This window comes from Cydia fagiglandana, chromosome 22, assembly GCF_963556715.1.
Source record: "Cydia fagiglandana chromosome 22, ilCydFagi1.1, whole genome shotgun sequence".
Lineage (NCBI taxonomy): Eukaryota > Metazoa > Arthropoda > Insecta > Lepidoptera > Tortricidae > Cydia > Cydia fagiglandana.
The window spans coordinates 1-72,089 of record NC_085953.1 but is presented as its reverse complement, the minus strand read 5'-3'; the positions used below and the strand labels follow the sequence as shown (position 1 = coordinate 72,089).

At 40.2% G+C, this 72,089-nt stretch overlaps 2 protein-coding genes across 3 annotated transcripts; one reads left to right on the top strand and one right to left on the bottom strand.

Annotated features, from left to right (window-relative positions):
• Positions 1 to 45,458: 45,458 nt before the first annotated feature.
• On the top strand, positions 45,459 to 65,606 carry LOC134675645 (uncharacterized). The gene is made up of 10 exons (XM_063533973.1): positions 45,459 to 45,852; positions 46,169 to 46,363; positions 46,753 to 46,860; positions 47,236 to 47,331; positions 48,365 to 48,431; positions 53,431 to 53,536; positions 61,032 to 61,129; positions 61,916 to 62,836; positions 63,758 to 63,898; positions 65,501 to 65,606. Exons 1-10 carry the CDS (start codon positions 45,735 to 45,737, stop codon positions 65,604 to 65,606), a joined length of 1,956 nt encoding a protein of 651 aa, XP_063390043.1. The 5' UTR covers positions 45,459 to 45,734.
• LOC134675485 (acyl-CoA Delta(11) desaturase-like) lies at positions 65,456 to 68,369 on the bottom strand. Of its 2 annotated transcripts, none has more exons than XM_063533748.1 (4): positions 68,150 to 68,369; positions 67,436 to 67,598; positions 66,610 to 66,783; positions 65,456 to 66,322 (listed from the first exon to the last, which is right to left on the bottom strand). In XM_063533748.1, the coding sequence occupies exons 1-4, from the start codon at positions 68,334 to 68,336 to the stop codon at positions 65,854 to 65,856; spliced, it is 993 nt and encodes a 330-aa protein (XP_063389818.1). In that variant the 5' UTR covers positions 68,337 to 68,369; the 3' UTR covers positions 65,456 to 65,853. The 2 variants fall into 2 exon arrangements, with proteins under 2 accessions (XP_063389818.1, XP_063389817.1); XM_063533747.1 differs by having other exon boundaries at positions 67,230 to 67,598; positions 68,150 to 68,289.
• Between the last annotated feature and the right edge of the window lie 3,720 nt (positions 68,370 to 72,089).

Here is a 72,089-nt window from a genome sequence, read left to right as displayed (position 1 = left end):
CAAATTGTACTACCTAAAATCAAAATAAATATAATATGTTATGTAGAGGGCAACAATGAATCCTGTGCAGACTTGCATCGATCATCCACTGACTAGATTCTATACCGGGTGTGGCCTGTAACATGAGCAAATAATTAAAACATAGATTGTACTCCTCATACGGTGACACTTTTGTTCTACAACTTTTAAAAATTATGAAGTATTTTAACTCTCTATTTTTCATACAAAATAAATATTATCTTCAACGGACGCCATCGCCACGCCATATTATTGTGATTGACGTTGCTTGTCACGCCTTAAACGTAATAAAATTCGCAATACATTGCGTCTTAGAATAAACTTTTGAGTGTATTAAAAATCAAACCACAAGTTATTTTTAAAAGTCGCTGATAAAATATTGGTCAGTATGAGGAGTACAGTCTACAGTTTAATTTATTGCTCATATTACAAGCCACACCCGGTATATCTGGCCCTGAATTATGTCACCACAAGTAGCTTACCTACATAATGGCAATAATATGTCTTGTATTGTCAAATGAAAGGTGAAAGGTAAGTATGTCAACAACTAATTTGAAAATATTGTTTAGGTATTGGAATTCTACGTAATCCTTTTGATTGATGTTTAATTGTATACAAAATATTTTTTTGCATCTTTTACTATCTTTTTTGGCATTGTAAAGAAAAATCGTTTATATGTAATTGTTAAATCTTTTCTTCTTGTTACTTAGTGTAAATTAGGTGATATTCTCTTGTGAGTCGTAAACGTCTATTGTCAAAGAGGCTCCTTTCGTTATATCAAAAATGCCTGTTCCTAACATACTCCATACTCCGCCACGTAGGTATAGGTGTAGGTATAGGCATAGAATATCACTATTTCAATCCCAATTCGCGGCGTGTTCTGAATGTAAGTACAGCAGTCGTCCTCGACTCGAGGGAGGGACGCATATTCTAATGTATCCGCGATATTTCGATTCGTGACCTCTCTTTCAAGGCAGGTAGGTTCTACCCTTCCACTTAACTAAAGCGGGTTTTGAGCTTATGAGCTACGAACCACGATGGTAGCTGTTTACGTTATTAGGATCAATCTAGTTTAAGTACTTATTTAATTTTTACCTTTAAACCTATATTCTACCTATAAATACCTAGCTAAATATCGTCGGATGACAAGCAAAAGTCACTAACTAACACCATTGAAATTATTGTACAATAAACCGTGTTACAAGTGTAATAAAGTGCATTGTTACTTTAATTTTTTGATAGTACTTAGTGACTTTTGCTTGTCACCCGACGATATGTGAAATACGTATAAAATTTATACAAAAAGTGCCTCCACCCGCGACTTCTCAGCGCAGATAGCATTGTTAAAAATAAAAACACACGTATCGAATTTGAGCAGTTATTTTTTTATGGGGCTCTATAACATTATAAGAACATTATGAATATAGGTACCTATATTATTTTGAAGGTCCAACCTTCGATGATTTACGATGTTCATGATCCATAAGTAGTATCTATATTATCTATATAACGTGGCTGTTTTATATATTTAGAAATAAATTGTATAATGTGACGCATAAAGGTAATTCCATATAATCGCTAGAATAATTGCCTTCTATCAAACTGCTTACTTCAATCGTTATGGGTCCAGTAAATGAATAAGCGTGATTTGAAATGGCACCAATGGTTGACGCGGGCGGACGCAGATACCTAACCTGTACTAGAATAGATAATTCAAATTATAAATCAGACCAAAAGGTTGACGTAACACAAGTAATTTGTTGTAACAAAATCTACCTAAGTATGTACTTATTTTTTAGTAATAATAAAGTACTTACTATGTACTAAAATAAAATGTTATTTCTTTATTTTAGTATATACCTATTAATACTATCTTTGTTGTGATTTAAAAAATATAGCATTTCACCAGAACACGTCTATGTTTGGTAAAAAAAATTAAACAACATCAGAGCTAATGATGACTTGATCAGCAACAGCATTTAGTTAATTTTTTGCCGCGTTTTTCTATTGATTTTTCAGACTATAGGCATGATACATATCTGTAGTCAGGGGTTCGCAACCTTTTTTTATCACTAAAAGAAAATAGTTCCATGCCTCCCATACATTTTAGTTCATGGTATAAAAAACAGCATTAATTCTTTGTCAGTTACGTTTCTATTCCACGCCCTTGTCATCTCGTTAAATGCTTCAAAGCCAAACTTTATACTTACATTATAATGTTACTTATTTAATAATATTATACTTCTAAAGCAAGTGCTCGGTAAATAGTTAATATGAAGTCGAAAACTGCCGCAGTATATAGGTGAGGAGACTACATAATAAGTGCGCACAGCCGCGAGAAACGAGCCACGCGCGGGGGTGCAGAAGGTCGCTACTGAAAATTATTTTTAAGTATATTATTAAATTTGACAACGTTTTAACCGTCAACCGTAGTTGTCAAGCGGACCCCAGGCTCTCATGAGCTGTGGCGAAATGCCGGGATGACGCGAGGAAGAAGAAGGAGACAACGTTTTAACCGCGCCTTTTAACCTATAACGTTTTAAATTATTTGTAATTACATATGAAGATACTACATTTTTTTATTGTGACATGATATACGAGATATTTCAGTTTACACCACACTACGGTCCTTCGGCCTCTAACGCTACAATTTCACAATTTCCACGAGTGAGAAAAATAGAATGAGAAAACTAATTCCTTATTATGAATGTCCCATATCTCAAACATTAGGTACCTCTTGGACGAGTTTTTAGGAACCAATATTTTTGTAAATATAGGTATGTATACTGTCCCAGTAATTACGTGCCTCTATATGTATAAAGTAAGTACGTTGTTTATCAGTATCTATGTATACATATACATACTACAGCCTAAACCGTTGGAGGTAAGATCTTGAAATTTGAAACATAATATTCTTCAAATATTGCAGAGCCTTATTGAGAAACGATGTTTTGAAATTAAACACTAAGAGGGGTGAGGGTTAAAAGTTTAACAACTTTTACGCTGTTGATATACAGGTTGGCCAAAAAATAAGTGCATTCTCGTTGCCAGGGAGTTTTTGGGATAATACTGAGCAACTTTTACTGTGAGACCAACCCCGAAATCGCGAAATAAAAATTTGGCTGTTTCATACATTTTGGTTGGTCCAATTTTTAAAGGAGGGTACTTTTTTTTGGCGATTACGGGGTTGGTTCCATGGCAAACGTTGCTCAATATAATCCCAAAACCTCCCTGGCAACGGGAATGCACTTATTTTTTGACCATCTCACCAATAACAACTGGAAAAGTAAATACAAATTAAACTATTTATGGTAAGTACACAAGTTGTGGGTACACAACAGGCGGTCTTATCACTATTAAGCTAAACGCTAGACCTACTACCCACAAAGTGAAGTATATTAACAAAACGCCAAACCAAATACGGCTTTATCCACCTGGCGCGTACCCGCGTCTTGATACAGCATATAAGTCGATCGCGGGGTGGTTTTTACATTCACCCCAAGGAACCCCATCCTCCGCACCCCCACTCCCCAACCCTATTCAACCTAACTCCAACCTTACCCAGAACGTAATAAGGTTCAAATTATAATGACTAATTTGACAAATGAAAATTTAAGCAAACTGAATCTTAAATGTAGTTAGTTAAAGTTGATTTTTGAATGGGTGAAAATATTTTAGTACGGGGGGTAGTCTTAATATTAATATCGTCTTGGGGAGCTTACATGATGAAGTTTTATGTTGTATGTTGCGTGTATGTTGGATTATGATCGGCTTTACGATTGCGGCTTTTATGTTTATGTTGTGGCGCTATGTGGGATTATGTTAGGAGGAAATGGTGGAATTTTGATATGGTACTTAACTACCTATATTTCAATGTAAATCAGTAAGTACTTACTTAATTCTAAGGGTAACATTCCATTTCCAACGACAGCTGGATTACTGTCAATTTTACTATGGAAATTGACAATGACAGCGACGCGTTCAGTACCGGTAGTGCAGCTGCGGTTAGAAATGGAATGTTACCATAACGCTACAAATTCAAACCCGGCCGCAGACAGCAGCAGCAGACGACGTGTCGCTGCGACAATAAACTACTTTCTATGTATGAGTACATATTATTTCTATATTAACAAATATTATGAAATAACATTCGTAGGTAGCGATTATTACGGTAATTCATACCAAGTTATTAAGGTAATACCCACGGCGCTCTCTTAATGACCAATTCTGATTTATCAATTTGTTAAGGTTTTGATTTAGTTTGGATACGGACTTGACGTTCGCTGACTCTGTGGGTGAATAGCGATCGTGTAAACACGAATAACAAATTCAGTACCTACTTATTTCTTAAATCAGAATCAGCCTCTCATATCAATACTCTTGGTTGATGTCGGTAAATTCGCGTATAATATAAGTTAACGCAGAGGGCGCGGCAATCGCCATCGCTTAAAAAATATGTCTAAGTCCAAAGAATCACAATCCACAGACTATTCTGCCTATTTAGGGTTCCGTACCCAAAGGGTAAAAACGGGAACCTATAACCAAGACTCCTCTGTCCGTCGGTCCGTCTGTCTGTCTCATGAACCGTGATAGCTAGACAGTTCAAATTTTCACAGATGATGTATTTCTGTTGCCGCTATAACAACAAATACTAAAAAGTACGGAACCCTCGGTGGGCGAGCCCGACTCGCACTTGTCCGGTTTTTTGGGTTCCTCACTGTTATAACCATTATAATCTGTCTGTGGGTATACCGAAACGCGGATTGAATAAAAGTTGCCGAGACCCTAAGTCTCGCGCGGTTATCTCGGTATCTTTGTGTAAGTTCTCGTAAGTTCTCGTAAGTTCGGTTCGAGTATGAGTTTGAATTAAACATGGCTGATTAGATCCGTTAGCTTTAGCTTTAACTTCAACTTAACAGATAAACTTGGGAGGGAAAATTAATTTAGGAGTGCGTTTGAGAAATCATATATTTATTTTATAGTTGTATAAATAGGTTTTAAGTTGAAGTTCTTATATACCCGTGAATGGGTTCCAGCAGGCGTTGTAACATGACATCAAACTTGTCTTAAAGGGCCTCTACGCTGTTGACTCTGGCGCTTCGACCCCACGCACCGCCTCCCAAAGGTCCGGGACCCCATGGCCCCGAGATATGGTAAGACAAACAATATAGGAATTTATGTGACTGTTGCATAATGCTTAATTATACTTACATAAATATAAGCGCATATAGTTAATACATAAACTGCCTTATCTACACACATATTATAAGGTCGCTTGGATGTGTTCAGGTACCGCATGTTACGACCACGATTGCAGCATTTGATCCCACACTCAATAAAAGTTCATCTCAACTGATACTAGAAATTAAATCTTTCAAAATTTTTAATTATTACGTAATACCTACATATTAACATTTTCACAGATAAGGTAGTACGTAGCTACCTATCATATTTTAAAGTCTAACAAATACGAATAACTCTGACCTTTGAATAGGTATAATTATAAAAATGTATGTGATTGTGGTATAGTGATATGTTATGATATTTTTTGTAATTAAATATTTTAAAAGATGGATATAAAACTTTATATAACTACCTAATCTTATTTTACAAAAAAATAACAATATTATTTAAAACCTGTTTCAATGGTTTGTTTTTTCGTATCCTTCAAATCCTTAGAACAATCCCGAGAACTCATTGACAAATAATCTCGACAGTTATTAAGCACCACCATCCATAATTAATATATATTGAAACCGAAATTAGTCACACAAGCGTACTTACGTATATGTATTATTATAAGTATGTACGTATAAGTTGTATAAGTACCGTTATTATGTAGGTATATGTGTGTAGCTCAGAGTATAAGTATGTGCGCTATGTGTAGCAATCGGGCCCGAAAAGGGATGTCGGCTCTGATCGTAATCAATTTAATTGGAAATTTCCTTTGATTAAACGCAAAGACGTTGTTAGAAGTTGACCTAATAAAATATGTAGCGTCGGCAGACAAGGCGGAAATGGATTGGGCTAATTTGTTTAGTCTAGTGCCAGGCAAGTATGAAAAACCTATGATAATTACAATTTCACAGAACTAGACAATACCACACCTAAGAACTTTCTTTATCTGTCACATAATGGTTACTTTCATATACCACTATACCTACTACGTCAGCGAAAAATAACCATATGCAATAGCTCATAGCTGTAATCTGATATTAGTACCTAAAGTGTTGGACATGAATAGAAGAAGACGTGCGAAGTGTAAGAAAAATATCTTTGCCTCGAATTTGACGACTAAAGTAGACGTCGCTGTACGACCCCCTACAATACAAAATACAAGTAAATTCTAATACTCTTTATTGTACACCTCCATAGAAGAAAATAATACAGAAAGAAGAAAACATCAACAAATATAGGTAAACCACAGGCGGTTTTATCGCTAAAAAGCGATACACTATACCTACCTGTCAATACCACGCCGGTGTTTCCTTTTTATACGACTTTTCATAATTAATGAAAAACTTAATAATTTCCCATTTGCGCGAATCTGCGGACGCTCCCCAAGTCGTATATCTTAAAATTTCCACCCAGTGAATCTTGCGGCGCAGGCCGATGTAGCAATAAAATTTATGTTCCGAACCGCTCCCGAGCCGCTCCCGTCCCGCTCTCGCGCCGCGCCCGCGCCGCTACCATCCAGTGCGTTTCGTGACTTCGCGTTCATATTGAGTTACCTGTCTTTGTAAAGTATTTAGTGATTAGAACAGGTACAACGCTATATATTTTCATTACGTTTTATTACATTTCAGCTAGAACGTCGACGAATAAGAATGAGAAGACGTCTCTGATAAGGTAAAATTAGTGAAATTATACCGCGTTCTAATTATGTGCACAAAACACGAGAGTTTAAAATGTTAGTTTAGGTTAGCTATATGTATATCTGCGTAGGTATGTACTGAATTCCGACAGTTTTTCCACATAAACAGCATTTGCCACTGCACTGCTTTTTTTTTGTTATTAGATAATTCAGTGAATCCGCTACACTTACTAGATAATATTTACTAGTATCATAATTTCTAACAAAAAGAATTTGATTCTTAAATAGTTGACCTACTTGTAAAAAATTCATATTTTCCACATGCGTAATAGAATAAAATAGGAAAATAGGATGAGGCTAACGCCTCATACTGCTTTTTTAAAATCCTTACATAATAAATTCAGCGTAACAATTGTTTTCCTCTCCAACATATGAATGCTAATCCACAATAAAACATGTAAATGTGTCCGGATGTATCACCGGCTGCGGGGGTTGAATGTTAACACTCCCCGACCTCCCCGTAGATCACAAAAAAAGGAGAAAATGTGCGGTCAAGTGGGAGACGTTTTATGTTAGGAGTTCTTGTTATGGCCGTTATACCACCAAATCATTACCCACCAGGGATTCGGTGCTCCGGAGATTTAGGGCCGAAACCAACACCTTTGATACTTTAATAAGATGTAACGGAGTACACCGAGTGGATGCTGTGCCGTTGCCCGTGTCATTTTCTCAGACACTGTGAACCTTTATATCTTTAATTTTTTTTACTTGACTAAGACATACAGTATAGGCGTAAAAGATAATTTTACGTAAAGCCAGTTTAGAATCAAACGTCAGACTGGTTGGTATATTGTTCATAGATTGTTTGTAACACTTTTATGTTCATATAACAGTATTTCGGGGGAAAAAGCGTTGACTATCGTTATTTAGGTAATATAATAACGGCCAGTTCAAGGTTTATTAACCGTGATTATAATTATATGGACATTGTCTGTCTACTACATTTACTGGCCCCTGGTTGGACCTGGACACCATACAGAGGCAATTTCTTATCGTCATAACAAGTCTAATCGGAATATTTCTAATAGGAATACTTATTTTATAGATGGAGACTAGTTTGAATTATTTTGTGATGATATCTCATGAACAACTATGTGCTTAGGTGCTAAAAACAGGAAATGAGGGTAAATTAAATAACCTGTTTTATTATATTCTGTATATTTAGCTCTTTATACATTTACTAATAGGTTATCTATCAGTAAGTAGCTACCTACACTTGAAACGCTGGAATGATATAACGAAACCTTCAGCGAGGACAACATTTTTTTACGTCATAACACTCCCTTACAACCATAAACAAAAAACCTCCCCTAAAATGTACCAACATAAAGATAAAGTCCAAAACGCTCGCAGTCACTTAAGCAAATTGCAACAAACAATGAACAGGAGAACACCTGTAACTTCATTAGTATGCGCCCCTTTTACATTTTTCCGGAATATAAATGGCATTTTAAGTGGCATTTTTTCCGGAATGTTAACAGATTTTTCCCCGAGTGATTAATTTGCTGGACGGCGGCGGCGGCGGCTGGTCACCGCTAGGACGGGGGACATGGATTTTAACATCTTGTCGGTGTATGATAAGGATTCTAACCGAATTTTTTGTCGTATTTTAGCATTTTTTCTGCTATTTACAGCATAACCGAGGTTAAAACTTACGATATTTAACCGCCACACACATGAAACGTTAACATACTTAAGCTGTAAAGGTCTTCGTCCGATAACATGTGGAACTGATTTCAATATAATTATATATTCATTTTAACAGTTTCATTTATTTAGAAGTTATGTAAGTAATTTTTACATAATGCTGTAGATGTTGTCTTCATCCCATTGTGTAGTAGTAGGTAAGTACACGATCTAAAAACCAGTTAAAAATTTTTCATTGGCATGTTAAACTTAACATTTGTTTTAGATCGATTTTTGTCAACAAAACAATACCCGCTGTGTAAATTGTTTAATTTGATTAAATCCTTAAATTATGCTTTGACAATTTTAATAAAATATTAAAGTATCTTTCGGAAGCAGCAAGCAAGCTGCTTGCTGCTGCGAAATGCTTCAAAAAAAGACTATGCAAAAAACACCGTATACAACGTGTTGGTGTTGGTCAGCGGGCTTGTTCACACGTTTTTTCTTGTTTTTAAAAGGTTTTTCCGGCGAGAGGGCAATCTGTCAGCAATTAGCCGGCCACTAGAGAACAGCTCCGGGCAGTGTGTACACGGGCTTAATGGTGCGAACTTAACCTGTTGACATGTGACGTCATTAATGTCGGTAAATATGCTCATGAAAACAAAATGAAAATTCCATCTGTGATGATGAGCTAAGATAACAATCGAACGTCGAAAAACGCCAAACGAATATAAAAAAATATCGAGATGACAGATACTATAAAAACTCACGTGATTAACATACAATATCTGGGAGACCGAGCTTTGCTCGGATAACATATAAAAACTCCAAAATGCGCGTTTTCTCAGAGATAAGCTAAGCTAGATCGATTTATCGAAAACCCCCATATAGCGAATTAAAATAAGATTATTCAATTTAAGTTTCGATTGGCGTTTCAGCCATGTTGGCTAGGCCCGCACGTGCCGATGTTAGAGCGCATTGAGCAGCGTCAACGCATGAGGAAGCGGCGTATTCCTACGCCATGATAGTCGACCTTCAATCCGTACGGTAGGTATATGATGCTACAAGTATATAGTAACATAGAAGAAGAACCTCTTGGGAGTTGATAACAATACGTCACCAACCAATCATCATTACACCGGCCGCAACAAATCGCAACTTGTGAGTTACGGCCGTTACGCTCCTGCGGGATGCGGCCGTTATGCCGATTTATCGCCCTTACAAGATTTGTCGACTTGGAAACTATTAATGGGGGTAGTTTTAAAATTAGGCGGTAATCCCAGGCTTGGATTTGAAGATGGTGCCGAAGGCAGGAAGTGAAAACAAAAAACTAATTATTATACTCAGTATACTGATGTCTATATAGAACTAGAAAGTGTAAAAATAGAAGAAATATGATTTGGGCGTACTTATGTATTAAAATAAATTTGATACCTACCTACCTTAAATCACAAAAAAAGAGATTTATACGATATAATTTCAACGTGGTAATCTCATGAAATACAAGCATCTTGTCAGTTCTTCTTCTTCTAATCCTGTAGCCTTTCGAAGAGTTTGACACTGACATACCTATTCGTTAACGTCTGTGTAGCTTACTTTCTATAGGTACGAGCGAGAAAGCAATACATATATCTTTGATAGAAAGTAAGTTACGCACACGCTAGTGAATACCAGTGGCGGCGCGTCCATAAAAGCCGATTCCCACCGGCTTGCCTGTTTTTGGACGTTTGAGCAGAATTGTAAAGGAAACATGTAAGCCAAATTAGCCCCGGCTTGCCTATGGATATGTTTGACGCGCCGCCACTGGTGAATACATAATTATGGCAGTGTCAAACTCGTGATAAAGCTACTGGATATCCTCCTGCCGACCGGCGATACATCTTTACAAATAATCTATACCTGCATTGTGAATTTTATTTTTATCTCCAATTTTGTAAACTTATTATAGTCGCGCCAAGAAAAATCTTCAGGGGATTTGATAGCCCACGCAGTGTAAGTGTTATTTATACGTCATAATTACATAGAAGTTTGACGTTTAAAATGACACTTGCACTGCGTGGGCTATCAAAATCGCTGCAGACTTTTCACGGTCTGACTCTACGTCGATGGCAAACACGCGAATAACAGAAGAAGACAAAAGATGACATAAAGATGGACACACAGGGGTGACACATACGTGTCAGTAGACTCAATGTTCATTTCTAAGTAAAACACCCCAAGCAACTAAAATAGGTCGATATGTTGAATTTATTATACGCAAACGAATCTAAAAGCTCACTACCCCCGAATTATAATTGTATAGATGCCTACTATAGATGGAAGGAAAGCGTTAATTCAAAACTGTACACTTGGACCCTTCACAGACCCCTCCGTCAGCTAAAATGCCACGTCTAAAAATAGGTCGAGGGTTGCATTTTACGGGCTACTAGTGCCCTCTGTTGTCGAGTAGAAGAAGTCAACTTTATAAATGGTTGTTTTTATACTAAAGGTTACGCTTTCTGTATTCCATAACATAATATAGATGTAGATTTTTTTTATTTTTTAATAATTAAACTTGAATAACGTTATAAGAACACTCAAATTACGTAATTTTAATATTTTTTTCGTTAAAGTAAGCTTTTTCTATTGCGCGGTAGATGGCGGGGTTACTTAAGTTTTGCTATTCCAACGTAGAGGGCAGTAATTGTAAAGTTGCCTTGTATAGTCACTAGATGTCGCGGTTTCCAGTTATTTTCTACTTGACACTAGGTGGCTCTATTGTTTTAGTTTTACTACTTGACGACAGATGTCTTAATCACAAACGCTTTATAATTTATATCAAGAATCGTTTAATTTTACGTTATCTTAAATACTATGTATTCTTTTTGCTTTAATATTAAGTATTTTCTAGATATTTTTCGTAGAGGGTTTTTATTGTCCAATAAAATATCATACCTTAGAATTGTTTACATCGTAAGTCTTTTATGACTTTATGCAGGTTCAACAAAACCACTTTTGGCGATAGCACCTTCCCAAAACATACCTCCCTACTACATGACACGTAAATTCATAAAGAGTCCAATGAATCGTTTCATTCGAATGAGTGAATTAGTATCATTTACCTGCCCTACCTACAAAATAGTAAATTTAATACTTGGTTTACTTAATTGCATAGTCACAGTTATTTATACAACGCAATACCACAGAATAAATAATAGTACTAGGTACAGAAGACTAACTCTCTAACAAAACGCGTCTGTTACGATCAGCACAGATATGGCCGCTAGGTGGCGACAGCGCCACGCGCGGCTTATGGCAAACCCCAAAATTGGGGTCGAACGGATGCACTTTTAGCTACCTGTAGCAAAGCGATGAAATCGCGGAGTGAGCCACGCCTGCTGACACGTAAATTCATAAAGAGTCGAACGAATCGTTTCATTCGAATGAGTGAATTAGTATAATTTACCTGCAAAATAGTAAATTTAATACTTGGTTTAGGTACTTAATTGCATAGTCGCAGTTATTTTTACAACGCAATACAAACGCCACATCTCGCAAGATTGTATTGAGATTTGAAATGGCATCTGTCAGCGTACCCATCGAGTTTGAAAATTAGGAAATTGAAAGGAGCTTATGAAGTTTCCAAGCCGCTTTGGTCAAACGTGTGTCCAGGAGTGGGGGGACAGATATGTTTACAGTACCTACAGGCCAAAGGGTCATTCTATGACAAGAGTATGATAGCGTTATTCTTTAAATTGAGTGGAGAACACGGACTAGCAAGCGCAGCGTACGACGTCCACCCACAAGATGGACGGACGACCTTGTCAAGGCCGCCGGAAGACGCTGGATGCGGGTCGCTTCCAACCGGTACGAATGGAGGTCCAAGGGGGAGGCCTATGTTCAGCAGTGGACGTATTATGGCTGAGATGATGATGATGATTCTTTAAATTAAAACACGCATGGTAAAGACATGATTTTGCCAAAAAATAATTCTGGTTAAACTTTAAAATAGAGAACTTGTCTCGAATTTTTTTTGCTCATTAATGTTCTTTAAAGTGTAACATTGACAACTTATTTGCATTGTACTAACTTGGAAGTGTGCAGCTAATAAACAATTAGGTAGTCTTAGATTGCGTTTAAATTTTCTATAAGGGGCCCACTGATTAACACCGCCGGACGGTATCGGCCTGTCAGTTAGCACAAAATTTTGACAGTTCCGAACAACTGACAGGCAGATACCGTCCGGCGGACTGTTAATCAGTGGGCCCTTAAGTAAAAAGGTAGGTACACACAGAGAGAAAAGTACAACAAAAATACACTTAGAATTACAAAAATAAACTTAATCCGGGGACAAGGAGAGTTAACTAATAGGAACAAATTGACTTTTGTAATTTCTATTAGTTCTTGCAATTTCTATTATCTGTTTGTTGAAATTATATTTGGGATTACTGAGCTGTTTGTAGAAATAAATAAACTTTACAGAAATAGTGAAACGTCCATAATTATTACTAAAACTTCATTTTTTCCCCCAGTACAGAACTGTTTTTTAATTCCTGGTGATGATTTTTCTCTCAGTGCACCCGGCAATCCATCGTGGTTATTCGTAAAGTCCAGCTATCACTTAAAGCAAATACCGAACAACGTCATACTCTACGTTTTGACATTGGCGAAATCATCATTAATTTCATAAAGGTCATTTTTAAAAGAAGAAGATTTCTAAAACCAATAAAATGTCAGCCGAAAAATATTTAGATTAAAAATTAATGGTGAAATTAAAAATTTTAAAATGTCTCCCTTATTTTCAAATATCGTTTTATCGTCTCAAGACACCGCAGAAACAAAGACTTAACCCTTCCGCCGCGCGCGGAAAAAACGCCAGGGTCAGAAGGGTCAGATCGACCCATTGTTATTCAAATTAATTGCTCCTCATTTGCGGCCCCCTAACCCTAAGCTGTCTTAAAGAATTAAGGACAATGGGAAGACGGTTTGGTGTTAAAGAAATCTTGATGAGATTCTGAGGTCCATTTGGGTTTATGTGAATATTTTGTGATACCGGCTTTTTTGTTGTTGCTAGTCCTTTGTCGTGATTAGTTAATAATTTTGGACTTGCCTAGTAATAACAAGTAGGTACATGTCGATTATCTATACCAGCGGTCGGCAACCTTTTAGCAGCCAAGGGCCACATAGTAGTTAACGGAGGTGACGCGGGCCGTACTTTATTAATATTTTTGACTTTATGAGATATTGTCGTTTGTCACTATTACATACAAAAATAGCCAAAGCGGCACTCGGGCCTCAAGTGACAGGTTCACGGGCCGCAGGTTGCCGACCGCTGATCTATACTATCCAGAAAATAAGGAACTATAGGAATCATCAATTTTGATATTTTGTCTTTGTGTCATTTATCTAGTTCATTAATTATTTTACACTTACAAGATGCGCGTGAAACCAATGGTCACAAGCGTTCACCGGTCAGCGCTAATTTGGAATCGAGGTGATCATCATCATCTCCCTATCCAATTTCCTCACAATGTTTTCATTCACCAAACAGCGATTGGTAAATATCAAATGATATTTCGTACTGATGTTACTATCGAGGTAATATTGAAATAATATTTACAAATCTCAAAAAATTAAAAAGAAATATAACATAATTTCTTTTGACGCAGCGAAGAAAAGAACTTCAAGCACAAACAATATTTAGTGAAGTATGTAACTTCAAGCCCGCAACCGTTAGGACACAATCCTTCTCGTTACGCCTTCAGGCGTCGTAGGGTCGGCGGGTCGGTGTCGGGGTCCGAGGTGCGAAGACGAGTACAGGACAGCTGCCGCGCCGTGAGAACCGGTCCGGCGAGTATGCAAATCGGCTCCATTATGACTGTCCACAATCGTGCATTGTCCTGCCAGTAGGGGTGTCGTTTAAGTGAGAGGTTTTATCGATACTGTCGATATTGAATTCATTATACGTATTAAAAATTAAAGATATCTTATTGATACGGTTTAACACACCCTGAAACTGACTAAAATAACCGACTTGGTTTTACATTACGTCTCAAAACTTTATTGTAGTAGAAGAATTGCATTGCGAGACTTGCATCTTTTTACATGTAATGTTTTTAATGGGATTAAATTTACTGTTTCATGTTATTTTAAATATTTAACCTGATTTATTACAATTTAATAACAACTTTAGCATGAATTAAATTTGATTTTTAAATTGTAGTTTATACAAAAATATTTTTAATGCCAGTCTTTTTAAAGTCGGTGTTTTATTTTTGCACTGTGTAATTAAATACATAGGCATTGCCTACTAATTGCCTAAGAGTACCTAGTCAATGTAATAAAATAGTAAAGATATAAATCGACAAAATACTACGAAAGTTTGTCACAACACTAGTGTCGGCAAACTGCGAAAAAACCGGTTAGGTCAGTTCCGCAAATCACAATAGCAACCCATTGGATACTCAAATAGGTCCAAATATTATAATGGCATTATTAGCAAGGGTTGAGCGGGCCTTTATGACCCGTGGCCCCTTCGGAAGACAACCGGTAAGACAACTTTTGACCCACCTGGCCGCGCGAAGGGTTACTCAGTTGTGTATTGACCATGTCCCAGTAACGTTGAAAGTGTTCCGTTATTTTTAATTTTGATATATTTATTCAAATTTTGCTATAAAGTGCATTTTACTTTAGTTATCCAGCCACAATAGTGAAATTTCATTTGATTTTTCAAATGTCCATGTCATTACTTTTTCCTAAGACACCACGAAGTAGTGAGTAGTGACCCACACAGATACTTACCAAACTATGAAGGTATCACATAGTGCCGATCGAGTATTTACTATGAATAAGGTAAGAATATATTTATGTTCTAGGGTCTAGGGTATTATTGTCTTACATTATTAATAAGAATTAAAAAGCCACATATTGAAATCTTCAGTTATGCATTTTGTTACTCCGTCTAATTCCCTGCGGGTATTTTATGTTTGAGTTAATAAAAGCAATAATTTAAATAAGGAGGAATAAATATCAAACAGTTGTTTTGGTGATATACATATCTGGTGCGTATCGAAAATACTACTCAAAATTAACAATAAAACAAACCCTTAATTGAAACACGGAAAATTGTATCGAACTTTAAAATTCTTTGAAACAAAATCGATTCATCCCAATATCGAAATGAAAAGAACCCCTCGTTTTTCTGAACGCCCCCGTTCCGATTGTATTTTTTGTCGGTTATCCGCCACGGGCGCCCATTGGCGGGTATTTTTGTTCCAAATTCAAAAGCTTTTTCCGCGGAGTGGGAGGGGTGGGCGGACAAAAATGGCGCGCCTTAAAAATTGAAGCTCCAAGATTTCGAGCTTAGATGTTTTAATATTGTTTGAATTTTCTGAAGCTGGAATTAGAATTTGTAAATTATTTATGAAAAATATTAAATAGTTTTATGGATTAGAAGAAGAATTGTTCGTTTTGTTAAATGTTTTATTTTCTACATGTTAAGCATTACCTAAGTTTTGTATTGTGTATTAACTCAAATATATCTACATATACGAGACTTATTAATGATAAGTATCTTTTTGTTGTATTATTTATGTACTTACAACAAAAAATATTACACATAGCATTGACCCATACCAGTAATTATGGTCTTATCAGTTATCACTATGTCGTAGTCGTAGCGGAAATTCTTGCTAAAAGTTACAAATCATTAAAGATCTATAATCAAAACTTATTATATTGAAATAATTATGAAATACCTACCTACTTAATTTTCTGTTGCATGTGCACTATTTCATACGCCAGAGCAAATCGATTGTTTTTAATGAACATGCTCATCTCACGAAGTTCGTTGTGTATCCATTTCCAACAAGTGTTAGGTGCTGCTCTCCTAAAGTCTTCTCAAATATATTCTCATGAATAGACTGTGAAGTAGAATATTTTCTCTGCGCCTCTCCTCGATATATATTATTTGCTCTCCTTGATATTATTTGCGATTCGCCACGATTTTTTAATTAACCGGCACTCTAACGACGGCCGCCATCTTAGAAACCGGAGCCGAAGGCCTTTTGAAAAATTAGTTTTGACGGCGCCAATTTTTGCATGAATTTACTTTAAAATAGACAGAATTTATCTCTTTTATTAAATAATGTTATTAGGCAAAACTTCGCTTAACGTTATCTTTGGTCGAAGATGATAAAAGGCTTAAGCATAGTTTTAACAAAAATCATTAATATTTGATATCTGATTATTTGCCTAACATGCAAAAAATAATGCATTATGTAAATAGTCGACTCCAAACATATTCACCTATCTACTTACACTTGCATCGTATTCATTTTGATTAAGGAAAAAAGCATCTGCTATTTTTGACATCGTTTTTCTTTTGTCAAAATACGCAAAACGCAATTGAAAAAAAGGCATGCGCATTGAATGGGTTAACCAAAGAGTGAAAATATCAATTTATGGCATTAGACTACCAATTAATTAAATAAAACACCATTTTTACTCGAAACATCACGGTAGGTACTTAATTACTAATTTATTCCGTTTATTTTTTTTTTAATAATGAAAATCCTGTCAGTTTTTTATTCAACATACATAACATACAAAATCAATGTTTATGAGAATTGAAACTATTTGTATATTAAATAAACAAAAAAAAACCCTTTCCGCGTAAACTGTATTGGTGAGCCGCACTGAACCGAAATCAAATCAATTTGCAACCGGCAACAAATCGTCGAAGTTCGGCTCGGCTCGGGTTTTTCCGACAAATGGCGCCGATTACGGCAAATGGCGGGAACTTTGGAAAAACACCGATACAAAGTGATTTAAGAAGTTTACAAGTTGCCATTACAAGTAGATTGGAGCTATTAGAACACATTCTTCGATCTTATAATAAGTACCTTAAACTTTAACGTTTTAAAAATGATAAATTATTGTTAAAGCCTTAAAAAAGAAAATATACCTAAATAAAAACCGAACGAGTGATGTGGCATGTAGTAAGAGGTACATAATTATTTCGAGATGCTGCAAATAATACCTATACCTACGTATAAAAGCATGTCATTTGATTTTAACTTTTTAATCTTTTGAGTGAAAATACAAAAGTTAGTCACGTAACTGAAGTGAAAATAAAAACAATTCTACAAGAGATGAAATTATATAAACAAGAACATGAACGTATCCTTTTAAGGGATCTCTTTCAGTTTGACTACCTTATGAAATAACCTAAACCTATGAGTAGGTAGGTATACCTAATATGAGTTTGAGTAGCTTTAGTTACCTACCAATAAAAATGAAAACGCCATCTAAGTTTTTATAAAACATTTCGCACGGATTCCGAAATCCCGAAGATCTTCAGGATATTTAATTCCTCATCAGTATTAGTATGTAAATGCAGTAAAATCCAGTCGAACTCATTACGGGAGATAGCATTTAAATTGCAAACTGCCCCCCCACAAAAAAGGGGAGAAAAAAGGCGCCTCCCATTTTTGCCGTTTCTTTACGAACAGCTTTCAAAAGCTTTAAGGCGTTGACGCTCAAGGCGTCTCTTTTGATTCTGCAGACTCTTGTAAAATATTATATTTATGAAGATTGCAGTTAGTCGAAGCTACTTTCTAAGACAATGTAAAAATTGCCCTGATGTACAACAATCAGGGAATTGAAGACGTACTACGTAGAAATGCAATTATTTCGAGCTACACCTATTATAAGAGTTAATTTCTTCAGTACGGGAAAACAATATGATTTAATTATATTTTTTTATTACTTAAGACATAAGATGGGCGGATAGATAGAGATAGACAAACAAACAGATAAATACTTAATTATGGACTGACAGCGAAACTAAGGTGATAATGATAATAGGTAATGAATGAACCGGTTATATAGTGAACTAGTACGTACCTAATACCTACTCACTTACTACGCGCGGTGTTTGGGCTTTTCATAATGTTTATTGACTTGTTTGCTTTTGTTTTCCACTTTTTGCGATAAATAATCGTTTTTCTGTTAAAAACATTTTAGCGTATTAAAACGCTATAACTATGTTCTTCATAAAGCATTGGCAACAAAAAGTACAAATTAAGAACATCGTACCCAGTCACGTCATTAGGAAGGGTACAAATGAGATTTTCTGGAGAATTAGTCAAAGATCCGCCCCTCCCCTCTCCCCTCTCCCCTCCGCGCCGCTGCGAAAACTTGTCAATCTTACAAATCAGTACCTACTGTTGCGTTTATTCAAATACAAATTTTATTTCTTTAATGATCAACATTTTAAGACGGTTATTTCAAGTTACGTACCTACTATAATTCTGAATGTTTTGGATGGAAATGCGTACATATGTAGGTATTTTAAGAGTAGGCTCGTACAAACGTGTGCCACGTGTAATTTTAGCTTGAGAAGGCTTTTTGGTAAAATATTTTGTCTCCCTTTTACCCTTACTTGTAGTACCTACACGGGCTATAACAAAAAATAATGATTGTGCATAATAAACAAGTATGCAAAAAACGCAAATATTAAAAATTGAGCCCGTGAATCATGCTAGTTAATTTTCATTATAAATGATTTTATCATCTCAAAAAAACTTGTTTTCATAAGTAAAAGGCAACACCGTTATATCATAACGACACCCCTTTAGAAAACAAATTCTCCGTCTATCATTAACGCCGAAATCATTCGCAAAAACAAAATTATTATCACAACAAAACACGACAAGCGAGCGCCATTTGCAAGAAACAAAAACCAATCAGCACCTCCCTCGCGTCATTATCAGTTATCGGTCTAATTCCTCCATAAGCCACTACCCTACGACACTACTACCTTCCCAGTTCCGAATAGAGGTATCTACTGCTGTAACTGTACGAAGTTAGGTCATTATACCTACGCAGCGGGTAGACTGAAGCCACGAAATCGTGGTGCAGTTGATAGTCCGAACGGCATTTACAAAAAGTCGTAAATCCCTTGCTACGATGGTGAAATCAGTTCTTAATAAGGGTGGCAAAAAAGATTAGGAGATGGTGTGATACCCGTGATACCAGGATCTTTTCTTATCTTGTTAGATTTAGGTACGTTGTCAAAATTATGGTTGTCATGGTTATGGGTGGCATTTTTGTTTTTGGGATATCAATGAAGATGTTTTATTTGCTTTGCTTTGCACAAATATCGCTCAGGATTATTTTATTATAATCTCCTATATATTAACTAAAGACATTCAATTATGGAAAACTAAAAAAAAAAAAGAAAATCAAGCTGAATGTGAATAGGTATAAAACGAGGTATATAACGAGAATTAAAGATTGCAACTGAATTTAAAGTTGATCCCAGCAACCAAAATCAGGTTAACCAAACAAACTAGCAAGTTAAACGAAAAACTCAAAGATAATTTTAAACCAAAATGGCCCCGAATAGTTGAGAGTTGGAAAGCGAGAGTGTTGGAAAGTTTTTAATTTGCAGGCGCCGTTCGTTCGGAAGTCGAATTTTTCATCCAACTTCGTACTAGTTAGGTGCGAACGGTTTCCGTTCGACTTGGCAGTTTACAACAGTGCTTAAGACTTTTAAAGATTTTAAACTTTGGTTTTTAAGTTTGCAGGTAGGTAGGTATTTCAGATTACTACAAATATCCGATAGCGAAACAAAGTAATTATTGAGTTGAGTGTAGTAGTAATAATAGCTATCACAACGCAAATCATTTACTATTTACCTACCGACCGATCGATATCAATAAATAACAGTAATTTTCGTTTTCGTATGACTTAATTGTCTTCTTCTTTTCATCGACGAGTAAAGCTGGATGGGATGGAATAGGTATAATAGATTAAACTTAATTATTGGTAATACCGGGTGTGGCCTGTAACACGAGCAAATAATTAAAACATAGATTGTACTCCTCAAACGGTGACACTTTTTAAAATTATGAAGTACCTATTTAGATTCCCTATTTTTCATACAAAATAAATATTATCTTCAATGGACTCCATCGCCACGCCATATCATCGTGATTGACCTTGCTTGTCACGCCTTAAACATAACAAAATTCGCAATACATTGCGTCTTAGAATAAACTTTAAAGTGTATTAAAATCAAAGCACATGTTATTTTTAAAAGTCGCTGAACAAATGTTGGTCAGTATGAGGAGTATAGCCTACAGTTTAATTTTTTGCTCGTATTACAGGCCACACCCGGTATGAATAAATACAAATACGATGTAGAGTTAAACCAAGAAAAGTCTTCAGAGATTTTGATAGCCCACGCAGTGCAGGTGTTATTTTAAACGTCAAACTTCTATGAAATTATGACGTATAAATAACTCTGCAGAATTTACTTGGTCTAACTCTAGATAGTCTACTTATATTTAGAGTTAGACCATATAAATTTTTTAGGCAATTTACATACAAAACTCTATATGAAACATGAGCATGGGTTTAAGTACTTACTAACCTGACAGATGTACCTAGTAGAGTTTTTGTTGCAAGGAAGATGGAACAAATGAAATTATATAGTTACGTGAACATTGGGAACAGCATCCGCCAGCTTCCGGCGGCACCGGAAGTGGGCCATTACGTCTGGCGGCCAGGAACTACTGTATTAATGGCATTTTTCAGACGCCAGGAAGGGGATTCTTTGTAAAGTTTTATTATTGGGAAATTATGGAACACACGTGTAACTAGTTCAAACACTTACACTAGCTCCTTACTTCTAGCTTATCAGCTTTTGAGCACGGGTCATGAAATTTATACAATCAATGCACATAATGGTAACATTCCATTTCTGACCGCAGCTGCACTACTGGTACTGAACGCGTCGCTGGAAATGAACTGTCACCATTAGTCACTCATATACTCGTATTAATACCTATATGTGATATGTTAACAAGTACATATAACGTGAAAAGAAAACCTATTAAATCAATTATATTACATTTTTTTAATGATGTGTAGTTCATAATTTTAAATTTCATAATAAACGTGAAAATTATAAAAGTTAAAAAATATAGAATTTCACCAGAAACATAAAGAGAGGGCTCTACCCAACGAACTAAATCAGTCGATAAAATGAACTTACCGTAAAATATATCTCAGGAAATTAACATTTTTAACCTCTCCCAAACCTTTCTCAAAACCCGATCTTAACCCTTACTAATAAGGTTCAGGATCGCGTGTAGAGCGGATACCAATAGCGAGGAAGTTTCTTAAGTTGGCAGCAATTATTCTTGGAAATGGCGCCAGAAAAAGTAGGGGATTTGAAAGGATTGGGCCAATTTAGATTTATTTTTCTCCCTCGCGGGGACCAAGTTTGTTGCCACCTCGAGCGCGAGGGACGCTGCACGGGCGCCCGCAAGTACCTACGGGGAAGGTTTTTCTAGTTTAGATTATTTTAAAATTATTCAACCCTTTAATGATCCACGTTTTTTCTCAGATGATTATAAAATATCCACCCACGTGATCCACGTGATTATAAAAATTACTCAATTCAACCCTCATCGCCTCTTTAAACTCCTAAAAAAATCTGAATTTGAAATAAAATACAAAAAGATGATGTTGTATGTTTATCATATAATAACTGTGTCCTATAAAGGGTAAAAACGGAAAATAACTCCCAACAATCAACAGTAATAAGCATTATTAGGTATAGTTACAGCAAATGCATCTGATAGGAACATTATGTTTGATAGGGAATTTAAATTTAAATGGCGGTTTATTTGATATTTTTGACGCCAATATGTTAGTATTTCTTCGACTTTGTCCATTTAACAGGATAAGGCGTAAAAATATCAAGGAGAGAGAAAGCATTTAATGCTAATTATACCAGTACTCACAGAAATAATTAACTGATTTTAGAGGTTTTAGTTCTCACTTCTAATAAGATTGCAAGTTAGAGTTAAATTTCAAGGTTTCTTATTAGACGCAATCTAATTAGCGCGCTTAGAAATTGGTTATACCTAAATCTCTATCTTTAGGATTTTATTTATTACATTTTTATGAACATTGAACATTAGCACGTCGAGCACTAGGGTGTTTACCTTATAAGCAATATTAAGCGATAATAAACAAGATTATTTGAAAATATCACATTTTGATAATTACAGTAAATATCCTCTTTTAAATTTGCATTATTTGAACATTTTTTACAAGTTCTTAAAATAATATGTCCTCGTCCCGTACTTTCGGGAGCCGTGCCGGCAATAACTTCACGTCGATAAAAAATAAAAGTAGGGTGGTTCCCCTTGTAAAAACCTTACCTTCCCCCCCCCCTCCCGCCCCGCTCCCCCTCCCCCACGGCGAGCTGTACATATAGATATTACAACTTGAATATAATTACGTTACTTAATTTTACTTTCGTTTATTTTGTTTAATGTAGATAGGACCTTTTTAAGACATTTTTAAATATGTAGTTACAAATTTATGATAATAAAAATGGATTTTTAATCAAATGCTCTACAAAGTTTATGACAGGTATTACATGTTATATTATATTCCTAACAACAAAAAGATATAATCAGATCGTTAGACCGTGATTTGCCTTTATTTGTCGTATCGTAATTCGTCGTATTACGGTAAGGTAATCTGATTATTATTAGTTATAAGCTAAAAGCAAGTAGATATAAATAACCATATTATGTATAAATGTACACCTATATCTATAGCCATAGCATCCAGCTAAGTGTTTCGCAGCGAGAAAGGATCTAACCGTCGTCTTTGACTAGGTTCTGGTCACTATAGGGAGTGGCCGACCCTCGCTATGTATGTCATGTTAGCCGCAGGGGTGCCACAGGCGCATTCCCGACTATAAACATAAGTTTCATTAGTAAGTTCGTTACAAAATACCTACTTTCTGTTAATTGACCCTTTTTGTATGTGTAAAAATAAAAGTATCCCAAGAAAGCGGTAAATCAGGGCTTTAAGCCGGAAGCGGATGGAGACAGCCACATTCTTCTGGAAGCCCGCCAGCCAGCGCAGCCTCCGCCGCGGTCGCCGCCGCCGTCGCCGGGCCGCATTTAAAATGGCGATAGTTTTCATTTCCGGTTCGGCGCAGTCACGCCGGCCGGCTCACTAAACAATGCTGAAAAATACAATACGATATTACCCTCTTTAAATAATGATTAGGCCATTAACAGGAGTAGGTCATACACAGACAAGGCAAATTTGCACTAAAACTAGGTAAGACCCTAAATACTAAAATGCGAATAAATTATTTTAGAAACCTACAGTAAAACTCGACCTTTAAAAAAACATAAATATCAAGTTTTTAATTAAAACCTTTTACAAAGTGAGGAATTGTGTAACAAGTCTAGCGATTCTCGTTTCGCGTTAAATTAAAAACAATTATGAGGGGAGGCGCGGGTAGGGCGGGCCGCGGGGCGAGACGAGATGAAAAATTAAGACAATTTCAGACGCTGTCCAGAAGAGATATTTCTACTTCACAAATCCGTTCTTGATTTGATATCTGACACTCGCTCGACACATTTCGCTTTCATCAATAACTGAATAAGCGAGTACGAGATGAACTGAGACTTAATATCATACATTAAGGTCAGATTATTGGATATCGAAAGCTGCTTAAAAAGTGGTGGAAGAAGATTATCTACCTATGAAAATTAAAACAAATAATAATATATATTACTTTGCTAATTCGCGATATAATAAAATAACGTGCTAGTCGATTAAAGTCATATTCGTTTATAAGGCTATTTATACCTGAATTACCGATTTAACTAAGCAGGTGTACACTTTTATTTATTATTTGTGGTACAAATGTTACAATCATATAATTATTCCAAATTTGGTGGCAACATTGAAGAGCTCAAGACCTTGACTGGGAAAGGCGTGGATTATTTTAAGAATTCTAGCTTTAAATTTTAATTAAAATTATACTGCAGTGACATGTGAAGCATGCCATACGATAAATAATAAATAATAAATATAATTATTATAAACTAGCTGTTGCCCGCGACTTCGTCCGCGTGGAATCTTATCTTCAACATTTTACATCTAATTTATTATCCAATAATTTTCATATCCAAGCAATGTTGAAATTAAGTACTTTTCTTTTTTAGCAAGTTGTATGAAGTTTTAAGTCAAGTGGATTTTGATGTTGGTTGCTGAAATTACTTTTCTTGTATTCTCATAATAGGTAGGTAACCTATGCCCTTATACAAAGATTCAAGTTCCCCATTCCGCACTCACAAAATATCTGATCTCCATACAAACTTTCAACCCCTTTCTCACCACCTTGGGGGATGATTTTCAAAAATGCTTGAATCAGTTTTCATGTTTTTTAATTTAATACCTTTTTTTTGCAAAAAGTTCAAGTTCCTAGCTTAAAATTAAATGTACACCCCAAGACGCACTTTCATCCCCTTTTTAACCCCCTTAGCGGTTGAATTTCCAAAAACGTTGCAATTACTTTTTTTTGTAATCGGCTATTATGTCTTTCTAAGAAGTTTCAAAGCATTTGTAATGGATTCAAACTTTGAACCCCATTTAAACCCTGTTAGGGGATGAATTTTACAAATATCCCCAAATACAAATATTCAAATCCCGCGCTCGAAAAAATGCATGATATCCATACAAACATTCAACCCCGTTTTCACCACCATAGGGGATGAATTTTCAAAAACGCTGAAATTAGTTTTCTTGTATTTTAATATAATACCTTTTTGCAAAGTTTCAAGTTCCTAGCTTCAAATAAAATTTGCACCTGAAGACGAACTTTCATCCCCTTTTTAACCCCCTTAGGGGTTGAATTTCTAAGAACGTTGCAATTACTTTTTTTTTGTAATCGGCTATTATGCCTTTCTAAGAATTTTCAAAGCATTTGTAATGGATTTAAACTTTGAAACCCATTTTAACCCTGTTAGGGGATGAATTTTACAAAACGCTGCAATTACTTTTATTGTCTTCTAATAGTATCCCCAAATACAAAGATTCAAGTCCCGCGCTCGAAAAAATGCATGATATCCATACAAACATTCAACCCCGTTTTCACCACCATAGGGGATGAATTTTCAAAAACGCTGAAATTAGTTTTCTTGTATTTTAATTTAAAACGTTTTTACAAAGTTTCAAGTTCCTTGCTTAAAATAAAATTTGCACCCGCAGACGAACTTCCATCCCCTTTTTAACCCCCTTAGGGGTTGAATTTCTAAGAACGTTGCAATTACTTTTTTTTGTAATCGGCTATTATGCCTTTCTAAGAATTTTCAAAGCATTTGTAATGGATTTAAACTTTGAAACCCATTTTAACCCTGTTAGGGGATGAATTTTACAAAACGCTGCAATTACTTTTATTGTCTTCTAATAGTATCCCCAAATACAAAGATTCAAGTCCCGCGCTCGAAAAAATGTTTGATATCCATACAAACTTTCAACTCCTTTTTCACCACCTTAGGGGATGAATTTTCAAAAACGCTGAAATGAGTATTCTTGTATTTTAATTTAAAACGTTTTTACAAAGTTTAAAGTTCCTTGCTTAAAATAAAATTTGCACCCGAAGACGAACTTCCATCCCCTTTTTAACCCCCTTAGGGGTTGAATTTCCAAAAACGTTGCAATCACTTTTTTTTGTAATTGGCTATTATGCCTTTCTACGAAGTTTCAAAGCATTTGTAATGGTTTAAAATTTTCAACCCCTTTTTAACCCTGTTAGGGGATGAATTTTACAAAACGCTGAAATTACTTTTCCTTTCTTCTAATAATATCCCTAAATACAAAGATTCAAGTCCACTACTTGAAATTTTTTTTGATATCCATACAAACTTTGAACCCCTTTTTCGCCACCTTAGGGGATGAATTTTCAAAAACGCTGTAATTACTTTTCTTGTATTTTATTAATATATCTTTTTACGAAGTTTTAAATTCCTAGCTTAAAAGAAAACTTTAACCCCATACAAACTTTCATCCCCTTTTAACCCCCTTAGGGGTTGAATTTCTCAAAATCGCTTCTTATCTCTTGTACACTTTATAAATGCAATCTGGTGTGCAAATTTCAACTTTCTGGCTTTTGTAGTTTCGGCTCTGCGTTGATGAATCAGTCAGTCAGTCAGTCAGTCAGTCAGGACACTTGCATTTATATATATAGATTATTGCTCTAACTTATTTAGCTCCCTTCGTTGTTTGTCATAAAATTAGTAAGTATCATATAAATAACACATTGACACCGAAGTGTTGAAGGTACGATAACTACAGAGGGCCTACACCGTCGGCGCGGATACCGAAGTTCGCAAATTGCGGGCATCTTTCTCTGTCACTCTAATTGAGCTTTAATTGGAGGAAAAGAAAAATATGATCGCAACTTGAACTTCGGTGTTCGCGGTAGGCCCTCTGAAACCTGGAAATTTATTTCGATTTGCAAAATTTGTGTACAGGCAGCCACTACATAAAAATCTCGTAAAAAGCTCTAAAAGCATAGTAAGTTACAGTAAACATGTCAACGTTGCTTATGTTTCCAAACAAAGCAGTCAGCATCTAGTCATATAGGATTGACTACCTGTCTCGAGAACTCCCTGAACCCCGACACAATAAAAACAAACAAAACAAATAAAAAACAGATGAATAAAAACGTCAAAAGAATACGAAGAGATAGCGAAGAAACAAATTAAATACCTACAATAACCACCCTTCCCCCTGAAGAAAAAACCGGAACGAGACGGCAATACCCTCTCCCCGAGAAAAAGGGGGACGGAAAACGCCCCGCGAAAAATTAAGATTCAAATTGTAAGAAAATTAAAATTCGAACGGTCAAGGCGCAGGGAGCGCCTTCTTGCCTACAGGGGTTGTGTATAGCGGTCCTTGTCGCTCTCTTGAGTAAAAAAAGAAGGGTTCGTTTAAGGGGACTGATTTGAATAAAGTTATTGAGATGGAAATGGCAGTAGTTGAGGGATGAAGGGAATTTAGATTTCTTTGTTTTGATAATTAAAAGTAGAAGATTTTTAGCGCCGTTGGCGTTTTTCAAACTTCGACCTTTTGATAAATAAAAAAAAAACTAAGCAGAAGTTGTAAGTCAAATGTTAAATGTAATAATACTACATTAGGTCAATCAAATTAGATTTTTTCTAGAAATTATTTCCCTTAGATTTTTTCTAGGAATTATTTCCCAGCAAGCTGGAAATCATATTAATACCTTCATTTGGTTCTAAATTAGCTTAATCCGAGTTTGCTCCATTCCAAATTTTTTTCTAGCTTGCTCAAAACGTTTTTCTTTATCTAATTTGATTGGCCTACATATTTTAATTTAGCAAATCACTGGTACAGTAAGTACGTATCGTATGGACGTTATATAAATAATAAAAAATAAAAAGCCTTTTATTTCGTTGCAGATTACAAAAATTTAAAAACAAAAAAAAGTTAAATCTAATATGTTAGTAATTCATTTTGTTAGTAATTTATTAGTGATTTAAAAAATTTTTTTTTTATTTAATTGTTGGTATTATTTGATACAATTTTAATACAATTTTAATCTGCAAGAACCCCTCTGCAGGTGAAGGCCTCCTCCAAAGATAGCCAGTCCTCTCTAGATTGGGCTACTTGAGTCCAGTTGGGGCCGGCTGTTTTTTTCAGCTCGTCTTCCCATCTATCTACCGGTCTTCCTTCCCTTCTTTTGCCTTGAGGACCTGCCCATGTAGTCACCCTTTTAGTCCATCTCTGGTCTTGTATGCGTGCCACATGTCCGGCCCACTTCCATTTCAATGATTGAGCGTGTATCAATCCATCCTTTGCCTTCGTGATATGTCTTATTTTTGTGTGTCTTATTTTTTGTATTTTTTTAATATTCATCATACTGCGCTCTATACCCCTTTGGCAAGAAATAATTTTGTCCTTTATTTTTTTGTTGAACTTCCACGTTTGGCAAGCATACGTTAAGCACGGTATAAGGCATGAGTTTAGTACCTTAGTTTTAATATTAGTTGGCAAGCTGCTTTTGAATATCTCCTTTAGTGCCCAGTATTTGTTCCACGTTAACTGTGTTCTACGTTCCACTTCTTGGTAGTTACTATTTTGGTCAAAGCTAATTTGTCTACCCAGGTATATGTATCTGTCTGTATACTCGAGCGGCTCACTACACTCACTATCAGCGTATATTGTCCTCTTTGTGCTGTTAGTCATCAATATTGTTTTTGACAGGTTCATTTCTAAGCCTACTCTTTTACTAGCTTCATTAAGTGACTCTATCATATACTGAATATCTAGTCCTGTATCCGATAGGAGTACCAAGTCATCTGCAAATCTTAGGTGGTTTAGATAGGCTTCTTTGATCTTAATACCCCGACCCTTCCAATTGAGCTGACTGATAATCGATTCCAGTGTTGCTATAAACAGCAGTGGTGATAGCGGGTCGCCCTGTCTTACTCCTCTACTGACCGGAAACCAAGGCCCAGGTGTCTCTAGTTTTACTCTACTCCTGCTGTTTTTGTATATACTCTTGATTACACAAATGTATTGATTTTCTACCTCTTGAGCTTTTAGAGTTCTCCATATGCTTTCATGTGATACGCAATCGAAAGCTTTTTGGTAATCAATAAATGCGATGTAGAGTGGTCTATTTCTCTCTCGGTATTTTTCTATGACAAGATCGATTGTATGTATATGGTCCACAGTTGAGTAACCTCTTCTAAATCCGGCTTGTTCGATAGGTTGGTGCGTCTCTAGTGTAGAGTTTAATCTCTTGTATATTATTGAAGAGAAGAGCTTGTAGATTGTAGGTAGCAGGCTTATTGGTCTGTAGTTCCCTATGTCATTTGGGTCGCCTTTTTTGTAAATGAGAATAATGTCAGATTGAGACCATTGGGTGGGTGTTTCTCCAGTTTTAATAATGAGGTTGAACAGTTCAGTTAGGTGGGCCGTAAGAGTTGTTGATCCAGTTTTCAGTATTTCGTTTGTGATGCCGTCTGAGCCTGGGCTTTTATCCGCCTTTAGAGCTTTTATTGCATTTGATACTTCCGTTTTTGTAATCTGAGGTACAGGTGAATTGTTGTCGTCTTGGGTTGGACATGGGTCTCCGCTTTCATCTGAGATCGATTCTCTATTGCAGTATAGTTTCTTATAGAAGTGCGTTGCTTCGCAAGCAACGCACTTCTATGGACGTTATATACATACTTAGAATATAATTAAGCAATTACGTAAAAAAATAATCTCGACCAAATACTGTATTAATTGATGAAAAAAAACAAAGTTTAAGATAATGTTAACACTCCAGCGAAGTTTTGTGTACATGTTTACAATGGAGCCAAGTGACTTGCATTCTATTCGTTCTGTCGTTGTTTTTACTATTTCTCTAATACTCTGCCGTTTTCTTTTTCCCAGTGATACCTACTCAAACCAACGGTCGCACGTAGTTAACAAACAGCATGTCATCACGTGGTGGCGACCGTCGCCGCATCAAACATCTATCTGCAGTCACATTTGACTATTCCACGTCCAGAAAGTTACTGGCATGCATCAATAGTCATGATACATCATGAGTGGTGATTCATTATCATCAGTTATAAGATAAGTGAAGGGCGAAGAAATCGGTGACCATGCGGTCTAGCATAACTTGCGCGCTAGATGTATGGAGTCGCGCTCGAGAACGAAACTCACGCTAGCAGGTATGGTATCATATTGCCCTGTATATTACCTATGGAGCCAACATATATCGCTGTATGAATGACAACGTAAGTGCGAGTTCATAAAACGTTCGATACTTCGTTTTTTTAGCATTAGAAATAAGGTAAACAATCTTGATGTGTCTTTTAATTGAAAAACACATTTTAAAAATGAGTTACGGCAAATATGTAACAATTATGAATCTAATACGATCATTTATATCCTTCTGCTTTCATAAGTAATAGTTATTGATTTTTAAATAGCGTTTTTCAATTAAAAGACATGTCAAGATCGCTTACCTTCTTGCAAGTTCTTTCTAATGCTAAAAAAACGAACTATAGTAATAAATAAGGTCACTACAGATAGGTGTGGCTGCGGCGGGGTATGTGTGGCTGCGGGGGGTATTGTGTTGAACTAATTGTTTGAATAGGTATTAAATAAAAATGCAATGCCAATAGAAACTACGCAAATTCAAAGAGACATTATGTCTAAAGAGAAATACAAAATACGAAAACAAAAGCGTTTGAAATTTTTATAACAACGCTTTTTTATTTAGGATAATTAAATGGCGCCGTCAAAATCTCGTGATCAAAAGGGGAGAGCGGGAAAAATGTCCCCCGCGGGGGGTTCGCTTTGTCCCGTTATCTATACAATTATTTGAAGAAAGTAAAGTCTCGCAAAAAGATAGGAAGGCTGGACGCCCGCTCCTCCTGTGAGACCGTCGCCCTTTTTAGTATAATTAATGTTATTTATTTTTTAAGCAAAATCTTACTAATATGAATCTTTACTATCTGCTGACACTAAGAGAAACTAATAAAATCTTGCATTCAATATTTATTAGATTTCAAATGTATCAGATAAAGTTAGCATATAAGTCATGTAAAGTTTAGTCATATTAGCCTTGGCTGCATAATATATCTTTATATGCAGCAACAAAACTGTAATAGCAAAGTAAATAAGTATCTACAATATTTCACTCTTAATAACAGATTTTTTGACATTTTAATAATTATAAAACGTCAAATAACTTCTACCAATAATTCAATTAGTTCAAAATTAAGTTACACAATTAGTACAAACCGAAGATAATGGGCCCGATTCGGATTTTGAAATAGACATCTATTAGATATTATCTTTTAGACATCACCAAGATAGGATAACGATTTGTTTAAGATCTAACCTGTCAAATTTGACATTTGCGCGATTCTGGAGATACTCTTGAACGATTTCCACAGGATATGACTTAGAGATCCAATTCACATCTAATAGATCTTACTCTATCTAACGTAAAAGTGACATTGGTTACCCGAATTGCGCTGCAAAAGAGAACTAGTTGATATCTAAACTATAACGTATCTAGAATGGATCTAGTACGTGTCGTCTCTTGTGAATATCTTGAAGTTCGAATACGGCAGACTATTAGTAACAGTATTTTTTAATGTCTAACGACACTAACGCATGAATTATAACGTTTCAGGCCACTACAGAGCACCACCGCCTTCGCCGGACGCCCTACAAAAACGATCCGCGAAAGGGGAGCCGCGGCAAAAATGACTCCCAAATAAAATAAATACTCGACCATTCTACTCGCACCTCCCCCGCCCCCCGCAGCCCATACAACACAGGGCCACGGAGGGGGGGAGGTGAGGTTGCTAGGGGTCTCGGTGCGTGGTCGAGTTATAACTGTCTTCTTCAGTGAGGATTCTGGGAAAGCTATATAGATTGCGCTACTTCAAGATTTGAGGGAAAAAATAATTAGTTTCGTTTGTTTTAAAAGTTCGCTTGTTAAAAGTTGGGATTTGAAAATGGTGCGATAATTATTTATTTCACGTGATTTACAAAGTTTTATGAGTTTGGAGTCTGTGAAGTGAAAATTATGAAAAAAGAGTGTGATAATTATGTACAATCAGCAAAACTCTTAGCTTAGCACCCCTGCATACCAAAAAATTGTGCGGGTGCTGAACTAATACTGTATGTACACTAAGTTAGACTTAGACTTTGAATGTATTCTAATTAATATTCACTTTGACTTACACCTATTATGTTTCTAATTTAAGTATTATTACATATTTATCTCATAAAATATATAAAGGAACAGAGAACCAGGTAGTTCTATTTAAGTTAAATGTGTGACATTATTTTACATACTGTTTAAAATAAATATAATTATGTAATAGCAGTGCATCCTGTTTTCTTCAGAATTAGTTTCTATTAAATAGTTAGTATGTTTACTTGTTTTGTAAATATTGAGTAACTGACTCCCGTCGTTTAACCTGTGTGGTATGGCGCTAGGAGCAGACATTTAAATGAATTGAAAATGGGGTGGTTGGCCGGTCGAAGTATTATAAAGTTGGCACCAGCATAGGTTTAACTGACAATGCTACATATAAAATAGGTACGAATTATTGTTCCTTTTTCGAATTTTATTGCCAACCCCATTCTTTTTACTTTTTTACCTATGTTACGTACCGAACATCCGAAAAAGAACTATTTAAGACAAGGTGTGTCGCTTGTCGTAGTTCTGGTTTAGAACATTGATGCTCTAAATTGTTTCGTGGTTGGATCTAAAGTTTTGCTCTGAATAATCTATAAATTGAAAGAATACCTCGCGTTGACACAATTCTAAACACATCAGATAAAAATTAACTGGTAAGAATCATAGATCCGAAGTAAGTAGAAAATCAGCAGCTCTGTTTCCTGAGTAGGTTACCCTGTATTTTAGGATAAACAGTGCCCCTCCCCTTAACAGTATACTTCAAATACCCCATTCTTCCGAGAGAGGTGTACAAGTAGAACATTTTCTTCAAAGTTGTTTGAAAAGGCTACATTTATTCGTTGAATCGTTCTCGCAGGTGTGACTCGAGTCGATATTACATTTTATAAGAAGCACGACAAATACAAAACTTTATCGAACACACTTATTGGGATCTTAAAATATCTCCCCAAACGTTTCTATCTTACCCTCTCATCCTCTTATCACAGCCTGCACAAATATAAAAGGAACCTTGAATCAAGGCTATTAGAGTTTAATTTAAAATGCAGAGTTAAATAGATACGATGTTATTAAAGTAACGTCAGTGTGAAGTTTTCTGGATTGCGCGTCAAGTATTTGAAAGTATGGGAACATGTAAAAGTAAATGTTTAATTGTTAGTACAGTAGGTATCATTGAATATTATATTAAGTAGGTACCCATATGTATCGTGAGGGGTTACAATGGATCAAGGGTAACTTTTACATATAAAATGTAAGTTACATTTTAACTATGTTACTACGTTAATAACTGTAATCAACATTATAAATACGTTGAGATATCTTTACATAGTTTCAAGTTGTTAACGATAATAAAATTATACAAAAATAGTTAATATTAAATTAAATTAAATTTATTTAAGACCAACAAAGGATCAATTTCGTTAATGGCACATTTTAATCTAATCATATTCTCTTTTTTATCATATTCAGAGAACAAAATAAAAGTGCGTAAAAATCTACTAGCCAGGATTTGAACCCGCGACTGCGGATTGAATGTCGGACGTCAGATCCACTCGGGCACCGCCGCTTCTGGAACATAATATTTTGTACAGACCGTGTTATATCCGCTCCCGTCCCGTCCCGTCCTTCAGAAATGGTCGGAGCACCAATTTATTAGCGCGCTGTTTTCTCTTATTTTCTATTTTTCCTTTGTCTGGGACGAGACGTACTATTTCACAAGTTTTGCTGGATTTATTAAAAATTAACAAAGGAACAGACAGTTTCTTATATTCTGTTGTCATTTTTGTTATTATGCTTTGTTAGCAAAAATATTAGACATAGAGGTACCTAACTACCTGGTACCTCACCCTGGTACCTGGCGGGTGTAGACCTGGGTACCTAACTGCGTTAAAATACAAAAATTCAAGATCATCATAAAACCCACAAATATTGCATTACTTCATCAAGTTTTGGGAAATATTGTATGTACGTAGGCTGTTCCATAAGTCTTGCAATGGAAGGAATCTAACAAGCTTTGACATGTATGTCTGAGCGTATGGTTATCTGCCACTAATTACAAGTTCTTACATGATGTGTTAGTTGAGCCTGCCAGCAGTGATAGTCGGTAAATAGATCGAAACAATTCTGAAAAGGGTAACTGCGAGTACAGAGTGATTTTCTATTATAATTTCAAACGTGGATTATCTTACCAAGAGTGCCACGAGGAAATGTTCGGTGCCTTTGGTAAAGAGTTCCGTTCCCTTTCTACCGTATTCAGGTGGTACAAGGAATTTCAAAGAGGCAAATATAATTTAGACGACGACGAAAAACCGGGCCGACCCTTTACAAGCAGGACCCAACAAAACATAGACGATGTTAGAAAACTGATAACTATTAATAGGCAAATGACGTGCAGGCAGATTGAGGACATTCTCCATATTAGTGCATCAACACTTAATTCAATTTTACACGAAGACCTAAAAGTTAAAAAGTTATGTTCTCTCTGGGTCCCTCATCTGGGCAGTTGGCACTTCCACCATCATAACGCTCCTGCTCATCGTGCGATCAGAACTCGGGAGTTTTTGGAGCAATCGGGGCTTACTGTACTGTACCACCCGTCTTACAGCCCCGACCTTGCACCGTGCGATTTTGGTCTCTTCCCGCTGATCAAGAGCCAATTAAAAGGACGACGCTTTGCAACTGATGACGAGCTATTGAGTGCATGGGATGAAGCCTGCGCCACCGTCACAAAGGAGCGGTGGAAGATCATGTTTGATACGTGGTTGGAACGCATGCATAAGTGTATTAACAGTGATGGTTTTTATTTTGAAAAAACTTAATAACTTTTGCAAGACTTATGGAACAACCTACGTATGTAAAAGTCGCTATCAGATATATTGAAGCTGCCAAGGTGTTCACAAGTACATATCTGAACAAAGCCCCTATTATCAATACATTAAAGTGCAAGTTTCGATACTTTTGAGCACCTGCTTGGCCGCTCCGATATCCTGCGATTGCTCGTCACTGTCCCAATTTGTCATCTCCCAACTTACCTTAATGTCCCTGCCATATTTATTTATCTAGGTAACTTCAGTCATTGTCAGTTTTATAGTTCGTTTTTTTAGCATTAGAAATAAGGTAAACAATCTTGATGTATCTTTTAATTGAAAAACACATTTGATAAATAAGTTACGGCAAATATGTAACAATTATGAATGTAATACATTAGAAATAAGGTAAACAATCTTGATGTATCTTTTAATTGAAAAACACATTTGATAAATAAGTTAATACGGCAAATATGTAACAATTATGAATCTAATACGATCATTTATATTCTGCTGCTTTCATAAGGAATAGTTACTGATTTTTATAAAAGCGTTTTTCAATTAAAAGGCATGTCAAGATCGCTTACCTTCTTTCAGGTTCTTTCTAATGCTAAAAAAAACGAACTATAGAAGGTGTAATCTACCTATTCTTATTGGGCAGGCACTAGCCTAATTACGAAATGTGCTTATAACGTCGTTCTGGTTTATATCGTACTGTGTGTTATAAGAAATTAATTACCATTTTTCTAATTAGTTCAATAGCTACTCGCTGTTCTTCTCATTCGGCAAAATAATAAATTCAAGCCATTTATGCCCACTGCTGGGCACAGGCTCCTCTCAGACGCGAGAGGTCTTGGACTATATTATACCAGGTGTGGCCTGTAACACGAGCAAATAATTAAAACATAGATTGTACTCCTCAAACGGTGACACTTTTGTTCAACAACTTTTAAAAATTATGAATTATTTAGACTCCCTATTTTTCACACCCTGTATAGGTACTATCCTACGCTGGCTTAATATAGGTTGGAGGCTTCTCGGAACGTGTGAAAAGATTCTTCTCGTCCTCTATTACAATAATGGAAGTACATTCGCCATCTGACATATCGGAGCGGCCGAAGTGTCCACAATATCTGAACGCACTCTAACGCCCTGACAATAGAGGCGTGCTCAGACATTTGTGAGCACCTTGACCGCTCCGATATATCTGATGGCAACTGTACTTGCCGGAACCCTCATCATGGCCGAATTTCACGTTGTGTCTTCTCTGACTGCCTCGACCCAAGTGACTTGCCCCGTGTCCCCACTACCTACTTACCGTGTTACCACTGTTGCCAGAAGTATATTTACCTACCACTAAACGTTAGGTACTTAGTGGTAAATATCATATTAAATCTCGTACACAAGTTCCGATGAAAAGTCATTGGTAAAAGTCGGTAAAAATGTTATAGTAATATTAGTAATATTAGCAGGCTCTGCAGTAGTCGCCGCGCCGGTCACGGAGGCGCGTCCAATTTCCGTCGCCTGACAATTTCCTTCCACGGAGTTTTGCACAAAAATCAAGGAACTGGGCGTGCTGGGCTGGGCTGGGCGGCCGTTTCATCCTTTTTGATTGCTGGGGGTTCTGTATTTCATTTACATGGAAATTATGTATTTATTTAATGTTTATCTTTTAAGGGTATGTAAAATAATAATTATTTATTTGGAAGTTGGTATGAATTACTTTTACGGGCATATTTTAGTGAATGAAGTCAATTAAGTTACATATATGTACTACTTATGCACTGATGGCGACGCATCGCCACACAGCAACAGAACTAGTTGGTATGCCGGTTATCAACAGTTAAGTATGAAGAAGCATCGAATGTGTTAAGCTTTTAAATATACTTAAGCCATCACTTTGGCGATAACCAGTGGCTGGTGCTAATTCACTAGTGGTTTGTATTTTAAAATAAAGGAGTAAGCTTGTAAGAAATTAACAACGCAATAGTCCGAAGGCGCCCGAATAGCCCCTAATTTTATTTCAGCAAAATTGAAAGCGGCCGGGTACAAATTTTAATATCTAAGGGTGGTAGATAGAGCTATTTATATTTTTCCACCCTTCTTTTGGCGATTATTATTCTGTTCCGATGGGTGGGGCGGGGTGGCCGCCCCTTGGACTCTTTCCTTTTTGCTTCTTAAGTCCATCTTGAGACAGAATAGCGGAAACTGTAGAGAGGCTATGTGAAAGGTTTTTGATGTTTTTTTTAATAAGATTCCCGTATTCCGATCATCTTAAGATGCAATTAGTGAGAGTTGTTGAGCAACAATTATAATTTTTTTTATATTATATTAAATTTTATCTTGGGTTGAAATTATCCAATTTAATTTGAAATCTGGAAAATAGCCTAATTTTGTTATTCTCATTTTGAGACTATTTTATTACGTAATGTATATTTGAGCAGCAGGAAGAAATATTGAGGCATTACTCATGAAAAAAATCCTGCTAAGTATAAACGTTTTCCAGTCAGAATTTTTTCTTAATAAGAATATACAGTCTTATAAGACACGATGCAAGTATGTATATCGGGCAATAAAATAATAGATTACAGACGCAAATTATGTAATACATTCGCTCCTCCAAATTTTGTTATTGGGTACCAGTATAGCTAGACTAGCTAGGGCAGAAAAGTTGCTGAAAGCGGCAACTTCGTTTAACGCAGCGTGCCGACCAGAGATCGTAACTTTTACAGCATTTTAGGTGTATCTATGCATGCAACAGCATGTTTAGTTTATACCGATTCCGCTAACACCAATCCGCTGCACCAAAAATGCTGTAAAAGTTACGATGTCTGGTGCCGACAGATGACTCAAAATTGCCGGCCGGAGGGCATCATCTTTTTTAAACGTTATTTATTAATTAGTTAATTGCAATAATTAGTTACACTTTTAATTAATCGAGCTCTTGAATTTATATTTTACAACCCTTTCGGCTCAAAGCTACCTACCGCATTTTATGAATGTTATACATGTCGTGGGAATATTAGAAACGAAAAAGGCAAAGTGAAATATTTCGAGTAATACTAAAATAATACATAAACCTTATCATAACTATACAAACTAAGGTATTTTCACACTATACAGCACTAAATTTACTTAGTGATTTTTTTTATTGTGATTTTTTGTTTCTAAATAACAAAATATCTAATCCGCGTCTCCAAGGCGCTCCTGTTCCCTGCTTCTGTCACTTACCCCTTTTACTGGAAAAACCGTGGCACCTACCAGGAAGGGGTCGATATTTAAATATAAGAAGAGCCCCCCCCCTTTTTTCCCGGGGGTCCCCCCCGGATTTATGGATCTGGCCTGGAGTGGCGTAATTACTTATCTCCGCGAATACAAATCAATCGGCGAACAAACCTAAAAACGGCTTGTTATGAGTTTCCCTAGCTGTTCCCGGTTTCGTTAATATCTTTAGATGGTTGTGTTTGTTTGATGCTTGTGATGCTGTTTGACTTTGCTAATGCAATTCATGTTGTACGAGGATATAGGGGCCAATTTCACTCAAGAAAGTATACATGGACGTATATAACGACCATGTAGCCTTATCTTATTATCCATCATTACCGAAGACGATACACATACGGTGGCATATCGAATAGAAAATTAGCCGATTTGACCCTGGTATTCCGCATCGCCACATACCCACATTTGAACACGTTAATACTTACCTCTCTCTCTCTATTACTTTCTCGAATCAAATTGGGTTAAAGAATGACATTAACTATCTACACATTGATTAGTGTTTAGTTAGAGTTCATTAATTTGCGACTGAACGCTCTTGCGTATCGCATTGATATGCATGGCCTCTGAAATTTAGAAAAACCCCATGCAAAGTAAGGATGATTACTTACGAGTTAGGTATTTAGGTACTACCTAATTGCCGCAGTGAAGGTGTTAATTAAGAGTTAAGAAAACCAATGATATAGTTAAAACAATTCTAAAAGACGAAAAAAAACCTTGGTGCACAAAACAACTAGCTGATGTGGTCGCGACCCTCGGCCATGAGTCACTCACGGGAACAGTGTGCGTCACACACGCTAGAACGGTCGTGGACACTTCGTTTTCTAGCTATGACGGGTGATGCTTTCTATAGAAAATGACGCCATCATTTAAGTAGCAAAATTAAAGATTAGGTTCCTAACCTCTGGGCCAGGAAAGTTATACAGCGGCGGAATAATCTAGATTGCTTTCCAGAAGTTTTTATACTAGCAGCCCACGTCCCACATTACCATAAGTCGGCATTAACGAGCTCTGGCTTTTATTTAAATAAACTCCATGCACAAACATTCTTCATCAATCATAAATTATATTTTTTAAGTAATGTCATGGAATCTTTAACAGAAAAAAAACGACCTCAAAACTGTTTTTGATGCCATAATTTAATTAAGTAGTTGATTGTTGACCAAGGGATGAATGAAAGGCACCTACTTCTGTCGAGGTATTTTAAATTGGTAGTGCCTTTCGCCCGAGTTAAACACTACTTCTTTTCATTTCGAATAAGACAAAAGTAAATACATACATGTGTATTTAAAAAAAAACATGACTAAGTTAGTTACATAGACTTTATTTCGTGAGAGTACTTTGAAGTAACAATTTAGGTAAAAGTATCGTTGTTTATTTATTCATGGAATGGGGAGTGAAATATCAGAATGGATATATGTAGTACAGTAAAGTGTACAAATATAGGAGTGATTCTCAAAATAGAGGCATCTTAACCTGTCATCGAGTTTTTAAATTAAATGAATGAATGAATGAATTTATTTGCAAGAGACAGTGTTAATACAGATCTTAAACAATTACAATAAGTAGAGGTGCGCTCATATCTCGCCAACAATACTGGCATGCAAACAATATTACTTATACTAATTAATTATACATAATGAACTTAAATTTACATCATGCAATTTATACAATAACACAAATTAAATTATTAAACATTATTTACATAAAAAATAAATTGATAAAGTTACATATTAATGTCAAAATATTCTTGGATTGAATAGAAAGAATTCTCCACTAGCCATTGTTGCAGTTTTTTTAAAAACATCCTTAATGTATGTTTATTTGCTCTTTTTCGTATGAAACAAAAATTTATCTAGATAAACTAAAACAATGTTTATCGCGGCCAAGTCATTATTTTTATTTAAATTTAATACTTATATTTATAAAAAATAAAGAATAGTACTTTTCACTGTAACCTGTCTTGTCCAAAAGCATCGCTCTTCCAGTTTTAGTTCTTTAAATTTTATAAGCACCAATTTATGTAAATAAAATATCATGCTATATAATAACATAAACAATACCTTTAAAATGTACTTACTTTGCTCACGCCTTATATAAAAAAAAAGAAAATGAATGTATTTTTCACTGTAAAATAACTTCTTCATTTTCCGTTCCCTTTTGAAAATTTGGGGTACATGAAGTAGTAAAACATATTTTTCATTCTTAAAAATAAAAAATACAAAAAAATGAAAATTTCATTCATTTTAACCTGTTGATGCCACTTTCTTGAGAATCACTCATGGGTGCACGTTACTCAAAAATAATTACGTCCCGTAGTTCTTAATTCACCAACATAAGAGCTATGGGCCATATTTTTGAGTGAGATTTAAGCTAGCTAGATCGATTTATCGCCCTTGAAAACCCCCATATAGCAAATTTAATCGAAATCGTTAGAGTCGTTACCGAGATCCCCGAAATATTTATTATTATATGTAGTCTTGCTCGTTTAAAGGTACTTATTAGATATTTTATACTCGTACTCGAATACGAATACTCGTATGTTACACATATTAAGATTTCCGATACAAAATTCTTATAATTAGGTACCTACCTGTTAACATTTAATTTCGGTGAATTGATTATATTAGCATCTCAAATTTTATTGTTTGTATACCGGGTGTGGCCTGTAACATGAGCAAATAATTAAAACATAGATTGTACTCCTCAAACGGTGACACATTTGTTTAACAACTTTTAAAATTTATGAAGTATTTAGTGTCCCTATTTTTCATACAAAATAAATATTATCTTCAATGGACGCCATCGCCACGCCACGCCATATCATTGTGATTAACGTTACTTGTCAAGGCTTAAACACAACAAAATTCGTAATACATTGCGTCGTAGAATAAACTTTAAAGTGTATTAAAAATCAAACCACAGATTATTTTTAAAAGTTGCTGAACAAATGTTGGTCAGTATAAGGAGTACAGCCTACAGTAAATTTATTTGCTCATGTTACAGGCCACACCCGGTACACACGAAAGTCAACTGCATGAGGGTAGATCGATAAATAACCTTCAAACTTTTCAAAGCCATCATAAATATAAATATCACAGTTTATGTAAGCGGTATAAGATTGGAAATTACAGTTAATGTAAACATTTTAAATCCATCCTGTATACAATATACATAATTTATCCGCTACAAAAAAATATCGGTCAAAACCTGGTTTAAATTGAGAGTTAGGTACTTTATCGAGTGCCACAAGCCGATATCTTTACTTAAAAAGTTAAGCGAAGAAAGTGAATATTCCGTGAGTGAAAATGTGCGAAGTTCCAGCAACTTGGGTTGGGCACAACTTTCCTTCCAGCGGAGCGTCCGCAAAATCATGTCGACATTATGTCATCTGTTTCACTGTATGTAAAGGCTCCTCTTCACGTTGGGCCAACGCCAACGCCAACGAGGGACGCAGCCTGCGGTAGAATGAGACAGCAATATCACTTGCTCTCTCTAACGCATAAATGCGTCCCTCGTTGGCGTTGGCGTTGGCCCAACGTGAAGAGGAGCCTTAAGAAATGAGTCTCGACATCCCAAACTCTTTTGGGCATTGTCGAGCTTCAGGGCAACGGATACCGAAACTTTTAATTTCGGAGGAGTGTATACATAGGTTTTTAAGGGTCGGCAACGCGCACGTAACACCCCTGCAGACTACGGTGACCGCTTAACCGTTACGCAGGCAGTATGCTTGTTTGCCACCGACGTGGTATTAAAAAAGATACCAACTTATATTTTGGAGATTTTGAATATGCATGAACCAATTGTGTATTCTGCTGTCGCTACCTACTTACATAAGAACCACCTGTTGGCGTCATGATATGCCGCGCGGTATGTCGTCCTGGTACATACACTGACTGTATTATCAGCATCAGCATAGGATAGGCTATGGTCGTAATGACGATTGGACCTGTGTGTATTGTGATATATACATATGTCGGCGGCCGATCGTAAGATCAGGCAGATCGTAATGTTCCTGTGTATTGTTTTGAGGATAGTCACATTAAATCATTAAACCAGTATACAGGTAAGATATGGTCGTTAGGTTGCTTCAGATGCCCGAAGGGCAAACTGCCCAGAAATAGGAGCCCCGCGTAGCGGGGCTCCGTCGACTCAGGGAACGAGTCAAAGATATTCACACGTTTCACGAGGATTTTCACGATATGCCTGATCTTACGATCGGCCGCCGACATATATAATTATGTTATGTAGGGTAGTGTTCACACTCCTGAAGATACTCGCGTGTGATTGCCGTCAATATTGGATAGTTAGGCGCTAACTGCACCGCTATAATAAAATTTTCGTACCTATGTCTACCTCACTTGAACGTGACCTACCTTTTATAACAATCCCTGTAAGACTTTCGTCATAAATTAAATAGTTTAAAAATTAAATTATTGGATTTTAATGAGTATATTAGAGTTCCTACGACTACTACGAATACTACGCTACGATACAGGTACCTACCTACTTCTAAAAAGTTCAGGATACTGAAGTGTTCTATGTCGTCGTAACGGATCACAATTAATATTTTACCATAGGCAGGTACCTACAGATAGGTACGGTACACCGCAAAATGTCATGACCATTTTATGAATGAATCATTCCTATATTTAGGTAGTGTCCAGTGTAAATAAAGTTTGGGCAATAGACTATATATAGTCCCCAGTGCCCTGTCCCCACTCCCCACCACGCCTGCTCAAATGCGAATTGGTAATTTACAATGAACAGTAGTGCAGCTGTCGTTGGAAATGGACTGTCACCTTAAAGGTTCATATACAATTTCACATTTCGAAGTGTTTTACAATTAAGTACCTACATACAAATTAGAAGTGTCTCAAGTACGTCTAGAAATAAGCATATAACCTTCCTTAAAATATACAAAAGGTAAATTGTCATCAAAAACCCTCGATACAGCAAAAGCCGCGTCACTTTTAATTTGGCTCTTTTAAAAAGGGACCAATGACATCGGCGGGTGCGAGCGAGAGGCGAGGGGGGGAGGGGGGTCATTTTTGCCAATACTTAAACGAAGATAGATAGAGCCACCCCGCCCGAGAGGGGTTTTAAGAAAATTTTAACTTTTCTTTATTCAAACCTCCTCGGGGTGGCCACCCGGGGGGCCCCATTTTTCTTCAGCATTCTCTTTGGCCGTCTCAAAGGAAACAGTGCTCCACTCAAGCATTTATTAAATTCAGCATTTAAAATGAATTGCTATAAAAGTGTTTCTCTTTTGTTTTTAATCGCCGTCTGTAGGTACGGGGTTTTGTTTTAATTATGGCTGCTTATTTTATGTTTTTGGGGTTGTCTTTTTAATTTATTTTGCAGGCACCTTTATTACGCTGGTAAAAATAATCACTTATTTTAGGAATATACTTAAATACATATAGGTATATTATAATTTCATACAGATCGACCTAGTCTCAAAAGCTTAATAATAAGGCTTGTGTTGTGGGTACTAGACGACGATATATAATTTACATAAATACTTATATACATAGAAAACATCCATAACTTAGGAACAAGTTTTGTGATAAACACATATAAATGCCCTTGCCAGGATTCCAACCCGGGAACTCCTGCTTCGTAGGCAGGGTTACTTACTACCGACCGCCTACCGACAATACTTACCTACCAACTAGGCTAGGAAGCCGTCATATTATGCAGATATATCGAAGTGTGGGTTCTGTATATTTGAAATATCTATCTACGATGCGTAACTATTCGACCTACCTACTCGACGTGTTTATGTATTGTATTCTTTCCGACTTTGCAAGTGGTTTAGGAACATAATAATTAGGGGTCATCCACTAATTGGGTAACCCCTATCTACAGTAACCTCAAGAAGGCTTGTGCTGTGGGTACTTTCATGTCTGCAGAAAAATCGAAAAATCGAAATCATTAAATTGTCTAAGTACATTCATATTATATCCAACCGCTCGAATTATCGATTGTTCGATGTTGGCAGTAGGCCCTTTGATTATAAAACGTTGACATTTGACTTTTTTTTTCATATGTACATATTTTTACGAATGTACCCGGAAAGCTGCAGTCCGCGACGAATGGCGCCGTATTAGCAAGATCATCACTCATCGAGATTTACAATGATGACCACGACCACTCTGGCAAGAGTGTACCGACTAAGAAGAAGAATTTTTTCGCCAAACTGCATGACAGTTTGTTGGCGAACGGTAGCACTCAACAATCTTCCACGACATTGGTCTTAAGCGACCAGCGGTGCGGCGGGCGGCGCGGCGCGGCAAGGTAGAGAGCGGCGCGGCGAGCATGCCACGACTTCGCAGCAACGGCGGCGGCGTCGAGCGAATGGGACGTCCTCAAGTGTTTATAAATGTCTTTCTCAAAAGTGGCTCTTCAGTGCCTCAATAGATCCGACGCTGTTATACGTTACGACACGTTATACGACACGAGTTGCGAATTACCTATTCGTAAGTGTATAAACTTTTGACATAAGTACCACGGAAAGTCCTGATTCCCGCACGAGTGCATCAGGATTTTTAAAACACTCCCTTCGGTCGTGTTTATCGCCACTCGTTTCGGATTTCCTCTTTTCCGCACTTGTACGTCTCGTAAATAACTATTACAGTACATATGGTCCTATTTTCCCGCACTAGTGCGTAAAATAGCACTTTTCGTGCGATGTCAAAAGTTTAAAGGGCCATATGTACTGTAAAACGTTGTACGATACACGTGCGAATAGGTAATTCGCAACTCGTGTCGATTTAAAACACTCCCTTCGGTCGTGTTTTAATTTATCGCCACTCGTTTCGAATTTCCTCTTTTTCGCACTTGTATCGTAAATAACTATTACTTAACTGTCTCATGATTGGTGTTACCATACTCACTTCTAAAATCTGCAATCATTGAAGCATAGTTATATAAGTACTTTTGTTGGCAGCGCCATCTCTTTGATTAAGCGTACATTACTATTTAATTGTGCAGCATGAGGGGTTAGTTTAGTAGGGCAACGTTATGGTAACGCACTTTCAAAAGGAGCATTTGTTTTTATTAATTATACACTAGATGGTGTTTTATGGATGAATGTTATATTGTGTGTATGATTTAAATTCACAATTAGTCATTTCATTACATTATTTACAAAAAACTATAACGATAAAACTAGGATAACATACAAAATTATTTTACAAAACGTTTTGCCATTACACATAATCTTTTGTGTCTGTAAAGGAACGTATCCGTCATCAAGCAAGTGTCAGTGTCAAGTGTCAACGTCAACTTTCTACAGACAGTACAGTTTCTACCATCTGAGTTTCTACCTTTCTACACAACTTGCTGTCGGTTGGTTTGGTTTGTTTGTGGCAAAATAATTTCGTTTTGTTTTCAAATATTATGCCAACTTGAACTGCAATCAGAAAAACAAAATATATCATAAAATAATTGAACACTAACTTATTGGTAGTGTAGCAGCGACTTTAATTTGTAAACCAGCCAAACATTCCACACATCATCTCTGTTTTGAATTAGAATTTGATCAAATGATCTGAACCAGGATTCCTGCAGAATGCCGATTAGATGTATGTATCTTCAGTGCGAGACGGAGGTGTATAAATCTAACAAATCACTGTTTCGTTTCCCTGCCAAAGATCCAAAGCGTTTAGAAAAATGGATTCAAAACTGTGGTAAGTTTATTGTTTCGTTTATGTTTACCAGATAATTCAACTATTTACTTACTAGTCTTACTACGTAAACTTTGTCACTTATTGTTTATACATATACAATATTAATAAACCACTATTTTTTTCAATTATTATGTAATAAAAATAGAAATCCGTGTATTAATTACACGGATTTCTATACACAGTTCATGATATATTAAACAACTCATTGACAACACAAGTACAAGTTTTACGACACGAGACCTGTAGAGTAGAGACTTTAGAAATATACAAGTTTGAAATAAATAATTTTAAATACATATTTACAAATGATTTTCAGGTAATCCCCGCACAGCAAAATATTCAAAAGATGCCTTCAAGAATAAATATATTTGCATTGATCATTTTGAAAAGAAGTTCATTAGAAATGAAGGAGGGCAACGTAAGAGACTGACGAGAGACGCTGTGCCTACTCCTTATGAATGGGATGCGTCGAAGCTGTTCACTGATCTACCCGCGCCATCTACAACCGAAGGTGAATGTTCGCCTTTAGTGGATTTTAGATTTCACTGTTTATTGTATCTTACTTCTCTAAAGGAAAGGACCTACTGTATGTTACTATATAGTAATTTAATATGTATTTTTTAAATTTATGCATGTTCATTATAGTTGTAATGTTTTGAAAAGATGTGTCCCGCTGTGTTTCTTGCTGGTCCCATATTGGGATACCGATACCCTCCCAGAAATAAGAAGGAAATTTAATCTTTTTGTGAGAGGTGTAAGGTTAAATCTGGTGTAGCTTAGTATTCATAAGCACATTGTAATATGCCTACTTGAAAAATAAACTAGTAAGTACCTGTAAGTATGTCCAGTTTGATCCAACTGATGATGAAACTCTTATTGTTTTAATTGTTTATTCTGCAGAATATCAGACCAGTAGCAGCGGAGGTCGCTATAGAAAAGTTCCGGTCCACACTGAAGACTTCTGCTTATTCGAAGACTGCAGCTTGACTGAAGAAGCCTCTGAACCGGGTAATGCCTTGTACTGCTAACACAGTACCTAGTGAACATTGAACAACGTGGCTTCTGTCCGTATTATTATTTTTAATTTATGGGCCCTTTTTATCTATTGTTGGGACAGCCCTGTCTTCAACAGAGGCTTGAGAATCTCTTAAAATAATATTTAATTGTTTACTGTATTTAGTGCCACAAACTCTAACCAAAACACATTTAAATCAAAATTATAGAGGGTTAGTTCTAAATTATATTTTGTAGTTAATAAATAATTTTTTGCTGGTTGCTTTATAGTAGTAGGACGACCGGTTGTTACCTAATTGTACTTTTCTTTCTAGTTTCTTTGAGATTTTACATGTAAAATGTATTTGTCGTTGCATAAATGCATTTTAGAGTTGTCAGCAGACCCGGGGTCAGATCATCAGGAGCTCCAGGTGCAGGCGCCCTCGAGGTTCTACAGGAAACAAATGAAAACAGACAGGGCCACAGGTAACTACCAGGCTTTACTACTAAATTAATAAGTACCTCATAAATAAATTAAATATTGGTTCACAAATGAGATGAAAGTGATTGTGCTACTTGTACAGTTCTTGTTTATCTATATGTCGCATTCAAATTGTAAGAGTTCGCCGTTTATAAACGGCGTCGTCAATTTACAAACGTTTTCTCGTTTGTAAATTGCGCGGTTAGTGCGCTCGGTAGTATCAACGTAAACGTGATGGTTGTCTGAGGCTGACCACGCCACGGTTTGCTGTTTTATATATTTATACTAACTACATCAATCCCCACGGCCACCAAAATCTCAAGGTCACCCAAAACCGAATCAGATCACCCCACTATTCACGTGGTCTTGTTTGTCCTACCCCTACAGAGCAATTGCGAAATCGAAGGCGCGAGGGAGACTAGCATTCGGTGGCTCGGGCGGCTCTTCCGCAGCGCCGGAGCCACCTAGATTCGAAAGCCTCCCACACCCTACGCCCCTAATACGTCCGACGAACTCCAGATTTGATGGTCACCCCAGCGTTTTTTTGGGTTCCGTACCCAAAGGGTAAAACGGGACCCTATTACTAAGACTTCGCTGTCCGTCCGTCCGTCTGTCTGTCACCAGGCTGTATCTCACGAACCGTGATAGCTAGACAGTTGAAATTTTCACAGATGATGTATTTCTGTTGCCGCTATAACAACAAATACTAAAAACAGAATAAAATAAAGATTTAAGTGGGGCTCCCATACAGCAAACGTGATTTTTGACCAAAGTTAAGCAACGTCGGGCGTGGTCAGTACTTGGATGGGTGACCGTTTTCTTTTTGCATTTGTTTTCGTTTTTTTTTTTGCTTTATGGTACGGAACCCTTCGTGCGCGAGTCCGACTCGCACTTGCCCGGTTTTTATAGTTTTGAAGTGCAGCGCCGCGCGTGGTAAATTAAATAACGAATTCGATCAAAATGCCACGGTAAATTACAAACGGCGCTGTTAATGTCATAACAAAAGTTTTAAAAAATGTGTTCTTGTTTCCATTGCAGATGTGAATGATGTGGAAGTAGTCCAGAGTCACCACCAGTGCGCGGAGTGCCACCAACCGATGAAAGGGTGAGTAACGTATGTAGGTTCACCACTAACCGAAGTCTTTTACGAAAACACTGTGGAATGTAAGTACCTACTCGCCATCAACATCTAACAACATCATGGCTACTAAGTCACACAATTCCTCAAAATGTCTAACACTTCTTCTTGAGGTTGCCCGTCCGCTGAGGCGGAGCGGAGCAGAGTTGGGGGAATCAACCAATGCTATCGGATAGCATCACCCCACACTCCATCTCCGCTCCGTTCCGCCTCAGTGAACAGGCAGCCTTACAGAGATAGCATATTTCTCGTCTTTCCGATCGATATTACCGATCGATATTAAAAGTTTCTCAGTTGACCGATGTACATTATACAATTGTAGGTACATATCCACGTCGCCAATAGGCCTGTTGCAAGTAACAAAGAATCATGGAAATAATGGTTTCAAAGAAACATATATGTTAATACATACATACATACATACATCACTGGCTCAGTGACCCAAAGAGGATCTTGGCCTCTGACACAAGAGAGCGCCATTCTGCCCTATTCTGCGCCACTTCACGCCAGTTGGGTATTCCGAGGGCGGACAGGTCTTTTTGGGCTTCGTCACTCCAGCGGTATCTGGGACGCACAGACGGACGTTTTCCCCCCGGATGCCCCACATACGCTCTTCTCACAGCACGATCCTCCCCCATCCTCTCCAGGTGACCAAGCCAGCGGAGTCGTGTGGCTTTGATCTCGCCAATTATATTAGGCATCGCAACCAGCTCCTCTAGCTCCCTATTTTTTCTTCGCCTCCAAGTTCCATCCTCCTCTCTGATAGGCCCCAGAATCTTCCGCCAGATTTTCCTCTCCGCCACTAAGAGCTTGCTCTCTTCTTTCTGAGTCTGCATCCAAGCTTCACACCCATACATCAAAATTGGTCTAATTACGGTCTTGTAGACTCGAATCTTGGTTGGTCTACTGATCAGCTTGGACACTAAGACTCGATGGAGCGCTGCCGAGCATCTTAGGGCGTTTTGGACTCGAATATCTATCTCTTCCTCCCTTCGGTTGGTATCAGTTACTGTGCAACCAAGGCACCTAAAATGATCTACACCTTTGTAGGTGGTTGCTCCGACTACTAGGTCTTCTCTTTTCACTCTGGTGTTCTTGTACCTTTTCATTTGGAGATATTCGGTTTTCTGGTGGTTGATTCTGAGACCTATCTTCTCCCCTTCCTGCTCCACAACTGGCCATGGCCTCCAGGTCCCTTTTGTTTTGAGCCAATAGCCCCAGGTTATCAGCATAGCCAATGATCTTATGTCTGCCGTTCAACTCTACACCCCCATCATACATAAGCAATTTTCGGACGACGTATTCGAATGCCAAGTTGAACAGCATTGGCAAAAGGGCGTCTCCCTGCTTCAGGCCAGTGACAACTGCAAATTCGGCCGTCAGTTCTCCGCAAGCTCTTACCCTCATCTTGCTCACTTTGTATATATGTTAATATGATTCTAAAAAATAGCCCAATCTCAGTATAAACTGAAGGATTATCAATATATTCATATATTCAATAAAATTAAACTGCAAAATTCTCCAATCGGCCATTATTATTGAAACGCCAATCAGAAGCGTTCTAAGCAGTGACGTCATCAATCCATAACATATTTCTTAGAGCAACATAGGCAACCTCATTGACCGAAATCCATACGTCCTCACCAAAGAGTTCGAAGGTGCAAAAAAAAAATTCACCACTAAACATTGATTACGTCTTTATAATCTCTAATTGTGATATATGGTGCTGAATTAACAATATCATTCGGATTCAAGGGAAATTCGCAACTGTAAGTATGTAAACAATGTCTACCGTGATAGGGTACCACCAAGTAATTGATGACGTCACAAATCGCGTGCGAGGCGTTTTCGCGCGAGGTTTAAACTAGCTATAACAAAATGTAATTATTTATGTTAAATCTTATGAGTATAGCTGAAATATTGTGTTTTTCAAAACCAATTCAAGTGTACCGACAATAATAAATAGTAGGAGATCCCATATACATATATGGGACCTTCACCAATCGGTCTGACGGATGAAACTATGAAAATATGAAAGAAAATATGTTCCAGAGCATAAATAAATAGGGTTGCCTAAAGAAATATGGTCAAGACTATTTTTAATAAATTTTTGAAAAAAAATTTTTTTCGCCAACTTTCACCGATTTGTCTGACGAACGAAATAAGTTTCAATGGAAAGTATACAACTTGAACAACATAAATCATCTAGCTTTCCTATGTTTTTCCGGTCACTACCATGTGGTTGTCGTGTTTAAAGAGGTGATTTTATATCGATAATTGCACTCATCTGTCTGACGCTTGAATCATACATCAAAATGATGGTAATTTTATTGCAAAATATAATGGTATAGGGTTGCCTGCGAAAATCCGGTCACAAATAAGGGTTGCCAGGCTTTTAATTAAAATAAGAAGGGAAGACTTTTAGCGATAACTTTACTCATAAACGGCTTAACTCATCAAGTTTGTTTTAATTTTATTTGATTTAGTTTTTTAAGCACTATTTTTATGATTTTTTTCATATTTTTTGGACAGATGATTCAAAAATTAGAAGGAAAAACCTTTTTTATAAATAATAATAATAAATAAATATTATAGGACATTCTTACACAGATTGACTAAGTCCCACAGTAAGCTCAAGAAAGCTTGTGTTGTGGGTACTCAGACAACGATATACATATACACCGTGAAATTTTAGTGGTTGTTTTCCCGCAACGAAATGATTCTGCTATCGATATACAGTCGATGTGTAATCTTTTTTTTTAATAATGTTAAGAAATGCCAGATTTATAAATGTGTCGAACGAAACTCGAAAGTGACCTAACACCAGTAGTAGCACTGCAGTAGTACCTACCTATTTCTTTTGAGTGAATGAAACATAATAACCTAAAAAGTAGTTCCATTTATTTTTCCTTCACACATTTTACATGCAGTTAGTTTGCAGATCCTTAAAAGTAAACATAACAAGTTAAGATCAAGCTTTTAATGATCATTGATCAAAAACTTAAACAAACACTTAAACTTCCCGATACCGCAATAATTGTTTGAACTGCAATCCGCCACGTTCAATACACAATCACCTCTGCCCTGTGCATGTGCTGGCGTTTGAAACTGCCCGTGGTTAAGCAGCCGCTGTGTTGCGGCGACAATTGTTCGTCCGTGTGGAACTTGGGGGTTTAAAATCCCCCGAAGACGCAGCGACTGTAAATGGTCCGGTTCCGCGTAAAGTCGCCGGGCGGCGTGGGAGTCGTAGTTAGCCCTAGCGTACAGCTGCACCATCGCGACGTACTCTAAATTAAAATATTCGTAATGTCGATCCATTTTACTAGAAATAGCAGTGATGACATTGACAGGATCTGTTATCACATTAGTTTAATAAGCGAAGAGGATGTAATTATTCGATTTACCAAAGTTGACACAAAGTAATGGCAATCATCAAACTAATAAAAAGGTTTTATTTCAACTGTTAATGGTGAAGGAACAGTCTAAGTAAATTTTAATTTCAGTTGTCAAACAGTAAAGCACTCTAGCCTGTTAAACAGTTTAAAAAAGTAACATGTGCTTGTTTATTTGTTTATCTGTTTACAATATCGGGAACTGTCGTCGACTTGCAGTTTTAGTGTGATACTATTGTTTTTCGCTTGTTCGAGTTTAGGTTATTTTTTTGTAATTTTTTTTTTGGAAAACAGTTTATTTATAAGTTTGTCTATCATAATTCGAAAGTACTACCGATAACAAATCGCCCTGTCGCGGGAAAACAACCACTAAAATTTCACGGTGTATAATATACAAATACTTAAATACATAGAAAACACCCATGACTCAGGAACAAATACCTGTATCATCATACAAATAAATGCCCTTACTGGGATTCGAACCCAGGACCATCGGCTTCGCAGGCAGGGTCACTACCCACTAGGCCAGACCGGTCGTCAAAGTTTTTTAGTCTTTCTAAACGATTATTTCCGAAATGATTCACTTTATCAAGAAATGTTGTTTAAAGACCCCTATTTATTTTAAAAGGCCTATCTAATGACACCCCATACTATGAGGTTGAAACAATAAAAAATTTTTCACACACATTTTGTTTCTTTCAAAGCGTTTATTTCCGAAAATATTCACTTGATCAAAAAATGTTCTTCTAAAACCCCTATTCATTTTAAAAGACCTTTCCAACAACATCCCACAACATAGGGTTGCCACGAAAAAAAATCCTCACGTACATTTTGTTTCTTTCGAGGCGATTATTTCCTAAAATTTCCACTTTATCAAAAAATGTTTTGTAAAACACCGTATTTGTTTCAAAAGACCTATCCAACGACATGTCACATTATAGGGTTGAAGGGAAAAAAATGGTCACATACATCTGTCCAAAAAATATGAAAATAGAGCTTAAAAAACTAAATCAAATAAAATTAAAACAAACTTGATCAGTTAAGCCGTTTATGAGTTATCGCTAAAAGTCTTCCCTTCTTATTTTAATTAAAAGCCTGGCAACCCTTATTTGTGACTTTTTCGCAGGCAATCCTATACCATTGTATTTGCAATAAAATTACCATCATTTTGATGTATAATTCAAGCGTCAGACAGATGAGTGCAATTATCTATATAAAATCACCTCTTTAAACACGGCAACCACATAATAGTGACCGGAAAAAGATAGACAACCTAGATGATTTATATTGTACAAGTTGTATACTTTCCATTGAAACTTATTTCGTTCGTCAGACAAATCGGTGAAATTTGTCGAATTTTTTTTTTTTTCAAAAATTTATTAAAAATAGTCTTGACCATATTTCTTTAGGCAACCCTATTTATTTATGTTCTGGAACATATTTTCTTTCATATTTTCATAGTTTCATCCGTCAGACAGATTGGTGAAGGTCGACCATATATGTGGGATCTTAGACCAAAAAGGGATTTCAAAATTTGTCATCAGGCCTATTGACTATTGAGGTTATCGTGGCAGGTTCCAGTGGTGGTGCCTCGTGTGCGGCGCGCGGTGCGGCCCGTGCGCGCGCCGCATGGCGCACCGCCCCCACTTCCTGCTGCGCGCGCCCGCCGGCGCCTCCTACGTGAGTACTGTACTCTACTGCCGTCCCTGCCTGCACGGTGCGGCTCCTACGTGAGTACTGTACTCTACTGCCGTCCCTGCCTGCACGGTGCGGCTCCTACGTGAGTACTGTACTCTACTGCCGTCCCTGCCTGCACGGTGCGGCTCCTACGTGAGTACTGTACTCTACTGCCGTCCCTGCCTGCACGGTGCGGCTCCTACGTGAGTACTGTACTCTACTGCCGTCCCTGCCTGCACGGTGCGGCTCCTACGTGAGTACTGTACTCTACTGCCGTCCCTGCCTGCACGGTGCGGCTCCTACGTGAGTACTGTACTCTACTGCCGTCCCTGCCTGCACGGTGCGGCTCCTGCGTGAGTACTGTACTCTACTGCCGTCCCTGCCTGCACGGTGCGGCTCCTGCGTGAGTACTGTACTCTACTGCCGTCCCTGCCTGCACGGTGCGGCTCCTGCGTGAGTACTGTACTCTACTGCCTGCCTGCACGGTGCGGCCCGGGCGCGCGCCGCATGGCGCACCGCCCCCACTTCCTGCTGCGCGCGCCCGCCGGCGCCTCCTACGTGAGTACTGTACTCTACTGCCGTCCCTGCCTGCACGGTGCGGCTCCTACGTGAGTACTGTACTCTACTGCCGTCCCTGCCTGCACGGTGCGGCTCCTGCGTGAGTACTGTACTCTACTGCCGTCCCTGCCTGCACGGTGCGGCTCCTGCGTGAGTACTGTACTCTACTGCCGTCCCTGCCTGCACGGTGCGGCTCCTGCGTGAGTACTGTACTCTACTGCCTGCCTGCACGGTGCGGCCCGGGCGCGCGCCGCATGGCGCACCGCCCCCACTTCCTGCTGCGCGCGCCCGCCGGCGCCTCCTACGTGAGTACTGTACTCTACTGCCGTCCCTGCCTGCACGGTGCGGCTCCTACGTGAGTACTGTACTCTACTGCCGTCCCTGCCTGCACGGTGCGGCTCCTGCGTGAGTACTGTACTCTACTGCCGTCCCTGCCTGCACGGTGCGGCTCCTGCGTGAGTACTGTACTCTACTGCCGTCCCTGCCTGCACGGTGCGGCTCCTGCGTGAGTACTGTACTCTACTGCCTGCCTGCACGGTGCGGCCCGGGCGCGCGCCGCATGGCGCACCGCCCCCACTTCCTGCTGCGCGCGCCCGCCGGCGCCTCCTACGTGAGTACTGTACTCTACTGCCGTCCCTGCCTGCACGGTGCGGCTCCTGCGTGAGTACTGTACTCTACTGCCGTCCCTGCCTGCACGGTGCGGCTCCTGCGTGAGTACTGTACTCTACTGCCTGCCTGCACGGTGCGGCCCGGGCGCGCGCCGCATGGCGCACCGCCCCCACTTCCTGCTGCGCGCGCCCGCCGGCGCCTCCTACGTGAGTACTGTACTCTACTGCCGTCCCTGCCTGCACGGTGCGGCTCCTGCGTGAGTACTGTACTCTACTGCCGTCCCTGCCTGCACGGTGCGGCTCCTGCGTGAGTACTGTACTCTACTGCCGTCCCTGCCTGCACGGTGCGGCTCCTGCGTGAGTACTGTACTCTACTGCCGTCCCTGCCTGCACGGTGCGGCTCCTGCGTGAGTACTGTACTCTACTGCCGTCCCTGCCTGCACGGTGCGGCTCCTGCGTGAGTACTGTACTCTACTGCCGTCCCTGCCTGCACGGTGCGGCCCGGGCGCGCGCCGCATGGCGCACCGCCCCCACTTCCTGCTGCGCGCGCCCGCCGGCGCCTCCTACGTGAGTACTGTACTCTACTGCCGTCCCTGCCTGCACGGTGCGGCTCCTGCGTGAGTACTGTACTCTACTGCCGTCCCTGCCTGCACGGTGCGGCTCCTGCGTGAGTACTGTACTCTACTGCCGTCCCTGCCTGCACGGTGCGGCTCCTGCGTGAGTACTGTACTCTACTGCCGTCCCTGCCTGCACGGTGCGGCTCCTGCGTGAGTACTGTACTCTACTGCCGTCCCTGCCTGCACGGTGCGGCTCCTGCGTGAGTACTGTACTCTACTGCCGTCCCTGCCTGCACGGTGCGGCTCCTGCGTGAGTACTGTACTCTACTGCCGTCCCTGCCTGCACGGTGCGGCTCCTGCGTGAGTACTGTACTCTACTGCCTGCCTGCACGGTGCGGCTCCTGCGTGAGTACTGTACTCTACTGCCGTCCCTGCCTGCACGGTGCGGCTCCTGCGTGAGTACTGTACTCTACTGCCGTCCCTGCCTGCACGGTGCGGCTCCTGCGTGAGTACTGTACTCTACTGCCGTCCCTGCCTGCACGGTGCGGCTCCTGCGTGAGTACTGTACTCTACTGCCGTCCCTGCCTGCACGGTGCGGCTCCTGCGTGAGTACTGTACTCTACTGCCGTCCCTGCCTGCACGGTGCGGCTCCTGCGTGAGTACTGTACTCTACTGCCTGCCTGCACGGTGCGGCTCCTGCGTGAGTACTGTACTCTACTGCCGTCCCTGCCTGCACGGTGCGGCTCCTGCGTGAGTACTGTACTCTACTGCCGTCCCTGCCTGCACGGTGCGGCTCCTACGTGAGTACTGTACTCTACTGCCGTCCCTGCCTGCACGGTGCGGCTCCTACGTGAGTACTGTACTCTACTGCCGTCCCTGCCTGCACGGTGCGGCTCCTACGTGAGTACTGTACTCTACGGCCGTCCCTGCCTGCACGGTGCGGCTCCTACGTGAGTACTGTACTCTACTGCCGTCCCTGCCTGCACGGTGCGGCTCCTACGTGAGTACTGTACTCTACTGCCGTCCCTGCCTGCACGGTGCGGCTCCTACGTGAGTAGTGTACTCTACTGCCGTCCCTGCCTGCACGGTGCGGCTCCTACGTGAGTAGTGTACTCTACTGCCGTCCCTGCCTGCACGGTGCGGCTCCTACGTGAGTACTGTACTCTACTGCCGTCCCTGCCTGCACGGTGCGGCTCCTGCGTGAGTACTGTACTCTACTGCCGTCCCTGCCTGCACGGTGCGGCTCCTGCGTGAGTACTGTACTCTACTGCCGTCCCTGCCTGCACGGTGCGGCTCCTGCGTGAGTACTGTACTCTACTGCCGTCCCTGCCTGCACAGTGCGGCTCCTGCGTGAGTACTGTACTCTACTGCCGTCCCTGCCTGCACGGTGCGGCTCCTGCGTGAGTACTGTACTCTACTGCCGTCCCTGCCTGCACGGTGCGGCTCCTGCGTGGGTACTGTACTCTACTGCCTGCCTGCACGGTGCGGCTCCTGCGTGAGTACTGTACTCTACTGCCGTCCCTGCCTGCACGGTGCGGCTCCTGCGTGAGTACTGTACTCTACTGCCGTCCCTGCCTGCACGGTGCGGCTCCTGCGTGAGTACTGTACTCTACTGCCGTCCCTGCCTGCACGGTGCGGCTCCTGCGTGAGTACTGTACTCTACTGCCGTCCCTGCCTGCACGGTGCGGCTCCTGCGTGAGTACTGTACTCTACTGCCGTCCCTGCCTGCACGGTGCGGCTCCTGCGTGAGTACTGTACTCTACTGCCGTCCCTGCCTGCACGGTGCGGCTCCTACGTGAGTACTGTACTCTACTGCCGTCCCTGCCTGCACGGTGCGGCTCCTGCGTGAGTACTGTACTCTACTGCCGTCCCTGCCTGCACGGTGCGGCTCCTGCGTGAGTACTGTACTCTACTGCCGTCCCTGCCTGCACGGTGCGGCTCCTGCGTGAGTACTGTACTCTACTGCCGTCCCTGCCTGCACGGTGCGGCTCCTACGTGGGTACTGTACTCTACTGCCTGCCTGCACGGTGCGGCTCCTGCGTGAGTACTGTACTCTACTGCCGTCCCTGCCTGCACGGTGCGGCTCCTACGTGAGTACTGTACTCTACTGCCGTCCCTGCCTGCACGGTGCGGCTCCTGCGTGAGTACTGTACTCTACTGCCGTCCCTGCCTGCACGGTGCGGCTCCTACGTGGGTACTGTACTCTACTGCCTGCCTGCACGGTGCGGCTCCTGCGTGAGTACTGTACTCTACTGCCGTCCCTGCCTGCACGGTGCGGCTCCTGCGTGAGTACTGTACTCTACTGCCGTCCCTGCCTGCACGGTGCGGCTCCTGCGTGAGTACTGTACTCTACTGCCGTCCCTGCCTGCACAGTGCGGCTCCTGCGTGAGTACTGTACTCTACTGCCGTCCCTGCCTGCACGGTGCGGCTCCTGCGTGAGTACTGTACTCTACTGCCGTCCCTGCCTGCACGGTGCGGCTCCTGCGTGGGTACTGTACTCTACTGCCTGCCTGCACGGTGCGGCTCCTGCGTGAGTACTGTACTCTACTGCCGTCCCTGCCTGCACGGTGCGGCTCCTGCGTGAGTACTGTACTCTACTGCCGTCCCTGCCTGCACGGTGCGGCTCCTGCGTGAGTACTGTACTCTACTGCCGTCCCTGCCTGCACGGTGCGGCTCCTACGTGAGTACTGTACTCTACTGCCGTCCCTGCCTGCACGGTGCGGCTCCTGCGTGAGTACTGTACTCTACTGCCGTCCCTGCCTGCACGGTGCGGCTCCTGCGTGAGTACTGTACTCTACTGCCGTCCCTGCCTGCACGGTGCGGCTCCTACGTGAGTACTGTACTCTACTGCCGTCCCTGCCTGCACGGTGCGGCTCCTGCGTGAGTACTGTACTCTACTGCCGTCCCTGCCTGCACGGTGCGGCTCCTGCGTGAGTACTGTACTCTACTGCCGTCCCTGCCTGCACGGTGCGGCTCCTGCGTGAGTACTGTACTCTACTGCCGTCCCTGCCTGCACGGTGCGGCTCCTACGTGGGTACTGTACTCTACTGCCTGCCTGCACGGTGCGGCTCCTGCGTGAGTACTGTACTCTACTGCCGTCCCTGCCTGCACGGTGCGGCTCCTACGTGAGTACTGTACTCTACTGCCGTCCCTGCCTGCACGGTGCGGCTCCTGCGTGAGTACTGTACTCTACTGCCGTCCCTGCCTGCACGGTGCGGCTCCTACGTGGGTACTGTACTCTACTGCCTGCCTGCACGGTGCGGCTCCTGCGTGAGTACTGTACTCTACTGCCGTCCCTGCCTGCACGGTGCGGCTCCTGCGTGAGTACTGTACTCTACTGCCGTCCCTGCCTGCACGGTGCGGCTCCTGCGTGAGTACTGTACTCTACTGCCGTCCCTGCCTGCACGGTGCGGCTCCTGCGTGAGTACTGTACTCTACTGCCGTCCCTGCCTGCACGGTGCGGCTCCTGCGTGAGTACTGTACTCTACTGCCGTCCCTGCCTGCACGGTGCGGCTCCTACGTGGGTACTGTACTCTACTGCCTGCCTGCACGGTGCGGCTCCTGCGTGAGTACTGTACTCTACTGCCGTCCCTGCCTGCACGGTGCGGCTCCTACGTGAGTACTGTACTCTACTGCCGTCCCTGCCTGCACGGTGCGGCTCCTGCGTGAGTACTGTACTCTACTGCCGTCCCTGCCTGCACGGTGCGGCTCCTGCGTGAGTACTGTACTCTACTGCCGTCCCTGCCTGCACGGTGCGGCTCCTGCGTGAGTACTGTACTCTACTGCCTGCCTGCACGGTGCGGCTCCTGCGTGAGTACTGTACTCTACTGCCTGCCTGCACGGTGCGGCTCCTGCGTGAGTACTGTACTCTACTGCCGTCCCTGCCTGCACGGTGCGGCTCCTACGTGAGTACTGTACTCTACTGCCGTCCCTGCCTGCACGGTGCGGCTCCTGCGTGAGTACTGTACTCTACTGCCGTCCCTGCCTGCACGGTGCGGCTCCTACGTGGGTACTGTACTCTACTGCCTGCCTGCACGGTGCGGCTCCTGCGTGAGTACTGTACTCTACTGCCGTCCCTGCCTGCACGGTGCGGCTCCTGCGTGAGTACTGTACTCTACTGCCGTCCCTGCCTGCACGGTGCGGCTCCTGCGTGAGTACTGTACTCTACTGCCGTCCCTGCCTGCACGGTGCGGCTCCTGCGTGAGTACTGTACTCTACTGCCGTCCCTGCCTGCACGGTGTGGCTCCTGCGTGAGTACTGTACTCTACTGCCGTCCCTGCCTGCACGGTGCGGCTCCTGCGTGAGTACTGTACTCTACTGCCGTCCCTGCCTGCACGGTGCGGCTCCTGCGTGAGTACTGTACTCTACTGCCGTCCCTGCCTGCACGGTGCGGCTCCTGCGTGAGTACTGTACTCTACTGCCGTCCCTGCCTGCACGGTGCGGCTCCTGCGTGAGTACAGCTGGAAACAAATTATCGGACGCGGCTGACGGACGCGGCTGACGGATGCGACTTAAAAGTGTGCAGTGTTCGGGACGTGGCTTGCGGACGCGCAACAACGCTTATTCAACAAAGAACTGTAGACGAAGAAACATGCATTTTTGTAATCCTTTAATTTGAGATTATACAGTAATTCCTTTTTGCGAACACACTCGATAATACTTTCCTCCATTTTTACCGTACGCACGTCCAAGCTCTCGCGTAGTCCGCGTCCTTCTGGCGCAGTGACGCGTCCCGCACCCCGTGCATACTACTGCATACCGTCCGCGGACGTTTTCGGCTGACAGGAACATCCAGCGCGCCAGATTTCTGTCGGATGTCCGAAGGCTCAAGGTCAGCACAAGGTTACGTTCACGGCTTACCTCCGATAGTTTGCACAGTTCAGTGTATATTCATTATCTAGATACCTATAAGTCGCGGCTGTGAGCCGCGTCCGTCAGCCGCGTCCGATAATTTGTTTCCGGCTTACTGCACTCTTACTCCCGTCCCTGCCTGCATGGTGCGGCTCCTGCGTGAGTACTGCACTCTACTCCCGTCCCTGCCTGCACGGTGCGGCTCCTGCGTGAGTACTGTACTCTACTCCCGTCCCTACCTGCACGGTGCGGCTCCTGCGTGAGTACTGCACTCTACTCCCGTCCCTGCCTGCACGGTGCGGCTCCTGCGTGAGTACTGCACTCTACTCCCGTCCCTGCCTGCACGGTGCGGCTCCTGCGTGAGTACTGTACTCTACTCCCGTCCCTGCCTGCACGGTGCGGCTCCTGCGTGAGTACTGTACTCTACTCTCGCCCCTACCGTAAGAGTGGCAAAAATGTTCTAATGACATAAGAAGCCTTTATTAGCATGGCCGGGCACGACAGATACTATTATTGTGCGTATTATATATTTATTGTAAGTAAAGTACAATCTAGTATCGCCGAGCGCGTGCCGTCTCTATAAGGAGTTAGTAAAATGCCTTATTGAGGTGTCGCGTGACTGGAAGGTTGGACTACTTATATCGGCGGATCGACATTGCTATACGGAGGGGCCACGCTGCCAGCCTTGTGGGCTCCCTGGTAGGAGTATTTACTGGTCCTTGAAAAAGGCTCGCTGTGGGCGCTTAATCAGATCTAGGCGCAGCACAAACAGCAACACTCTTAACTGTTCATCGGTGGAGCTTATTACAAAAGGCATAAGATCGACCAATGAACAATTAAGAGTGTGGGCGATGGTACTAAGTAGGCTATATACGTATAGGGCGGATGTGGTTGTAGGTGAATGTGTTGATTAAAATTGTCCAGGAGCAGACGCGGGCGGTGATAGCGGCCGTCCTGCAGCAGCTGCGCGCCGAGGAGCTGCTCGCGCCGCGGGACGTCGTCAGGCACCTCGACCACAACGGGTCACTATCACCACTCTCTACTAACGATACTATTGTTAAAGAACGCTCAATATATGTACATAATATATTTTAACAATCATCAAACTTACAAATATAAAAAATGTGGGTACCTCTAATGAACCCTACCCTCGCGTGCGCGCTCGACGCCGACATCGACCGCCATATTTTATGCGTAAGTCCTCTTAGCGCTCGTCCGATAGATTAGATTAAATTTTTTAGTTAGGTGTAGGTATGTATTTTAGCATTCTCGTAGTCTAGACTCTAGTCAGTCAGTATATTATTTACTCAGTAGTGAAGGGGAGTGCGAAGTGCAGGGGCATACGAATCAAGCAGGAGGTATATACCTTGTTCCAACCGTAGTGGATGCGCTACGCTTACCTCACTCCCTTAGTTTAGCCCTATAAGTATAAGCTTTTACATTACCTGATTCAAGACATTATAGATCGATACTCCAAGCAAGTAGTTTCTTTCAACGTCCCACCTCACATGGCGGTCCTGCCATGATCGCCATAGTGGGGCGTTAAAGGCGAACTCATTCGCACCGAATATAGGTTTATTCTGTCTTAAGTAACAAGTACAAGCCATTATATACTAATCTATGCACGTGTGTCAGTAAGGCATAGTACACACACACTGCAGAATTCTGTATTATGTTTATATCTATATCTGTCTGCTCTCGTTATACAGTCGTCGTCTAGAGCCCACAACCTATGGGACTGGGTTGATTTGTGTAAGTTTATCCCATAGGTAATGATTTTTTTTATTGAAAAGGATGTAATTTTCCAGGGTAGAGGTGTGCGGTGGCGAGGAGCCGGTGGTGAAGGCGGAGCCGCCGGAGCCGGCCGCCGACCCGCTCCACGACTCTGACGAACACGACTCCGACCGAGACGACCCCGACTACCGGGCCTGTCTGGACGCTCTACGCACGGACACCCTGCCCAACCTGCCGGACCTAGACCAACCCGCGTCAGACCAACAAGACCATCGCCTGTCGGATCAAGAGGAGCGAGACCACTGTCAGTCTGACCAAGAAGACCTTCACCGACGCTTATCTGATCTAGAAAACCACGACCATGACTTACCTGACCAAGAAAACTTGGAGCGGTGTTTGTCTGACCAGGAAAACCGCAACCAACATTCTCCTTACCGAAAAGACCTCGACCGACACTTGCCTGACGTAGAAAATCTAAGAAATTCCTCGCCTGATTTAGACCCGCTTGGACAAACGCAGACGATCGACACCATCAGGTCAAATAAAAAAATAGACAACCCAGAAAAACACTCGGCAAATCAAGATAGTACGGACAAACATAGACAATATAGACGTAAACGTAAACTCGGGTACGACCGACCGGCTTTGATAGACCATCAACTCGATGTCAGTCAATCGGATCCACTCGACGAGTCAATCGATTACCAACCTTCCAACGACTGCACATCCATCAACCTACCAGTTTGTTACACTGAGAAATGTTTAAGCCTCGAGGACTTCCCGCCCTCGGGTCTCGATACCTCCGACCAAAGTGAACTAGATGTGCGATACTCGGCCAGCATTCGGTCGAGCATCAGGTACTCGCCGGACCGGTCCCGCGACCAGCTCGACCAGTGGTTCTCCATGTCGCAGTCGCACGGACTCTACTTCCCTGAACAAGTCAACAAGGGTGCTGGAGCAAGAGTACCCGATAAGGTAAGCTGTTCTTTTTATGGGTACTGACAAACAATACAAGTTTTTGTACTTTTCAGTCCAGCAATTAACAGTTCAGTAATTAAAAAAAAACAACGGGTTGCACTCCGGGAGTGCCGACAGAAGTGAAAACTCAATGACTAGTCCAAAATGTCTGCAGCACTATGTATAATAAAATTGACCCATCCTCCTTTCTATTGAAAAACTTTAGTTCCGAAATTGCTGGTCAGTGAGCTTGTTTAAAATTCGAAATTCAAATTTGTAGCGTTAATTGTTTAAAATTCGAATAGAAATTGTAAACTTACCTTGCAGCTAGACCTCGCATCTAAATATATTTGGTCATGATACTCATGATATTTTGAGTTTTATTCACCAGCTATTTCATCAAGATGTAGCTTTATTGAATTATATTTGAGTGATATAAAGTTAGAATGTAACTGTGAGATCCTCGTATTTCAACCCGTACAAGATTGGAACCTTTTTCATGTAATGTCATTGAGTTTTTCTTTATTGATTTAAATGCCATCTAAATGAGTGGCCATTCTAAACCTTCCGGTCACGTGATCGCCTAACGCTGTCTCGAGTTTATCATTTTTTCCCCACCTCAAAAAGTGCCCAGCGCCGCTAAAGAAGTTTTCACTTCAATAAAATACCCAGCCATTAATCGCCCAGCTTTTATTGTTACTCAGTTTATCAGATTAAGTGCACTTGTAGTGTTCATAAGCCGTTTCATCTACTAAACATGTTATTATAACTGGTAGGGACAGAATACAACACGAGCAAGGTGATCCACTCAAATAATTTATGACGTTTTTAAAAACATATTTTTTAAACACATTTTTCACTCATAACATAATTCTTCTAACCCCTGAACAAACAATTCGAACCTAAAATTAGACAGTTTCTTTGCACTATCCCTGTTTAACTTTAACTTTTATTTCCAGTCGGCAGTCCAGAGCAACGAGCAGAGCCCCCTCCCGCGAGTCGTGCAGCGCACCCACGTCCGGACTCGCGCCGGCGACTGACACCACGCCGGAGACACGTCCACACGCATACAACATGCAGCCGATATACTCAAGTCTACGGCCAGTGCGGAACAAAACACATACAAATACAAATATAAATACAAATACAAATACAGAAAAGTATAGTACAGTGGTTGTTCTTAAAGACTAAGAATTTACATAGAGACACGTGGTTTACAAATGCCTGAACTGGGATTCCCTGTGTTTCAGGCAGCGAAGGACAATATTAAATTAATTTATTTTTAATTATTCGCTTAATTATGAACTATCTGTATTACACAAAATAACTGTAATCACCTTAACAAAGAAGTAGGTTCTTAGGTATTAAATATCACAGAACAGTAGGTAATCATTTTACGACTATTAGTAGGTTCTCTGTATCATCGTACGTCATTTTAGAGTGTTCTTACAACAAGCATGGCTTCGTGGGTAAAAGTCCAGTATTGCATTTAGCCTGTTATACAAAAATTGACCCAAAAGGACAAAAAATTTAGATGAAAAAATGTGTTTTCTTTGTACTGTTTGAATACATATAATATCTTTGCACCTTTTATTTCTATATTCAGAGTTGAAAGGAGTTCTGGCGTGCTGCTTTAGTGTTGTGCTTAATATATATAATTGACGAACAGTTAGTACTTCACATGATTTATAAAGGAGGTCAGTAGGGTGTAAGAAGGGCCTTTAGTAAGGCTCTCTGGGCTCTTTCTAGGGTTAGTAGTGTAGTTTTAGCTGTGATCCAAAAACAATGATCTTAACAGAACACAGAAAGAAATTCAATCTAACACCGACAAGTCCACGGTACAACAGCTGAAGAAAATTAAAGTGATCAGCAAAAAAATGTTAGAAAAATAGAATATCAAACTATACGTAAAACGAAAACCAATAGTCGAAAATGATAACCCAAAAACCGAGCACCTCAGCACCAACAGAGAAGAGAGCGATTAAAAAAGGTTTCCGTTTATTACTAATTACTAGGTATTTACATTTAGCAGCAAATACCTGCCATGAACTAGAGATGTGAGTAACATAAAAGTTATAAACGATACAAGTGCGGAAAAGAGGAATTACCTATTCGCACGTGTATCGTATAACGTTTTACAGTACATATGGCCAACATTTGACATACGCACGAAAAGTGCTGTTTCACGCACTAGTGCGGGAAAATAGGACTATCGGCGCGATTCGAACTTTAAGATATCGCGCCGTTAGACATTCACTAGATATGAAATAGTAAAGATATGTGACGTTCCCCGAAAAAGGTACCGTATGGCGGCTGGCGCTTACGCTTATTATTAACGCCGCTCCAATATTCAGTCGGGGCAATGGTAACTTTTGCCGTGCAACGTCACATATCTTTACTATATCTTATCTAGTGCATCTCTATTTCATTTCCCGAATCGCGCCGTATATGTACAGTACAAGTATTTTATTTCTTTACAGAAACGCGTGTTTCATGATTGTAATATTTATAGTAGGTAGGTACCTAGATGGTGCAATGTAGACGAAAACGAGAAGTCTAACTTTGTGGCGGTCTTCATGAAACACTTGTCTCGCTGGCGGAAAAAATACATACTTTGGTATATTTAAGTCATGTTATTTATTTAAAAAAAAAACATGTTGTATTAAACAAGTATATTGTTTCTCCTTTTTTTCTGTTATTAGCCGGCTCCACACAGAGCCAGCGTACGCGCGAGGCAATTTCCTCGCGCACAAAGCCTTGCGCGTATGCTCGGTCTATCTGGACCCGGCTATTGTGAAACATTCGTGATTCCTATTATAGATTAAATACACACGTCTAGAACAATGAAAAATATGAATTGTAGACCAGCATGGGTGGTTTTTTTTAATTTGCTAGAGTCGGGCTCCTCGTTGTTTCCTCACGTGTGGCATTTTTTCCTTGCAAATGTGTACCGATGTGTACTTATGTACCCACAACACCATAAACTGTATTCGGTATACAGTCTTCTTCCATATCGAGCTCACATCTTACATCTTCTCATGTCTGCTCTTCAAAATTATTTAGAAGAATCACTCACAAAATCCTCCTTGGGTCGCCCCCACAGATCAGTTCCATCTCCAGTCCTGTTCGATCTCTTCGCTATGACATCAGGAGACGCATGCTTCAAATCGTACGCCCACCCGATCCACGCAAAAACATCTATAAACCTCGTTGTGAGATTCAAACAATTATTCCCAAGTTCAGCCGCTCGGTAATCGAAGGGGAACACATGATGGAAGTTGTGGAATCCTTCACCGAGTGTGATGAAGGTTACGGGAAGGTTTTGTGTGGGCATGATGCGTTTATCATAGGGCCTGTAGCCGTGGCTGTGTGCGGCGCTGTTGGTGGTGAAGAAGGCGTGCCAGACGGCGAGCACGCGGACCACCGACACGTGGTGCGCGGTGGTCACACTCTCCTGCCAGAAGTAAGTCGGGACGAGCGCAGGAAGCACGAATGCAAGTAAGCTGGTGAGGTGGAAACTGTACCTGGAACAAGAAGATTCCTGTATTCTGGCAAGCAGAAAGATTTCCGGCTTATCTATTCCAAAGACCAATAAGTTTAGTTTCTGGCAGAAGTTAAGTTTCTATGAAGCATAGAGCCAAAAACGGCTGAAATGGCGAACACTGCATGCTTATTGTATAGTGCGGCGCTCTGACATTGGACGAAGATGGCAAGATATCATAGTAGGTATAATTGTCATACGTCTAAGTTCTTCGTGCACCTGTTTATCCTCTCCTCTCGTAGATAGCTTGCAACCTCCTCGCCAACTTACTTGTTCTGGAAGACCAGCACGGGGTTCTGGTAGAGGTCGTCCACGTGTATCCCTTTCCCTCTGGTGATGGCCTGCGGGTGTTTGCGCACCAGCAGCCACCCGATGTGCGCGAAGAAGAACCCGCGCGCGGGGTTGTATGGGTCCGCGTCCGTGTCGCTGAACTTGTGGTGGGCCCTGAGATAACACAACGTAAACTAAAATAGGTGGAGGCAATCACTTTTTCTTTCATATACGAATATGAAAGAAAAATTCAGTGCCTCCAACGCCTAAGAGTTATTGGGATGGTTTAGTCTTCAGACGCCATAACTAGGTAACCCTATGACACTGACGCCGCTGGTTCGATCCCAGGCTAGATGGCCACTATTGGAGGTCTTGGGCAGTTTTTCTTCTGTACTATATAGTCCATCCACGTTAAGAAATTGTGACTCATCAGTACCACTATCTGGAGGGTTTACTGCAATTGGTCAATAAACACGGCTTTCTAATTTACTTAAAGGTGTTTGCGAACTCAACTGTACATGTGGTCCCGAGCGAAGCGAGCGCCGAGTGCTGATAGGCGAGGCTCTGGAACAGCATGAGCAACACTTGCAGCGGCAGGGTCGCCTTGTAGGAGGGTGTACCTGTGGTCCCGAGCGAAGCGAAGCGCCGAGTGCTGGTAGGCGAGGCTCTGGAACAGCATGAGCAACACTTGCAGCGGCAGGGTCGCCTTGTAGGAGGGTGTACCTGTGGTCCCGAGCGAAGCGAAGCGCCGAGTGCTGGTAGGCGAGGCTCTGGAACAGCATGAGCAACACTTGCAGCGGCAGGGTCGCCTTGTAGGAGGGTGTACCTGTGGTCCCGAGCGAAGCGAAGCGCCGAGTGCTGGTAGGCGAGGCTCTGGAACAGCATGAGCAACACTTGCAGCGGCAGGGTCGCCTTGTAGGAGCGATGCGCCCACAGCCGGTGCGCGCCCGCCGTGACGCCCAGCATAGCGCATATGTAGAGTATGGTATCTGAGAATGTTCCAAATGTATACTTGTAAAATGGGTCTCTCACTTTTTCATACACCTACAACTTACAATGTGTACGAACTGTTCAAAGCGGTAACTCTCAACTGAAACGCTCTCGCCATGTACTGGCCGGATAAATATTATCACCTGTAAGCTTGAATCTTAGAATTAATCCTGGTCCACTGCTGCTCCCCAATGGCCTCTAACACGCCCCAACTGCCCCTGCTCTAGAAGTCTAGACCTTCGTAATCTAACAGCTCCCAGGGAATCCACGCTGCGTGCTAGGTGGGTTCGTACAGTTGCCTGCAATAATATGTCGAAGTTGAAGGCCGCAAAAATATGTGACACTCTTTTATGGCTCTACAAATAAGATGTGTTAGATTTAGATATTTTTGCGGCCTTCGTTGTGTAACATATTATTGCAGGTGACTGTACGTTTATTGCGATTGTTTTTGTCGACTGTGCATCCTTATAATGGAAGTAGCAGTAGATTTTTATGGCGTTTTCGATCATCTGGTACAGGGCTACTATCTGCATCTTAAGCATATACTTACTGAACAAAATCGTAGCCCACTTAGCATAAAATAAGCACAGACACAGCCCGTAGATTCCGCTTAGGTGCCAGAATAGCATGGTGGCTACAGCGGGATACACCACGGAGTACCGTCGAGGGGCGGCCTGCGGCACCAGAACTTCGGCCTCTGTTAGGGGGGCATCCATGTCTTTCTCGTAAGGAGCCATTTCGCATGCTCATCAGGTTTTATATGCCAACTTAATTGTTGCTAACTTAAGGTATCCCAAAGATGTAGATCATATGGAGATAGTCTAATAATTAACTAGTGGGTCTTCCTGTTAACAACACTTGATCTCGCTGCAACTGAATCTAAATGAATAATGTCAGGCAACTGCCAACAGTTTGGGTAAACTATGAAAAGTGAGTGTATTGTGTTTGATCGCTCACGGAAGAAGTGCTATTGTTGATGTTGGTTGATAACGCACAATTAAAACTTACACCGTTATCAAAGCATTTACCGTGCAGGTACCTATATACAGTTACTATTACTTACCTAATAAACAAAGAGAAGCGGTATTATGTTGTTCACATATTACTCTCTGACTGAGATAATGTTTGAGGTAATAATGTTTTCGCTATGGAAATTATATACAAATATTGGTTTTATGATACACCATAATATTAATACTACTGTCATCAGCATACTATACGGCGGGCAGCGGGTTGCATCAAGCACAGCAATCGATAAACTGACCGCCGTTTAACAATAGTCTATAATACATACGTACTGTTCGAGAAGTGAATCCTGTTGGTGTCCGGTTGGGCAAGTATTTGATAAAATAAAATTTTAAGCAAATTTTTCAATAGGTAACCAGAGCTCTCGGTAGGGGTTCTCGGTACATTGTGCTGAAGGTACCTATTTGTATTTATTAAACAAAAAATTTAAAAGCTGTCAATGTAATCGTCATACAAACCCTTGGAGCTACATACAAAATATCCAGTAAGTTTGGGTATCCGCATAGGGCCATCTGCTTGTTGGCCACCACCGTGATAATGCGTCGAGTTAGCGCTAACTATTAGGCTATAGATTATGGGATAATAAAATAGCCAATCGTTTAAGCTGTTTGCCAATCAAGGCACGAGTCTTTTGTTCTTGTGTATGGCGTGCCGGAGGTCGCCACGCGCGGCCGCCATCGCAAATAACCAACAACCAAGTCCAAGTGCACCAAGGTTGCCAACATGGCTCAGGGTTGCCAGACTTGAGACAACGATATCGTGCATTTTATAGAAACGGATTTTGATGTCGTAGTTAATATGAACAAATAAACAGAACGACGAGGCGAATAAGAAGATCATAATCATTTATTTATTTCTTGAATGCGGTACAATAGGTAAAGATGTAAAAGACAATCATCAATGATCATTTCATTAATGTGCCTAACTAGGTAGTCAACATCGGGGGACATTGTTGGATCAGTTAGATCATTTTTTAGAGGTGATTCTATACGTCTCTTGTCTTGCAGTTAGAGCTGACGCTAATGTTTTTGAGCTTACTTGTCTCTGGTTTGAAACTACTTACACTTTTTGTTAGCAGGTTTGTTAGATGTCACCTGACGCCACGTCGACCTAAGTCGCAAACCTAAAGTTAGTCCAGTTATAGCCAAATTTATCAACTTGTCAGTAGCTCAACGCAAATATCCTAACAAGCTTAAAGAATCGTTAGTTCGTCCAATCCAAAAAAGGGGTATCCTAAGGTATATTCCAACTATAGACCAATATTCAATGTCTCTATAGTATAGATAAAATAGGCGAAAAATCTATAATTAATCAAACCAGCTCTTTTCTACTTATAGTATATTGAATGATAGTCAACATGGTTTCCAAAAAAATAAAAGCACCGCCACTCTCCTCTCCAAATTCACTGACGAAATAAACACTTACCTACTTAGGAGATAAAAAAATAGTTGTAGCGATATTTTATGATCAAAAAAAGCATTCGACACCTTAGAAATCGATATCCTTTTAAATGGAATGGACGAGTGTGGTGTGGGGCAGCCACTGAACTGCTGGTTCCGTGACTACCTCACATCACGATCATATCGCGTCAAAATTGGTGACGACCTAAGCGATGAAACACAGGTGCAATGCGGAGTACCTCAAGGCTCGACATGTGGACCTGTGTGCTATCTTATGCATGTTAACACGTTTGTGTGGAGTTATACAAAATTGTTCTTGAAACAGTTCTTTAATCATGAGATTATCAATTCTAAGACCTGGCCACGATAATTATAAAAATAAAATACTATTTAACAAAAAGAAGAAATAAAACTAGAAATACAAAATAAACTTAAACTTATCAACTAAACTTAAAAAATCTTAACATAAAACTTAAATCTATGGTGAGGCAAAGGGTCCCAGTCTCAGCATGTGCAGTGCCAGAAGGCTCCGCGCTGATTTTCAGACTGGTCCCGGGAGGAATTGGGGTCGGTCGCTATATTTACAACTTTATGTGTATTTGTGTGTGCCTGAACGATTACTATAAATTATTCGTGTGCGTATATGGGTTATCTGCACTGCTGCAGGGATATCTAAGTATAATCAATATACCTACCTCGGCGCGCAGCGCAGCGCGGCGCGGGGGCGTGAACGACTGACTGAGTGGTTTCCACCTCTGTTACCAATTTATGTACATAATTATTGTTTTAGGGTCCTGTCCGTCCGTTTACCGGTCCGTATGTTGCAGTAGGTACCCGCAGTCATTTGTCATTTTACTCAGAAAGTAGGTACCTATAGGGTAAATTTTGCTGAAGTTTTGAAAGTAGGTGTATTCTGCAAGCCCCAAATTAGTTTAGCAGTAAAAATTAAAATATATTATATTTTCGACACGAATTGCGAATTACCTATTCGCACGTGTATCGTACAACGTTTTGCATTATTTTCGACGTAGTGATGCACGTAATGTTGTAACTAAGCTAACGCACACAATATTGTAAGAAGACGGCAGCAACCACCTATTTACAATTAATAATAATTTTTAAGAAAAAAAAACCGACTTCCATGGGGGCCGATGAAAGATTATTGTAGATGGTACACTATGTAGAAAAGGAGGTAAAACCACCCACTTTTTTACTAGCATTTCGCTTCTGTATAATGGCTCCTCTACAGGATGGGCCAACGCCGGCCACTCCAAGGGACGCAGCCATGCACTATCACTTGCTCCCTCTAAGGCATAAATGCGTCCCTTGGAGTGGCCGGCGTTGGCCCATCGTGAAGAGGAGCCATGAGGGTCGTAGTTGTAGCCTAACCTAACCCACTCCCCAGATAGCAGTTCGGTTCTGTGCGGATCGCAGTTCGAACCTAATCAAACCCACTTTTCCAGTAGCATTTCGTTTTTTTTTTTTTTTTTTTTTTTTTTTTTTTTTTTTTTTTTTTTTTTTTTTTTTTTTTTTTTTTTTTTTTTTTTTTTTTTTTTTTAACAGTTATCGCAGTTCAAACCTAACCTAACCCACTTAATGGCTTCATCGTACTTAATACCTACATTAATTTTATGATAGGTAATAATCATAGTTGTTTATTTAGTTAAGGTATCATAGTGGTTTTCTGGGTCAAGGTCCGGGTCCGAGTCCGGGTCCGAGTCCGGGTCCGTGTCCGGGTCCGACACCGGGTCCGAGTCCGGATCCGAGTCCGGGTCCGAGTCCGGTTCCGAGTCCGAATCCGGATCCGAGTCCGGGTCCGAACCGGATCCGGGTCCGAACCGGATCCGGGTATGAGTCCGGGTCCCAGTCCAAGTCAAAATCGAAATTCGTAATCACCAAACGTTCTGTTCTGGTCATCATCAGCAGTTCCACTTCATCAAATGCGACAGTTTTTAATGTAAATGCTTGATTTTATGATGAAAATACAAAAAAATCTATACGTATTCCTTTAATATTTGTGGAGTTCCCTCGATTCCTTATGGCTCTTTATGGTTATGTTAGGTT

Excerpts from the sequence above, each read along its gene's own strand:
- LOC134675485 (XM_063533747.1), bottom strand. The coding sequence starts at position 67,582 with ATGCGCTATGCTGGGCGTCACGGCGGGCGCGCACCGGCTGTGGGCGCA. Across the intron at positions 66,784-67,229 it reads CGCTTCGCTCGGGACCACAG|GGCCCACCACAAGTTCAGCG; the intron begins GTACACCCTCCT and ends GTGTTATCTCAG. Across the intron at positions 66,323-66,609 it reads GTGCTGGTCTTCCAGAACAA|GTACAGTTTCCACCTCACCA; the intron begins GTAAGTTGGCGA and ends TTCTTGTTCCAG.
- LOC134675645 (XM_063533973.1), top strand. The coding sequence starts at position 45,735 with ATGCCGATTAGATGTATGTATCTTCAGTGCGAGACGGAGGTGTATAAA. Across the intron at positions 45,853-46,168 it reads AAAATGGATTCAAAACTGTG|GTAATCCCCGCACAGCAAAA; the intron begins GTAAGTTTATTG and ends AATGATTTTCAG. Across the intron at positions 63,899-65,500 it reads CCGATATACTCAAGTCTACG|CCGGCTCCACACAGAGCCAG; the intron begins GCCAGTGCGGAA and ends TTCTGTTATTAG.